Below are 51,059 nucleotides of genomic sequence, written 5' to 3' on the forward strand. Positions count from 1 at the left end.
TAGTATCAGCTATGTTTTAGTGTACAGTGGTGGGCCCAAAAAACTGACTTTTTTGGTGGTTCCTGGCATCCCAGCCTCACACTGAACATACCTTTTAAGCAGAGGTGTAACTGGGAGAGGCAGTGCCTATTAACCAACTTCTGAATGGGGCCTTCAGAAAATATACATATTTACATAGTCACACATTTGTACACTTACACAGATCTGTCCCAGTGCTGATGACCACATGGGGGAAGTATACAGCAGTAATTAGAGATGAAAGATTCCTAGTCCTGCTGTTCTGCTGTCCCTTTCCCCTGATTCATGCTGTGTACTGAGGGGAAGATGTGTATGGTTATATACATATTGTGCTGTACAATGTGCTGCATAATATGTATATAATGATGCGCATCCTCCATTCCATAGTGTGTCAGGTGGGGGCCCTCTGACACTGCAGACCCCATGGAAGCTGCTATAGCTGCTACTACTGTAGTTACACCCCTGCTTTTAAGTGAATTGGATTCTTACAAATTATTTTGACACATAATAGTGCATTTTATATGTGGTGTAACATATTTTTACTATATGTAATAGGAAAACACTGAGCCCTTGATTCGTCTTGATTTGTTAACTGTGATGTCATTAATATAAAATTGCATCATGTCATGTGATAGCCCTGAAAATGGTAGTCCAACCTTTTATCAGATAAACCATTAGTATCTGCCCCTAAATCAATAATGTTATGGATTAAGGAACAAACATAAATGAAAATGACATATTGTTTCTTTCCTCATTAAACCTCCCTGAAGCTGTACATTTTCCTTCTACAATAAGTGTTCTGTGACCAAGCTGCTCATACACCCCACACTACATGTAATGTTGTGTCTCCTATGGAGCACATAGCCGATGCTGCCACCTAGTGCTCGTGTAACAGAATGTCAATACGTTTTAGTTGCAGAAGCAAAGTCATTACCGTGAGACAATAAAGTAATAAGATGATAACAAATATACGAAACCCTTCAGAGCCAGGGAAAACAGAAACTATGCAGTCAGGCTCTGCTCGCGTGATCTTAATATTTGCGGAATCTTTAATACATTGTAAAACTACAGGTCCCGGCATGCATCGCGGTGACATGCCGGAAGTGGAGAGTCAGTGTCGTGCACGCTGTGTGGCTCTGTACTGTGTTGTATCTCCTTGTATTAGTAATGATGTGACTTGTGCTGCGCTGCGGTAGCCGGGCATTGCTGTGCTTCTGTCTTACACTTGGGGGTGAGCACTGTGTATACTAAAGGTATGGAAGGATTACTATTATAATATTATATTTGATCACTTGACACATTTACAGGCCATAGTGGACACTTTGAGCACCTTCTTGAGTTCCCTACTGGTTCTACTGCAGAATTATATTTTCCAGTTAAATAGTTTTTCATGGATCAGTTTTTATTAAAGGGAACCTGCCACCCAAAATAAATACATCTATCATAACTTATGGTAGATGTGTAGCACTTACAAGTGTGTGGTATTGTTTCTTTAATAAATGGAACTTTTCCTAGTGTGTAAAAAACTGCACAAATTGTGAGAGAGTTTTTGAAAATATTTATAACCCTCTGGGCATGCCAGCTTTTAATTTATTCGCGCCCCATACTGCTAGTCCTGCCAGAGGAGCTAGTAAAGAACTCACATCTCGCACTTTCCAAGCCTCGGCTCTCTAACGTCACCGACTCTCTTGTAAACTTTTATGCAAATCACCTGAGGCAGGAGCAGTGATCCTAAGTGAGTGCAATGAGGTAATGTCATCTAAGGTCCTGTTATATTTGCACATTCTTCTCCATGTATGTATCTGTATGTGCAAATGTAACTGGGTAAACGGCCTTAAATAACATCACCGTGGTCACACCTGCTAAGAAGAGACATGGGGGTTGTAGAAGAAGGGGCTGGCTAAGAAGGACGCACCCCTTCTGATGACAGGTAATATAAGATAAAGTTGATTTATGGGAATGTGAGGGAAAAATTTCAGGCCAAAATAAAGGTGTCAGTTAGTTAATATGGCTCTAGCTGTAAAGGTTCCCTTTAAAATGTGGGGGGTATAAAAATAACAGACAAGTTGTACATTGGCGCTAGGGTTCAGCGTCACTGTCAGCCTATGTTGGTATACAGAAGCTGAGCAGTGGAGGAGTGTGCAGCTATCTAGGCCACATGACAGCTCCATCTCTGTATACAACTTTCTGTAACTGTTACAGTCTGTATCTTCCCTTCTTCATTTTAAAGTTCATTCAATTAAATCTCTTAATAGGTTGATGTACAGATTTTAGAAAGTTTATTTTTTTATGAATTCTTTTGTAAGTTAAGTCATTTTAATGGTTTTTTTTATATCATAGATGGACATGGTACTGAAGCTATTGCCTCTAAATCATGAAGACCATGGAACTCAAAGATGCAGGCTAGGACCCAAAGCAATGTCTCATCTTGGAATAAAAGTTGGATTCCCACTTCTAATATCTCTACCAAGCGGCAGCTGCTTGTGTACTGCTTGGCCAAGAAAAGACCTGTGTGATGGCTTCCTACAAGCTGACCTCATGTGTTGCACGTCACCTACACCTGTAATAGAATATAAGAATTCTCTCTCTCTTAATGATCTAAAAACACTCCATTCTGTCAAGTTGAAAAAAGTGACTGTTAAAACTGTATTTAGAACTGTAGAAGAAAAAATAACTGTATGTGGAGAATTTCTCAATGAGATAGTCAGAGACCTGCTAAGAAATGTCTACGTCTTACCTAACTATGTGGTCACAGTTTCAGCAGGTTCTCCTGTTGTGGCTGTGGAAATTCTGGACATGGACCCATTGACAGAAGAAGCAGGTTTAATAACAGCAAAAACAAATGTGCATATTAAAGACACAACCAGCCTGGAGTGGTACAAGAGCACAGCGGACAATCACTCTCAATATCAGGTTGCTGGAATGGATGATGTATGTGCATCACTAAAAGAAATTCTTAGCTTACCTTTCCTTTACCCAGAAACCTTATTGAAATTAGGCCTTACTTGTCCTAAAGGTCTGCTCTTAGTTGGGCCACCAGGAGTTGGTAAAACCCTTCTGGTGAAAGCTGTTGCAAGACAAGTAGGTGCCCATCTTATTAGCTTGAATGGTCCAGTAATTCATGGATCAAGACCTGGAGAAGCTGAGGAAAATTTAAGGCAAATTTTTGAAAATGCCAGAAATGTTTCTCGAGGTGGACCCTGCATCCTCTTCATTGATGAGATTGACTCTTTGTGTCCTAAACGTGGGAATTCCAGTAAATCGCCTGAAAACCGACTTGTGGCCCAACTTTTGACCCTCATGGATGGGATTCACAGTGACAACAAGATGGTTATTGTTGCTGCTACAAATCAGCCAGACGTCATAGACTCTGCACTCAGGCGTCCGGGAAGGTTTGATAGAGAGGCAAGTATGTCTTGTATTAGTCGCTCTTAGGCTACATTCACACAGCCGTTGGGGGCAGTATATACGTCCCCCATTGGCTGGCACGGAGCGGTATGGTGCAGAACACAAATATGTCCTATCTTTCCCTGTGTTACGGCGCCATGCACCATGTACCTCCATGGAGAGGGGCAGGTGTGAGCAGTGCTCACCTGCTCCTACTCTCCCGTGCGCCGAGAGCATGTCGTGCCACGGTACGGCGGGCACACATTTGCCTGAATGCAGCCTTAGGGTTTGTTGACACCTCTTTCAAGCACTTAACATGGAATCCACATAATGTGCCAACAGATCCACATGTGCATTTTAATACAGATGTATTGCTTCAAAAAGCAGCTGGCTTATGCCTCATGCACACAATCATATAGGGCAGTGATGGCTAACCTATGGCACTGGTGCCAGAGGTGGCACTCAGAGCCCTTTCTGTGGGCACTCAGGCCATCACCAGAGATGACTCCAGGTATCTTCCTGCAGTCCCAGACAGCCCAGGACTTGCTGTGCACAGAGCTATTTTAAAGTGACAGCTCTACCTGGGACTATTCTTTGCTTTATTGGTGTCCTCAGGTGCTGGTATCAATGAAAACTGTGACAGAAGGGAGTATAAATCACAAATTACATTTCTGTGTTGGCACTTTGCGATCAGTAAGCGGGTCTTTGTTGTAGTTTGGGCACTCAGTCTCTAAAAGGTTAGCCATCACTGATATAGGGGGTCCCCATAGACCTCTATTCCTTTCTGTATTTCAGTGTCTCAGTGTGTATGAGGCCTAATGCTGTAGTATTTTAGTGAATTTAATTTTGGAAATAAATATATATATATATATATATATATATATATATATACACACAAGTCAATCTAATGCTTTGGATTTATTCCAGAAAGCTGGTTAATAACTTTAAAAGTCCATGCCAACTTCAGAAGATTTTCTATGGAGTTTTTTATGCGGGTCATCACATGGTTTCCCTGAAAAAAGATCTGCAACATCTACTGCCTGTGCCCTATTTGTGCTGAAAATGCAAAATGTATTCCAAAGAAGACTATACCACAAAAATAATGTAACAGAACTAGCATTAGGGCAGCCATACACACTAGATGAATGATGGCAAGGTCAACAAAGCCATGTAATATTCATAGGGTAGACGTAATGGTAAAAGAGGGGTCCGTCATATTGGATTTCACCTTAGGCCTGAAGTGGCTTGAGCACTTGGTGCCAGAAGCAAGTGTTTCAAAAAAAGAAAGTGGTTGTTAGACATAAACCCATGTGCATATGTGTTATAGGGGAATATGGACTTCACAGAGAGAGGAAGTTGATTATGAATTTTTATAAGTTGGATAATCAACCCATGTAACCATATCATTTTTTTTCTGCTTTGTTAATGTGATATAAATACTTTATTCAATCCAGATTATTATTGGGACTCCTACGATAAGCCAAAGAAGAGCCATTCTTGAAGTACTCACATCCAATATTCCCATACATAGTGATGTGGACGTGGGTGACTTGGCAGATATGACGGTGGGTTATGTAGGAGCAGATCTTACCGCACTTTGCAGAGATGCTGCCATGCAAGTGGTACTCCAGGCCCATCAGGTAAGAATCACTGATTTCACTAGTTGAGCCTTGCATGATTGGTGACACGTGTGGTGGTTGGACCCCTGAAATGCATCTTCATATGAAATGTTTTATTTTAAGGCCTGTTCGCGTTCATGGCAAAACATAAAACTCATACGGGGGAGATGGGAGGGACTTCGTCTAAGGACATGTTTTTATAAGTGTGTCTGTACATGCAGTTCCCAGGACAAGATGAACTCTACTGAACTGCATGCTTCTCAGTTGATATTTAAGCCAAAAACAGGTGGCTTAGACATAAAATAGCTGTGTACCATTGTTATACAGCCAGACTAAGTAATTTGTGTTTAGACGACTCACTGGCACTTTTGTGCAATTTTAGTAAAAAAAAAATTAGCATCAAAATCCAGCATGAATAAGCAGGGAACTTGCTCATAGCTCAAGGCACTGTGATTGTGGTAATTTTCTTACATTTGTTATTCATGGCCTCCTTCCTTTTAAAATAAACTTTTAATATTATTTTAATGAACCAAAAGTGCTATGGGCTGCGTTTCCAGATCCCCTCTTTGCTCTGGCTTCACAGAATGTCACACTGTGCAGGAGCATGTCTCGCTCTAGCTTCCTCGACGCTTCCTCCCTTCTACTGCCTTTTGTAATCTCACGGTGGCAGTGTCTGTTAGCACAAGGGGGGAGTGTTCTGCACAATGTAACAGACTGTAAAGCTACACAGAGGGGCTCCAGTAACACCCCCCCCCCCCCCCCCAGAGCCCATATGGCGCTCATCAGCATAATTTTAGAAGGAAAGAGGCCATGAATAACAAATATAAGAAGACTATCTAAGTCACAATGCCTGGATCTATGAGTAAGTGCATCTGGTTGATCATGCTAGGTTTTGATGGTAGTTTTCCTTTAAACCACGCCCTTTGATTGGTGGGGGGTCCAAGATGTCTAACTCTCGCCAATTAGGAAATTATCCCCTATTCTGTGGATTGTGGATAGCATTTGAAGTTGGGACAAACTTTACACAAACTGCTTATGGAAGAAAGGCAGAGGCAAAAGAAGGACATGGGGACAGATTTATTTAATAAAATATATAGTAAAGTTTACTATAATTATCTGCACTATTAATTTGTTAATTGTTTTCTAAAGTTTACTTATGCTTTAAGAAGGATGGACTCAAATTCCTCCACTATATCACAGTTCCCAGGGAAGAAGCAGCGTTTTAGTGAGATGTGGATTATTTTCAGTGTACAAGAAACATGTAATTTCCTCCTAGAAACCATTACCAATCTGTCATAGCAACAACAATTTTAATTTGAAAAAGATGGGACATGCTATGTCACCACTTTAGGCACACCACCAGTAATTAACCTACACACCCAGTGCTGGAAGGGTGCGCTACCTCAGATCTTCTAGTTGAGTGATGACCACATTATTTATCTGCATTTTCTGTAATAATTGTCTTCTTTATTAGGACATTCGTGTAAATGAGGTAAGAAGAGAGCACTTTTATGAAGCTTTCAAAAAGATCCGACCTACTGTTGCGCGCAGTGCTGTTGGACAGGTGGAGTTTAAGCCCGTGTACTGGGACCAAATAGGCGGCCTGGAAGATATAAAACTTTTATTAAAACAGGTAAAAAAAAAAAAGTATCTGCGTCTACATTTTAAAACCTGCCTAAAATGCTTTATTTTTGGGGTTTTAGGAAAATGAAGAACTGTTTTTTGGAAAACAAAATTGCATGAATGCAGCATTATAAATTGCTTTATTTATTGTGAGCCAAAACCAGATGTATAGACTACATGGAGATCAGGCATAAAGGAAAGATTCGCACGTTTTGTGCGTTTGTATACACCTAGGTTTTGATTTTAGTCCGAGAAATGTGCTCTGTGGGGGAGATTTATCATAACCAATTTGAGCTAATTTTTCATTTCCCCACAGGTGTTTATAAAATTAAAGCAGACCTCTGGTTGGTTTCTGTGGGCAACAGTTTTACCTTGATGATAAATCTCCCCCTGTGTGCTGCTGGTATTTCTCAGACTGAACCCCAAACCTCTGAACTCGCATGAGTTCAGTCCAGTGATATAAGTTGTGGTCCAGCACACTGATAGTTGTTTGTACTGAACTCACTTGTGGGTAACGGGCCTTGGTCTGGATGTTATATCACCTGGTGTAATAGCAGTTTTGGCTACTGAACTGCTCTTTGTATAAGATCTAAATTTTGCTTACCTGAAAATTTATTTTCTTCGAAGTCCAAAGGCAGCACTGATGGGTAAGAGTCTGGAGTCCTAATGATGACAGAAGAACACAATAACAATGTTAATTAACAATAAATCAATTAACCGACTGCCCTATAAGTATCCTAGGAGTCAAGGAAGAGGCGTGTTTTATGCAGCAAAAAAATTATTTTATTGGGAGGGAATATAATAGTGCTGCCTTTGGAGTTCGAGGAAAAGAAATTTTCAGGTAAGCAAAATTTAGATCTTCCTCTCGTCCTACAGGCAGCACTGATGGGATTTAGGTAGCAAATCAAAGGGGGGGACAAATTTTCAAAGCCACTGTAGATAGCACCGATACGCCAAAGGCTGAGCCAGCTGAGGAGACATCCAGCCTGTAATGTTTAGCAAAAGTATTAGAAGAAGTCCAAGAAGCTGCTTGACAGATCTGATCTATAGAGAGCGTTGCATATTTTGCCCAGGAAGTAGCAGTAGATCTTGTAGAATGAGCCCTAATCTGTAAAGGTGAAGTTTGCCCCAAGTTCTGTAAGCCATAGAAATACTCTGCTTTATCCATCGAGAGAGGCTGCAGAGGCCTTCATCCCTTTTCTTGGACCTTGAAATTGGAGAAACAGAGATTCAGATTTTCTAAAAGATTTTGTCTTCTCTAGATAAGTCAAGACGGATCTTCTAATATCCAGAAGATGCAGAACTTGCTGATGAGCATTAGCAGGAGTTGGACACAAAGCTGGAAGATAATATTCCTGATTTAAATTAGAAACTGAGGCCACTTTAGGAATAAACGATGGAACGGTTCTTAGTATGATGCAGTCTGGTCTTATCTGTAAGTATGGCTCTTTGCAGGATAAGGCTTGCAGCTCTGAAATTCTTCTAGCAGTGGAAACGGCAACTAAAAAGAAGGTCTTCCACGATAAACATTTGAGAGAAGCTTTCTGTATAGGCTCAAAGGGAGATTCTGTGAGATGATGTAGGACCAAGGCAAGATCCCACTGTGGACATGGTGGCCTAATAGGAGGTTTGATGTTCCTTAAAGCCTTGAAGAATCTCCGTACTAAATGATTAGATGAGAATCTATTGTTATTTAAAGCATTGATTGCAGCAAACTGAAGCTTCAAGGTAGCAGGTTTTAAACCTTTATCAAGGCCATCCTGTAGAAAAGTAAGAATATCTGAGACTGAAGGTTCAGATACAGAATTATCTGAACACCAGGATGTGAAGACTTTCTAAACTCTACCATAGGACTTAATGGTCGCTGGTCTTCTAGTTGACAACAATGTCTTTATAACTCTGGATGAAAGACCTAGACCTGTTAGGGGTCTTCTTCTCAATCTCCAGGCCGTAAGCTGTAGCTTCTGTGGTGATGGATGGAAAAACCCCATCTGTTCCAAGAGATGTGGAACTGCAGGAAGTTTCCAATATTCGCCCTTGGACAACCTCATTACAAGAGGAAACCATACTCTGCGTGGCCAAAATGGTAGGATCAGAATTGCATTCGGTTTCTCTTCTTTGATTTTGTAAAGTATCCTCTGAATGAACGGTATCGGAGAAAATATGTAAATGAACAGGTTGGTCCAGGGAAGAGACAGGGCATCCACTGCATAGGGTTGGTCTGACCTGTAAAGAGAGCAAAACATTGGCAATTTTGAGTTCTGTTTGGTCGCCATCATGTCTATTTGTGGACAACCGAACCGACTGACAATCTGTTGGAAGATAACACTGTTCAGGGACCATTCCCCTGGTCTTAGTTGAGAGCGGCTTAAAATGTCTACCTGAGTGTTCAGAGACCCTCGAATGTGGACTGCTGACAGACTCTGAAGGTTTCCTCGGCCCAGGAGATAATCTTTTGACACAGTTGATGAGGGGTGTGCTCCTGGTACCCCCTTGCTTGTTTATGTAATAAACACATGACAGATTGTCGGTCTGTACCTTCACATGCTGTTTTTTCTCTTTGATTTGAGGACAGAGTCCTGTCTGTGTAATTCCATTTGTCCTGAACCCAGAGATTGCCGAGGTGGGCCCCCCAACCTAAGGATGAGGCATCGGTTGTCGGGATCTGGGGTTGAACAAAACGTAAAGATCTGCCGGACGCCAAATTCTTCCTCAACCACCAACCGAGGCTGACTCTGGTCTGAGGAGTTAGTTCAATCGGTTTGTCGAATCCTGCTGGAGATTTGTTCCAAACAGCCAGAATGTTGAGTTGTAGCTGTCTGATGTGCCTTTGCCCAAGGAACTGCTTCTATTATTGAAGTCATCAGACCCAGAACCCTCATGGCTGTTCTGACCGTTGTGCATCTTGTCTTGATAAGGTAGTGCACGGACTGCTTGATTTTCAAGATTCTCTCCTGAGGAAGATGAATAGTCATACTGCACGAGAATAAACCCCAGGAACTGAATTCTGGTTGTTGGAATAAGAAGGGATTTTTCCCAATTGATTAGGAAACCCAGTTGTTGTAGAAGATCGATTGTCATCTGAAGATGAAGTTTCAAGAGAGATTGATTCTCCGCTATGATCAGCCAATCGTCCAGATAGGGCAAGATCTGTATCCCCCGAAGTCTCAGTGCAGCCACCAGAACTATGGTGGTCTTGGTGAAGACGCGAGGGGCTGATGTAATGCCGAATGGCAGACAGGTGAACTGGTAGTGAAGAGTTCTGGAATTGATCACAATTGCTATTCTCAGATATTTTCTGTGACCTCTCCTGATGGGAATGTGGAGATAGGCATCGTCCAGGTCTATTTTGGCCATGTAGTTGCTTTGCTGTAGAATGGCGGTGGCTGATTTTATGGAGTCCATCTTGAATGCAATTTTGGTCAAGAATCTGTTTAGATAGCGGAGGTCTATAATTAATCTCCACCTGTTGTTCGGCTTTGGTACAGCAAATATGGCGGAGTACACTCCTTTTCCTCTTTCTGACAAAGGGACTTCTTCTATAGCTCTTCTTTTGGATAAATGCGTGCAACAAGGGAAGGATCTGAGTTTTCTCGATTTTTGTACTCAAAAATCTTTCTGGTGGAATCTTGTCGAATTCCAAAGCGTATCCATTTTTTACTGTGGACAGTACCCAAGCATCGGATGTGATGTCTGTCCATAAGTGAGCGAAGTCTTCCACCTTTGCACCTACTGGAGACAGACCTGGCATGGCGTCAGAAGTCAGGCTTCTCTTTTTTTTTACTGTGTAAGACAGTTCTGTCTTTAGACTTCTGAACTCCTCTACGTCGGTTACGAAATGCACGAAAAGGTCTTTCCGGTCTTGCTTTTCTAGGTGGAAAGCTTGGTTTTTTTGGAGGTACTGGCTACTTGTGGAAAAGAGTTCCCCTTATCTTCACTAAGATTCTTCAACACCTCCTTCAGGTCTTTCCAAAACAAGGAAGATGGGTGGAAGGGAAGTGAACAGAAGTGATGTTTGGAGGCTACATCCCCTGTCCAGGGCTTTATCCACAGGGCACGACGTGCAGAGTTAGCCGTTAGATGCAAGTTTTAAAGAGTCAAGAGAAAAATCACACAGAAAATCGCCTGCAAGTTTAACAGAAGACACATTCTCATAAATTTCTTCTCTAGGGATTCCATCCAAAATGTCCCGACCAATCTGGCTTAGCCATAAACTTAAGGCTCGTGCAACAGGCACAGTAGCAAGAGATGCCTTAGCCATGGCTGCTGAGAGCTGATAGCTTCTGCGGAGCATAGCGTCAGCTTTCCTGTCAAGAGGGTCTTTAAGTAAAGAAGATTCATCTGCAGGAAAAATAGATTTTTTAGATAGTTTAGCCACTGGGATATCAATCTTTGGAGGCAATTCCCATTCTTCAGATTCTTTAGGGTCGATTTTGTATACTGCTCGAAAACGAGACCCCAAATCAAATCTTTTTTCAGGCTTAGACCAACCCTGTTCAAAGAGGACTTTAAGGTCAGGATGACTAGGCAATACTTTGGCTTGTTTTCTGGGAAAATAAAAAAGTGCATCTTGGTTAACAGAGTCATTATGACTCTCATCTGTCTCCATTACACTTTTAACCGCCTTGATCAATTTAGAGGTTTTATCTTTGTGAAACAGAAAAAAATCCTCAGATACATCTGGCCCAGAACCTTCCGATTCAGGGCTATCCCCAGAAATTATCTGGGCTTCTGAGCAGCTACTAGAAGGCAAAGATATAGAAGATGATTGCCTATGATGTTTTCTACGTTTATGATATCTTTTAAACTTCTTTTTCTTTGAACTGCTCTCATCAAATACAGCAGACATTTTTTCCTTCATCCACTGAAAAAAGACATCTCCTCCTGAAGTCTGAGCAGGAGCTGCACAAGGGGCACAAACATCATCAGGGCAATCATCCGGTATAGGCTGCTCACAGCTAATACAGTCTCTATGATGAGACTTTCTCTTCCTTTTACCAAGGCTGGACATCTGTAACACAAACAACAAGTGTTAGGACAAATGAAGGAACAAGGGCACTCATGAAAGGAACAAACCTTAAGCTCAGACTGACTCTGCTGCCTGGCAGGTGCAGAGAGCATACCTGAACAGTACAGCCTTAAAACATTCCCAACAGGAAATGCAATGCACCTGGTCAGAGGCGACACCCGGGCTAACAACCAAATCCTTCTAACATAAGAAAAAGGATGCAGGGACGCGCTGAGCCCTAAGGTTAGCAAGAGCTTTGTTCACAACAATATAGAAACCACCTTACGGGACATTGTAGAAGGTGGCTTCAAAAAGGGGGAGATGCGGCGATACAGCAGCTATACCCCAAAGTATTGAGTGCAACACAAATCTGACCTCCACTTCTCTGCTTATTCAAAAGCCGTACCTGAGAATACAGCGGTTCCCGCTTCCAATGGGAGACGCAGTAGGAGGGGAGTTTATCCAGAAACTCCGAAAATACTGGACTTCCACCACCACGGGGGGAAGGACAGCCTCAGAATGTAATTTCACCAGGATTGCCACTGGTAAGACATTTGCTTCTACCCTGCTGGACGTGCACCACAGCCCAGGCCTCAGGGGAGCAAGAGGATACTGGCAGTAAACCTAATTAGGACAGAAGAAAAAAACACGCATCTTCCTTGACTCCTAGGATACTTATAGGGCAGTCGGTTAATTGATTTATTGTTAATTAACATTGTTATTGTGTTCTTCTGTCATAATTAGGACTCCAGACTCTTACCCATCAGTGCTGCCTGTAGGACGAGAGGAATAACCAATGACATGAGTTTACCTTGGCTAAGGTATTCCTTCAATAGAGATGTTTTTTAAGGGAGTTTTTACCATAAAAGCTTGAGTCAGTGTTGGTGATTGGCTATTGAGATCTGTGTAACCACACCTTTTGTGTGTGTGTTTGTTAGTAGCAGCAGAACAGAAGTTATAATCCAGATCTGCAGTTTCTGTGCTGGCAGTTCTTACTTAATCATGTGTTATAACTTACTCTTGCATCCTGACAAAATCCTAGTCCCAGAGGCTGGGCTTTGGTTTGGATGCATTTCAAAAAACAACATCTGAGCTGCAGGCTGCCTCCATCTTTGTGCTCCGGTACAGCTTGTCCCTCCCCCAATGATGTAATCTCACCAGGCTGTGACCTCTGAAAAGGAGCAGGAGGAGGAGTTATACAGAAGCACAAAGGTGGGGGCTAAGATATGAGGAGTGAGTAACACAAATAAGTCAAATGTTGTTTTTTTTTTTAAAATGCATCCAAACCAAAGTCCAGCCGCTGGGAGGACTACCCTAGGATTTTGTCAGGAAGCAAGAGTAAGTTATAACACACAATCATATTGTAATGCAAATGCTTAGAAAAGGCAGAAAGGCGTATGTGCACTGTAGGTGTAATAAGCTTCTGCAACCTGTCTTTAGTGAGAACGAGGTCCCAGGTGACGGGTTCCCTTAAGGACGTATAGTTTTTCAGTCTGAAAGAGGGGCCCTGAGCCCTTGCAGAGTTCAAACCCGGGTTAAAATTTCACTTTTCAGGAGCCCGCTGCTATTCTACACACACACACTAGGTTATGATTAAACAGCTGTCCAGTGCCAATACCTAACATTTTCAAATCTGCTACTGAATTTTCTTTAAGATGGATCTCTGTTGATTCTGTAATTGCATAACCACACCAGATATGTCCCCAGATATAATACGATAGACTGCTGCTCCACTAGGTGAAGTTCTGTGCAGACTAAGGCCAGCTGCACACAAACGTGTTTGGCCTGTGGAAATGGACCCATGTGCTGGTCTGTTCCCACGGACTGAACACCGTGCAGTGGGTGGTTATAGTTTCAGTTCTACTGTTTAGCCAGCATAGTTTCAGTGCCTCTGTTTAGCCAGCAGACAGGGACTCCTTTCATCATATTTCTGTTTGATGCAAGGACTCCCGTCCCATGCACTGTGGGGTCAGACCAGCACACATGTCCATTTCCATAGCCCAAATACATTTGTGTGCAGCCGGAATAAGGGCCAGTTCACCTCTTTCATTTCATAATTTCATTTGTGAAAGTTGGGTTATTCAGACATACAGAACAGGTGCAAATCTTTCCACTATACCTGATTTCCATGTAGTCTCTACACCTGGTTCTTCCTCACAATAACTAATATGTGAAGTGTTAAGCGCCATGGAATTTGATGGTGCTATATAAATAAAGGCTATTATTATTATAATGTAATAAATGATGAAGTAACTGAGGTGTAAAGTGGCTCTAATAGGAATCACTTTGGCCTGTTCTAGCTCCACTCCTCATCTGTAAATGGGCACTCATATAGTCCTGTAGTTTATGGTGTCCTCTTTATTACTAAAACTCCTACACGTCTTTATGGTCATACATGTCTTTTATTTCTAGAGCATTGAATGGCCCATGAAGTATCCTGATGCTTTTGTGAGGATGGGATTAACCTTACCCAAAGGAGTCCTATTATATGGACCTCCAGGATGTGCCAAAACCACCATGGTGAAAGCTGTGGCTACCAGCTGCCATTGCTCGTTTTTCTCTATTAGTGGTGCTGATCTTTTCTCCCCATATGTGGGGGATTCAGAGAAGACTTTGGCACAGGTAAGAAGATACTGAAGCCGATGTGCCTCTTAAAGGAGATCTACCATCAAAATCAAGCATGGTAAACCAGGGACACTTCCTTATAGACCCAGGCACTGTGACTGTGGTAATCTTTTTATATTTGTTATATAAGCTGCTACAATGTGTATGGACACCCCCCCCCCCTCATTTCTGCTCTAACTTGTGCTGCATTTAGATTACATCAGGCAGAGGAAAGGAGGGGAGAGCTGAGGGCGCAAGGGGGGGGGGGGAGACAGTATAAAAGCATGTGAAACTGCAGCATGGAGGAGCTCTAGAAACCTCCACCAGAGACCTTCAGGCTCATTACATAACACTTGATTTTAGTAGGAAGAAGTAGCAATGGATAACACATATGAGAATATTACCACCTGCTTTATCTATCTTCATTTTGATGGTATTTTGTTTTCATATTTTTCCTTTGGATGAACACAAATTTCTGTAGCATAATTTTCTTCTCCTCCACAGCTTTTCAGACAAGCAAGAGCAAGCACTCCAGCAATTGTGTTCCTGGATGAGATTGATGCGATAGTTGGATGTCGCTCAGAAAGCAAAGCAGGTTCTGGTGTCCAGGAGAGGATTCTTTCTGTTCTACTAAATGAACTTGATGGTGTTGGGCTAAAGGTTACTGAACGTAGAGGAAGACAAATTCTTCTGGAAGACCATCCTGAGCTCTGCCACAATGAAGAGGTTAGATTACAAGCAATCCCACAATGGGAAAGAGAAGAAATATTATCACTTATAATCAGCACATCACATTTCAGAAAATAGTAAAACCCAGGTCCCCTGTTGCATTTTTCAGAAACCCTATACAATCCATACAATTCTTGCAAATTTGGAAGTAAGGTGACAATGATAATATAAGTGGAGAAAAAGGCACTTTCCTCTTAAAAGTTTCTTGTCACTTGTACTACTAATGCAAAGTTTGTTGAAAAGTTTGTAACTAGTTAAGAATGAAGTAATGAATTGCTTTGGTTAGTGTTTTTTCCTTTAACACAAGTGGTGTTGTTTGTTTCAGTGCCCAGTACTAGTAACTTCACTCCGCACTGTCAATGAAACCACCAGCAAAGCTTTAGTAACATGTGAGTCAGTGAAAAGGCAGACAATAAACATAGAAGTTGAGAAAAAAGAATATTCATAAACTGCTCCTTTCCTTGATGGGTATGTGCCGTGCCTGGTATTGCTGCTCAGTCCCAATAAGTTCAGTCCTACCCCCCCCCCCCTTTCATATGGCTTGTCCTATTGAATCGTCTGCAGTCACAGATCTTTCTGCTGTCTGTTTCTTCCTCTTTATTTTAGTTGGAATACAAGGAAGTTTTGAATAAATCGGTGATGATTGTGGCAGCCACTAACAGACCAGATGTCTTAGATGATGCTCTGCTGCGTCCAGGAAGACTGGACAAGCTCCTCTACATACCACCCCCTGATGAGAAGGTAAAAGACCAGAGCAGAACATTTTACAGATGTTTCAGAAATGTGTTGCTATGTTTAGGTTTGATTACCACAGGTGATACAGACCCTTTTACTATGTGTAGTTATGTGACCAGGGGCTGACAGGTTCTCTGTACAATACAATGTAATACAACATTATGTTATTGATCTCCTGCGGGGGGGAATTATTTTGTACTAGTGCTCTGGCATATTGTTATGACCAAAAGGGATACGGATATGCTTACATACAGTTACATGCACGTTACACAGACAACGGACTAAGATTCCTTGCTTGTTGCAAGGAAAAAATTAAATAATACTTAAAAAATAATTACATAGATACAATATAGACATCAATGATTGTATACCTACTAAAGGTCACTGCTTGCAGTTTCTCAGGGTACTCGTGAAACCAACGTTGGCTGGGAGGGACACTGTCCATTGCTACTGGCCGTGCGACATGATACTAGCACATTAAGCTGCCTGGCCAACAACTTGGAGCCACTGGATAAAGCGTATCCCTCCCATCTAACTCTGACTCACTGGCGGGAGGACAAGATGCTATGGTGGTTTATGGGTTGGTGGGGCTTGCAGGTTTTTTATGGCACCAGGACTTAATTTCAGCGTTAGGCTTATCTGCCCTCAGCTATTCTGGAGGGACGTTGGGCGCCAGGACTTCAGGTGTTTGGCAGGGTGCTGCTGATCTCAGCTGCTCAGGCAGTCTGGACACAATGCGCCGGGACCTTAGCAACTCAAGTGGGATGGTGCTTGGGCAGCTGAGCTGCTGGAACTCGGGGAGCTGCATGGGGGGGGGGGGGGGGGTTTGGCTGCTGGTTGCTCGGGTTCGCTCAGCTGCATTGTCAGGACGCTGCGGGGACGATGGTCGCTCTTCATCAGGCAGCCGGATCCCTGAAACTTCAATGCACCAATGAGATGCTGTCTGTAGTTCTGGTCTGGCCCTCCGGTGGCTCTACTCTGTCTGTGCAGACAGGCCAGCAATCCCCCGTGCTTTACATGGTTAGGGAGTCTACAATGTGCTGCAGGGTAGTGTGAGCTCCCTGGTATGCGAGAATCTGCAATAAGCCTGCGGACAACTAGCATGACCTAATATTTTAAGGAGACTATAGACCTATTTTTTTTTTTTTTTTTAATGAAATGATAATATGTCAACCTGTAGCCCTAGCCTAACTTGTATGAACTCTCCTTGTGTTATAGGCTCGTTTTTCCATCTTAAAAATATGCACCAAAAGTATGCCACTAGCTGCGGACGTAAGCTTGGAAAGCCTGGCTGCCTCTACCCAACTGTACTCTGGAGCAGACCTGCAAAATCTGTGTAAAGAGGTGAGAGATAGTAAATGCCTGTAGACAACGTATAGGCCTGTGTGTATAAAACTGATATGTGATCTGTTGTTATCTACAGGCTGCCCTGAATGCTTTACATACAAGTGGATTACAAGCTACATGTGTGAGTAAAGACCATTTTCAACAGGCTTTAGCATCTCACACTCCATCCCTGAATATCAGTGACCTCAATGCCTTTACGAAACTACGTGGCCATACAGAGATCAACAGCATGTAATAAATCTTTTATTATAACACTTTATTATGCAGCTTCTATACCCATCCTTTCCACTGATACAAAAAAAATATTTCCATTACAAATTATTACATAGTAAATCTGTTGCAAGAAGAACATCTCTGTTATTACCAATGCAATACAGTAATAGAAACAAATGACAGTAATTCTGGTTTATTTGTATCAAGGACATCATACACTGGTTCATTGCATATAGGAAATGCTATTAAAAATGAATATTATGGGGGTCTGCCTTTAACAAGAGACAACAGCTATGGTAATGATATGATGCACACCTAGGATGAGACACTATGGATATGTACATTTTTAGTAAATAATTGAATATCTCATAATATAACAATTTTGAGTTTACTTATTAACTTTTTGTTCTGCTTTCCTTCTATTATTCCTCCTGAATATTTCTCTTTAAAGGGTAACTAAACCTTTTGAAACTTTTTTTTCCTTATTTCAGAAATGAATAGTCAGTTTAGTAATGGGCTAAACTGAAGGAAATCTTCCATCTAATTCCATCATGATAAACCAGGGACTCCTACTCATAGATCCAAGCACTGTAACTGCTAATCTTCTTATTTTTCTTAGCCATGGCCTGCCTTTTCCTTCTAAAATAAATCATTAAAATTATGCTTCTGAGCCTGAAGGGCTACTGGTTTGGTTACCAGAGCCCCTACGTGATTCAGCTGTTACACTGTGCAGGAGCACCGGGAGATCAAGAGATCAGAAGGGAGACAGTGTAACAGCCTGTGAAGTTGCAGCACGGTGGGGCACTGGAAACCACCCCAGTAGAGTCGTTCAGGCTCATTAAGATTATTATGCTTGATTTTGATAGATTTCCTCCAAGTAAAGCACTTTCTCTGGGCCTTGTTTCTGCTCTTTCTCCTGTAGAGAGTAGTGCATCTGAAAGCCATTTTAGGTCTTTCCAACTCGTACAGATAAGGAGACTAATCATTAACTCTTTCCATAACTAGAACATAATTCCCTTGATTCGTCAATGTAAGGAAATAACTCAATCCGGGGACTGTCTATAGAGCTTAAGCATTAGACACTATCATCTACTCAGCTGTCAATAGATACAGAACAAAGCAGATTTACACTAACTGCTTAAATAAGAAGGAAAAAGGACACAGGGACATATGTCTTTAATAAAGTATATTGAAGTTTATTATCATCTGCACTCTATTGATTTATAAAATTTTGTCATGCTTTAGATTCACAATTGGGCCTTAATATTTGGGCCAAATAACCCTTTGTCAAAGGTGTGTATCCTTACACAGTCTGGCACTGTATATCTGGGAAAAAGCGAGTAGTAATGTTCCTTTTCTACATGATGAATACAGTTGCTTACTAAGAGACATAGCAGGAGAGGAGACGAGTCATCTTTAATACTTCAATCTGCATAGAACACCTGGGATATAATAAATACTTAGTCTCTGTTCTGTTGGCATCTTTCCTCTTCCACATCCATTGTGGATGTAACAAGAGGATCTATACACTTATATTTACCCATCACTAAACTTGCTGGAAAGAACCTTTGTCACACACATCAGAGAAGAAGAACACTGCAGTCCTTCCAGCTGGGTATAACACTGTCCATACTTGGTCTGGTAAAGCACACACAGACCATGAACTGACTCAAATGTGCTTTATATTTCTTCAGGGTGTACATGTTTGATAAGATTAATTGGGAAAATGTATTATTTTGCAGCATTTTCTCCTGTACTGATAAATAAGCAGTCATGTGACTTGCTCTAGTAGGATAAAATGAAATATTCATTAATTGAGAATAGCGCCACTCAGTGGCCAAGGAAAATAATTTTTTATAAACTTCAAACTCAATATTACAAATCTCCTTGATTTCAGGAGAAGCCACAGGGAGTGTATGTGCTTTCTGCAAGTGTAAAGTGGCCTGACATATTTTAGTGTTACAGCAGTGCTATAAGCGCCAGCACTTTTGGGTGACACCAGCATCGTTCTTGTTGTATATATGTAAATGCAAAAAGTTCAACAACACTGATAAAGAAGACATCTCTGGCTTTAGTTCATGGTGTTGGGTTGGTTCAATCACAATAAAAATGTAGTTAACATACATCAGTAGATTTATAACTGGACCTGGTAACTTAGTGAGTGATTTAACACTGGTATATATCTAGCAGAAATACGAGGAGCAAAGGTCCTGTAAAAAAATGTTATAACCATGTCCTCCTGAGGTTATAAAGATATGTTATTAACCTGTTGTGTGTGGTAGGTGCGTGCCCTGGAATGCAGTCATATACAAGCCTTTGCTTTATTTACCCTCCTCTTTAGTTTTAAGCAGGTAGAATTTATGGGTCTATTGGTTTGCTCCTATGTCCTAACCTTTAGATGCTGCTACGAATGTTTAATCCATTATATTATCAAATTAAGTTAAACCACAGATAAAACCAGTGACTGGATATGATCACCACAAAAGGTTATGTTTTGTGAACCACCCCTGTTAGAGGTATGTGCAAACTTGCTTAAATCTGTAAACAGCACTTTTAAAATTAGTCAGTCCACAATGGAGTATTCCGCCTTTATTCAGACGGATTCAAAGAATCCAATAGAAAAGATGTGCTTCTGTAGATGGTGCACGGCGGGGTACACCATCACATCCTCAGATCGGGTCTGAGGTGAGAAATATTGCTGTGTAGTAGAGGGTGCAGTAAGGCAGCAATCCACAGGACTAGGCACTGGAACAGTTAGCACATGTCGTGTTCTCTTGTCGTCTGTAACTCTGTGTCTGTATAAAGCACTTGTACATCCCATAGGTATTTAGAAGGATCTGTCGGGCTTTGCTTTGCACTTCCTCCCACTTGGATGATGACCCAGGACCTATTTGAAGTAAAGGCATACATTTAAGAGAGAATAAAATAAAAGCTGAAATTCTTGTATACAAAATAGGTGACTTGCATCTTTCATGGTCACAGCTTCTTCACCAGTGTTCTTTCTATAACCACTTGCCAAAGCCCTTTTCTGCTACATCATTTCATAATTTCCAAAAGCTATTCCAATAACTATTTTTCTAGTTAAAGAACCATACAAGGGCATATAATCAGCCTAGTGGCACCATCAAAATCAAACATGATAAACCTAGGGGCACTTCTTAAATTTGTTATCCATGGACTCCTTCCAACTAAAAGCAACTTTAAAATGATACTAATGAGCCAGAAGGGCTCTGGGGGGATGTTACCAGAGCCCCTCTTATGAAGCTTCACAGGCTTACATGGTATTATGTAACCTATAAATCAAGAATTCATACAAAAACACCAAAATGACAAAATATCCCAAACAATGTCCCATCATATCAAAACATACAAAACCCATGGACAGCGTGACTTACATCCAATATTTACATATGTGGGGTTTATGTACTATGATAGAAAAGTCAATGCTCAAAACAACAATATATCATAGCTGTGGAGGGAAGATGAACTATATACACAGATACTGGGTATCATGGCTACATGGTATCACCCTCCCCAACAGTGGGAGGGGAGTGCTCCTGCAGTGTGACAGCCTGTGAATCTGCAGCATTGAAGGGGGGATGACGTCTGATAACACCTAATTAGCATAATTTTTAAAGTTGATTTTTAGAATAAAGGAGGCCATGGATAACAAAGATTACCACAGTCATTTCGCCTGGATTGATGAGCAAGTCTCCCCGGTTTATCATGCTTGACTTTAATGGTAGATTATTTTATATTCCATGATATTTACTGGAAAACAAATTCCAGTGGCATTGACAGCAAAAAAAAAAAACAGTTGCACCATTTTTCCATTTGGGCTTTAGGTTTGTGGATTTTACTGTGAAGTCCAAATGACACATCCCTTATGGATCAATACAGCACTGAAACTTTGGCAGGAGGGCACGCAAGAATTTGTTGTATTAAATAGGGATGGTAAATGTTAAAAAATTGTGTCAGGTCTTAAAAGGTTTACGTAGATCTACCCACATCTGGGAAAACCTCTTTGATAGCTTATGCAATGGTTAAAGGTTTTTTCCGATATGGTAAACCAGTTTATGGGAGTTGCATAACTAATATTTACTGATCTGGGCAGTTCTTAATCCGCCTAAAGCATAATACACTTTTCTATTCAATTCCTATAAATCAGAACCTTGAATCACTGATCTATTACATAATTTACCAAGCTGAACATGGTGTCCTATACTAGGAATGTACTTACTTATTTGTAGGCTTATTATGGCAGTGGACTTTCCTGTTGTCAGTGACCAGATATTAAGGTCTTCCACTGAATACACATCCTCTATTTTCAATAAGTCGTCTTTGATTTGATCAACATTGAGGTGTTTTGGAACGCCTGGAAGAAAGGATTGTAAATTGTATTTTAGTCTTATGTGTCTTTACTCTCAGATGATTGAAACTTGGTTTTACACCAACAGCTGCTTGTGTTATACTTGTTCATGTTATCACTTATGCCAGTGGCCGTAGACATTGGGTGGAGTAATTTAATTGCAGGTAGGCACCAGTACTACTGGACTAAAAAGCTGCAGCAGGGAAATCTGCTTTTTCAGTTTTAGGTGGCCGGGAGGGAGCTCCTTTAAAAAATAAAGATATACTTGCCTCCCGACGCCCTCCGGATGTCCCGGTCACCTTTTTGTTTTTTTTTTTTAATTCAGACAACTCCTTTAAGCTTCTGTTTTCCCCACAATAAATATAGAAATTTCTTATGCCCATTACACAGAAATGTTATGTTTACTCAGGCAAACTGATGATTTTCCATTTGATTATTTTTTATTTTTCTTAGTGTGTTTTTGTCATCAGTTTTGGGTCATTATCACAATCAATTTTCACTAAGCAAGTGTTCTTCAGCATCCCCTGGCAAAACATCAAAGAAAATCAGACTGCACTTGGATAACATTCAAATGCAGTCCAACCTTGTGATAAATCCAATGCACTACATTGCTAGTGTATTATGCTGTGGATTTTCAGGGCAGGAAATCTGTAGACAATATGTGCAGATATCCTTGGTGTTCAGTCTGAGTGCTGTCGGACAAATGGCCTTGCACTGGTTTCACATCTTACTCACCTTCAAGTAAAATAATGACAGTGTCCCTTACAAGTCGCACTGTGGTGAAAAGCACAAGTACAGAAAATATGTAGGTACAGATGGGGTCTGCAATCTTGTATTCTGGCTGAAATAGAAAAAGAGAATGATGAAATAGGAAGTTGTGGGTCAAGATAAAAAAAAAACATGAAGCAGGAAGTTGAGCATAGTATAGTGCAGGGTGAGCTCCACCACTCATCACACACCTTCGAGATGGGAAATAGATTTTTATACGTGGAACAAGGAAAACCACACCTCTTTTGCTACCTTGTAAGGCAGCCCAGTTAGGACTTTCAGAAAACCTAATCCCATATCATGTCATAAGGCTCCCTGAAAGTCATGCTTGATGGTAAGGGGGCTGCCTCACAAGGTAGCAAGAGGCATGTTTTTCCTTGTCCAATCCTGGAAAACCTATTTGCATATTTCCCAGAATCCCTTAGTAGAGCAGCAATGGCTGTAAGTCCATGCGCCTGCAAGGTGGCCATAACGAGAAATCTAACTTCCTGACACTTTCTTTATTCATGGCTTTGGAAATTTGTGAGCAAGAAGAAGAACTTATTGTGCACATAAACTTCTCTAACAGTGAGGAAGCGGTAGATGTGCCCCTTTTGTAATGAATACCTGCCACCAGGAACAAAGGGCGCAGTGACCTTGGCATGAATTGTTATGTAACAAATAATCCTGAAACTGATCCGCACTACTGATACTTGGTAAACACTTAATTCATTAACCTTGGATGAGACATGATCCTGCTTACAGAGCTGGGGAGAATACAATACAGAGTGGATTCTTCATGTGGTTTACCTTAAAACGAATGATATAAGCAGCTATCAGCACACCAACACTCTGGGCAAGGTCTCCAAGTGCGTGTACAAAAGCAGCTCGTACTGCCAGACTACTGTGACTGTGGCCATGGCCATGGCTCTGAGTGCTTGGGGGTGCGTTTGTAGGACCGCCATGAGAGTGAGAATGAGGATGTCCTGTCTGGTTCAGCAAAAATCCCATTCTGTAAAATTAAAGTTAAGCGTTAGATTAATAAAGAAAAATAATAAGATTATCCCATAGATCATTTTCCACATCATTGCTCTTGTGTTTCCCCTACTGGGTTCTGCTACTAATAAACCAATAAATAATTGGCCTCCTATTCTCCTCTAGAAGCTGACAAAGTCCCTTCCTACCTTCTATAATAAAGGATTTTGGTTTGCTATACTGACCATACTGAAGAGGCTCTGCTCCTCCATGACAGGCAAAAGCCATTTCTTCTAGCTACGCTACAGTAGAAGAAAGGACAATATACAGAGATCAGGCAAGGAGGAGAGTGCTGAGCATGCATGTCCATAACATGTGCACTGTAAGATGCCATACTGGGCGAGTGACTTGCTATGGACCAGCTTGGATCTTATGAAAACACATATGTTTATTATCATAAAACCTGCATTATAAATCATGGTCACTAGCTGTGTGTAACTTACATGAGGTTCACCGCCACCCCGACAGCTGCGGTTATCAGCATTGCATTTCCATTAATACTGAAATCCATGTGAATTGTTCTCTGAATTGCTTCATACAGCAGAAATCCCGTGAGGATGTACACCAGTGACACACTTAAGATGACAGACAGGACCTCTGCAGGAATAATACAAGAAGGGGACAATACTGTTAGTAAATCACGTGTACACAACGGGATCAGCCAAACCTAATGTTAGGATAAAACCGGCTTTGTATCCTGCACCATGGAAACATAAGACAACAACTGCCTCAAGGTAAGTAAATATTTTGCCACTTTTCTGCCCCTGAATTAGCAGACAAAGAATATTTATAAAATGGGCTGCTGATGGAAGGACTTGTGCTGGCGTCTCTCATATTTAATAGGGAATTATGCAATAAACTATGTGGTAAATCACCTAGCACCAGATAAACCAGTCCTACAGACATTTCTACGTCTTCCACAAGAAGCTATAAACGCGGTCATGTGACCTCTTCAGAGAGGTGAAGGTATCGCTCATAAACCACAGCATCAAGCAGAAATGTGTTTTACAATAAACAGACAGTAATATATTGGAGAGGACGAAAATATACCATTAGTAAGGATCCCTGGGTGACACATCTGTAATGTAACATGTATTGCAGGGGACAAAATCACAGCTCCGCCGGCCGGGCATCCCCTCTGACCTGCCACCCACCAAATGCATCATCTGCCCATTTGTCAGCTAAGTCATGGAGATTTGTGGTTTCTTCAGTTTTGATAATTTTGTGATATATGAATGCTGACATTAGACTAAGTGACATCTATGAACTTTGTACCTTGTAAGACTTGATATGTCTCATTCCTCAGGGTAAGGCCCAGTTCACACTTGGGCCTGGGCTCTCTGTTGCACTCTCAGTTTAAGGAGAACATAACAGAAACTAAACATGGAAGCTGAATGAAAGGTTATCTGTCCACCTCACATTTCCATTATTAATAGCAGAAAAATAGCTGCTGGGTTTTTTTTTCTGCTATAACTAAACAAATATGTAACGAAACCTTCTGAATAGCAAGAACATCAGGGTGAACATACATATGTCTCACTCCACCCTGACTGGCTGAGGCTGCAACACATCATTTTTATGACGTTTTTGCGCCATGGTCTCACAATAGAAGTTTATGGAACTGCCGTATACGTGGCACTCTGTTGTCCACTACTTACAACCCCTTTTTGTGGTGGGTGCAAGGAGAACAGGTCGTGTGGGAGGGCCTGACATGTGCGGGTTTGCAGCAGTTTATGTAGAAATCAAGAGAAGATTTATGTGGAGAGATCAATTACATCATTCCACAGTTAGATATAGCAATGGAGTCTAAACGCGCTCACAAAAAAGACCAATTGGAGTCTGGGCCAGTCAGGTGACCAAGTTTGGGGCTGGACCACCTAGTGACATCACTTGCCAGGCCACTGTTTGTTTGTTTTTTTTAATTGGCTTGCTTATGGGCAATATACAGGTGACAAGCATGACCACAAAATATGCAAGAGGCCCAAGAGTGGTGTCACACGTGGCATTTTGAACCCCATTTTGAACGGTTTTCAGTCTGTTAAAAAGCGCACATGATTTTTTGAAAATGCATCCATTTTTGGCCGTTTTCCCAATTATCCTAATTTTCAAAAAATGCATAAGTTTTAAAAGCGCATGCGTTTTTTAATGGACTGAAAACGCATGACTAAAAACAGGTTCAAAATTCCACGTGTGACACCACCCTAAGGGTGCAGTCCGATCCCATATGCGATTGTACTGAATGAAAGCTCTACGTGTGACCGCACCCAGAGTGCGGGGGGCAGGATACTAGGGCATTTACCAATGTTCTGCACCTCTTTCTTAATATGCAAAGTGAAGCCTTGTGTCTTTTACCTCATCAGCCAGACATTCCTGTCCATAAAATGGCCGCAGATGGAGGGTCATGTGATCTGTCATAAGGTCCTGGAAGGTAGATTGCTCATGGACAGTTAGAGATCACGTGACCCTCTATCTGCGGCCATTTTATGGTCAGGAATGTCCGTCTGATAAGGTAATAGACAGGAGGCTTAACTTCATATATCAAGAAAGTGGAGCAGAACTTTTAATAAATGTATAGTGGTGAATATACAATATCCTAAAGTGGCCAACCCCTTAAGTTCCACCAATATTGTTATATATGGAACCACTGACATCCATCTGTGTAAGGGTGCGCCGACATATGCTATAGTTTTTTGTTTTTTTTTTATCCTGACATCAACTGATATGAACACACCCTATTGTAGGACGAGTTCATGCAGAAACTGCTCTGTACTCTGGCCAAGAAATAAGAATCATATGTCAAATTATGCCCTTTAACTGAATGGAGTGCAGCCGAAATACCAGGAAGAGTTACACAAGTTACACCACTTATAAGTACCAGGTGTCAGATGTCCTATAGATCACACATAGGCCATGGTAAACAATGCAAAACATGTGGCGCTTGTTACCCATCGCATGCATTTCAGTTGAAACTCATATGCATCTGGGACAAGCCGCGCCCTGTCCCAATTGAATTGTGTGTCAAATCACTATTCAACTAGAACATGTGAACACGGCCCTTTTTAGGGTGATGCCACACAAGGCATTATTGGTCCATTTTTAAGCATGCGTTTTCAGTCATTTTTCAAAATGCATCCGTTTTTGACCGTGTACCATGCTTTTGGCTGCTTACAACCTGTTTATCTATTAAGATAATTGGGAAAAACAGACAAAAACACATGAGTTTTCAAAAATGCATACTTAAAAACGGACTTAAAACGCCATGTGTGGCATCACCCTAAGGGTGATCTGCTTAATTTGTGGAAGTGTAAGCGGCTGTGAAAATGTCAATAGCAGAATAAGACCAGCCCAACGCATGGTAAACATGCAAAAACTAATGTGTTTTCAAACGCACCAAGAACTGTCCAAGACCCCACCATGTGACAGCACCTTAATGTCGGCGGCACGTGGCGTTTTGAACCAGTTTTTGGAAAACACATCTGTTTTTGACCCGTTTTAATTAAGAAAATCGGTAAAACCGGGCATGAGTTTTTAATGCACACGTTTTTTAACAGACTGCTTAAAAACGGCCCAAAAACGGGTTCAAAACGCCACGTGTGCCGCCGGGCCTAATGAACACCCGGCTGATCTTTACTTTCTAGTTCTGTCCAAACAGCAATGGTGGGGGTCATTAAAAGGGGTTTATCAAGTTTGTTATCCCATATCCAAGGGGAATATCAATCTAATCAATGAAGGTCCAAGTGCTGGGACCTCCACCAATCACAAGCATGGATGCCTGTTCTTACTAGCTGATGGTTCAGTAGGTCAAGCACGAATCCTGCTGCTGCATTCTATGCCAATGGAGTGCCAGAAATTACCAAGTTCAGCACTTGTTGTCTACAACACTCCCATTAAGGCAGTCCTGGTGATAGCTGAGCGCTGTGCTTGGCATTTCCCGACTCTCCTTTAGTAATGAATGGGGAGTTAGTGCACATGCTTGCCCTGCCAAACCATAAATGAATGAGAATGGGAACCATGGTCTTGTGATAGGATCAGTGGGGCCTCAGCAGCCAGACCCTTACCAGATTGTAATCCTGTACAACCCCTTAAGGAAATTGATGCCACTTTTATTTTTTAACCCCATTTTACCCTTTTTTCTAAATAAAGAGATTTACCCTGCAGGAAAAATCCCTTCAACTAATGAGCATTAAACATACCTAAGCGATGGAATCCAAAGGTAAAACGCTTGTTTGGAGACTTTTCAGACAACCACAGAGCGAGTAATGTCAAAATAATACTGCTGAGGTCACTAAGCATATGAAGTGCATCGGTCATGATCGCAAGGCTGTTGGCAATATAACCACCTGTAATAAAAGGATTAAGTCGTTAAGCGGAAAAGAATTCCTTAATAAGACTTAAATAAAACTGGGCAGGACGCCAATGGGAGAAGTTGCACAAGATATGGGAGAGCTTACAATTTATCATAAACAAGCTCAGGCCACGTTCCCCATTATGTTGGTATATGGAAAGGAGATGTGTGGGATTCCAGCCACTTCAATAAGGGCATCATGATTTCCACGATCAGTTTGCTTTTGGGGTAACTACCTGGAGAAAGGAAGTTGACAGAAAAATTAACTTTAAAGGAAACCTACCATTTCAAATGGTAGGTGTAAGCTGTAAGTACCGAGCACCAGCTCAGGGTGAGCTGGTGCTTACTTTCGTTAGTGTTATAAACCGCTGTATCGCGGTTTTAACAGTTTTTAAACTTTATCGTGCGCGCGCCTACATAGGAAATGCCAGAGACGTTGCGCGCGCACGGTCGCACGCAGCGCCGGAAGCAGCTTCTGCTATAAACTTTAAAAAGTGTTAAAACAGCGATACAGCGGTTAATAACACTAACGAAAGTAAGCTCCGACACCAGCTCACCCTGAGCTGGTGCTCGGTACTTACAGCTTACACCTACCATTTGAAATGGTAGGTTTCCTTTAAGTGCGCGTTCACCCATGGCGTTTGCATTGTTTCAAAACGCAATGAACGGTGATCACAGGAGGAGTCCATACACTGCATTCATAAACGCTACATGTGAATGCGCCCTTAATTATTTTTTCAGTAAAGTCGGCTTCCTATCTCCAGGTAGCTACCCCTAAAGCAAACTGATCATGGAAATCATGATGCCCTCATTGTATTAGCTGAAGACATCTCCTTTTTATCAGTAAGGGGAAATACAAGTTTATAGCCATTATAGGCCATAGCTGATATCTACACCAGTCCCTGGTTGACATATACATCAATCCTATCATAATGTTTGAGAACATATCATTAAGAGAAGCTGGTAGTTCTGAACACGTTTTTAAGCAGTCCGTAAAAAAACACATGCATTTTTGACCAGTTTGAATTAAGATAATTGGTCAAAACTGTCAAAAACGTTTTCTGAAGGACTGATTAAAAACGGGCAAAAAACAGGTTCAAAACGGCATGTGTGGCATCAGCCTAAAATGTGCCAAAATTTTTCAGAGGCATGGATTGTCCCAAAATCTCTCCACAGCTAGTTCAGTGCCTCAGGCATATTACAGTACAGGTGATTTGCTGTATAGGAAGGCTGAGGTGTTCTAATTCAGCAAAACCTGTTAGATATAATAAATAGTCTCATTTTCAGAGGGAGTTTCTTTCCTTCCTCTTGCAGTCATTTGACCTGAACAAAAAGATTATTACCATATAATAGCATATAACCAGTATAAATGTCTGATGGGCAAAGGTGTCACTCATGGGGGTGCCAATCTCTCCTCCATGCATAGTCCTCTCTATCAAAGATTATAGGCCTTCCCAGGATCTATAATGGAGAGAGCAGCACATCCTGGTGTGTCCATATATATACGGGGAACATGGGGCATACCGGCGTGCCGCTTATATACACAAGGGACGTCCCCGGATTGCTGATAATATCCCATTGTGCTGATGTATGTCCGGGGGGCGGCAGGGCTGGGCACACAGTCCGGGGGCGCGGGCTGGGCACACAGTCCGGGGGCGCGGGCTGGGCACACAGTCCGGGGGCGCGGGCTGGGCACACAGTCCGGGGGCGCGGGCTGGGCACACAGTCCGGGGGCGCGGGCTGGGCACACAGTCCGGGGGCGCGGGCTGGGCACACAGTCCGGGGGCGCGGGCTGGGCACACAGTCCGGGGGCGCGGGCTGGGCACACAGTCCGGGGGCGCGGGCTGGGCACACAGTCCGGGGGCGCGGGCTGGGCACACAGTCCGGGGGCGCGGGCTGGGCACACAGTCCGGGGGCGCGGGCTGGGCACACAGTCCGGGGGCGCGGGCTGGGCACACAGTCCGGGGGCGCGGGCTGGGCACACAGTCCGGGGGCGCGGGCTGGGCACACAGTAGTGTTGGGCACACATTCTGTGCACAGGGGCACTCACCAACCAGCTCCGCCACCATGAAGAGCAGGTAGAGGACGGCCGCCAGCCCCAGCCTCCTCTTCACCAGGCGCTGCCTCCTCCTGTCCCGCTCCTGGCGGCAGCCCTCACACGGCTCGCTCCGGGGCTGCGCGGCGTCTCGTTCCAGCAGGGAGTCGTCATCTGAGGACACGGCAGGGGGGCCGCCATTGCTGGCAGGGGCATCATCCGCCACCAGCACCCGCAGCTTATTGAAGCGGGGAAGCTCTTCCTCCGCCGCCACCTCGTCCGGGTAGTCAAAGCCGGCGTCATCGCTGAGGTAGGGAGGCTGGTCCCCTCTGCGGAGCTTCCGGAGAGCGCTCCACCAGGAGTGAGGCCGCCACATGGCAGCCGGTCTTCTGCTCTCTCCTCACTGCGGCTCCGTCTGCTCCAGTCCAGACCTTTCCGCTACTTCCGGGTATCGGCTACAAACAACGCATCACATGACCGTACAGTGAACCCGCCCCTCTTCTGCGAGATCAGAGGATTCCTTGCGTGTGAACTTGAGTCACGTGATTCGCGGGGGCGCGCGCCACTGACAGATGGGTCTCACGCGCGCGCGCGCGCTGTAACGAGACTCACATGACAACTCGGGAGCGCGCTGCGCTATGGCGACCTCTAGCGGTGGATGGGCATTTTTTTTTGAGGAGAAAAAAAAATGTTCAAGCTTTATCAGCCGTGACACAAAATGAACAAAAATAATCGTATGAGAAAGTAAACGAGCGGTTTCCGGGTTTCTAACCCGTGGATCACGTGTGACAGCCAGCTGCGACACTAATCAGCTGTATGTGTCCCCTCCGAGGAAGCCAGCGCTGGACTTCATGGAGGAAGGAGGCAAGAGTAATGTCCAGGCAGTAGAGAGCAGCACCTCCTCCCAAGGACACCATGCTGCAGGTAGGTAGGTAGGTAGGTGTGTGGGTAGTCCTGCATGTTTTGTTAAACGTGATAAAGACATATTATTGCTGCTGATATGGGGGGAGAATTTATACATCAGGAGAATGACAGGATTGTAGGCTCATGAAGCTGACAGCTGATGGAGCCTGCTTTGCACACATGGTTAGAGCCCATCACATTTAATACAGTGAAACTTACATTAGATAACTAACCAAAATCTCACCCAAAATTCTCCTCCATCTTTTTGTCCCAAGTAGAGATGAGCGGTCCCAGAGGTTGGGGGTTGGCCACATGACCCGGACATATTGCCGGACCGGCGGCCCAACAGCCAATCTGGCAAATTGACACCCCTAGCGACTGGCCATGGTTATCATTGGTAAGGTACGTAAGCTGACACTTACTGAATGTGTGCGGGTATTGCCCAGCCTTGGTGCTTCTGCCCCTCACATCCCCCACTAGCCCAGCTGTACTGGTAATGTAGAAAGTGTGTGCAGTACAAGTTTAGATGGGGTCCTCTGCATCTCAGAAAGTGTTTGTTACCATCTCATCTTCCTCCTGTGGCCCAGGAATGAATAATCCACAACCTGCCGCTGGGCTGCAGCCTTGGTGTACCGAGGGGCCAAACAATTCTGCTGTTTATGACTAGCTGTCTCCAGCTAGTAGATGAAAACAGAACAACATGTGTAAAGTAGCGAATGAACTTTATTGAAAAGCTTGGACAAAGGACAAACATCAACAAGACAAAAATATCATAAAATCATTTAAAAGGAATGCACCCTAGTGCACCCATATATACAAAATCCACTGGAGCCCGACACCTGATAATGTCGGGTTTAACCAAACCTGGGCCTCACAATAACCGTCCCACTAAAAGGTGAGTATATGGACCGGGCATACGTCTGTGGGAAAGAAGATGTGAGCAAAAATAGCCATCAGACAGTCCAGCCCGAGGATGTGTGGTGATGCGCACAAAAGTGCATGTGAATCCTCTTTGCTGGAGTGGCTGAGGTGCAATAGCGTACCCACTAGACACCAGTCTAAGCTGCAATAATTACCAGGAGATGTGGGGTGGAGATGTGGACCCAGGACAAGTCGCCCCACGCGTTCCGCCGCGTATCGCGGCTTCCTCAGGGGTCTCCAGCTAGTACACATTACTGTCTTTTTTTTTACTAATATAAGTTCCCCAAGGAAGACCGTTACTTCAAGCAGGCTGCTAATGCTGTCATATGGGCTGACACAATGTCATAAAGTAAATATGCCTTGTCCATGTCACATGTCAGACAGTTTGACAGAACACTGTGTGCTGTGTCTTCCTAAATCATTAGTCTTTGGAACAGTGGAATACTGTGCCTACTTTTATCTCTGTGCCATGGTGATAGTTTGAGGTCTATCAAAGGAGTTGTCCAGTTTAAAAAAAAAGTGTAACCTGCCCACCCTCCCACAAAAAACAACAGCACAGTGTAAAAAGAGCATCTAAGACAATAGCACATTTACATTATTACTTGGTCTATATCGTGGCTTTTGGAATTTTTTTACATATTCCCAGTACATTGCATGGAATATTAAAAACTGACATGAAGGAAGCAAAGCCCTCAAACTGTAAATAGAAAGACAGTTATGTCACTTGGATGAGAAAAGTAAAAACAGAAAATGAAAAAATGTGAAGGGTTAAAGAGGACCTGTCACCCCCCAAAAATACCCCATTATTAGCAGAATTAAACTGACACTGCAGTGCCAGTCCACTGGAACGCCCCCTCATGAATACGCCAGAGCGCTGTAAGCTCGGTCCGGTGTTCTCTGGGTATGGCTCTGCAGTGTTCCCTAGCTTTATCGGAGGGTTCTGATAAAGCCAGCAGTTCAACACTGTTGTTACTGGGGTAGCGCCAGGGGCTGGCTACTTTAACCTGTCCACCGCCGCCAGTAAAGCTGCCGGCGGCTTCAAAAAGATGGCAGTGCCCATCTTGGTGAAGATCACCTCTCCCCGGGACATCATCGGTGGGCGGCGATCGGTCACCCTGACAGCCTTGGGTCTTTTAATTTTTGTAAATGTATGAAAACATTATAAAACCTATAAAAATTTGTTATCCTGGTAATTGTACCAACCCAAAGAATAAAGTAGACATGTGAAGGCATACAGTGAAAGCCATAAAATCCAAGCCCACAAGAAAACGGCGCAAATGCGTTTTTTCACCAATTGCACAGCGTGGAATTTTAAATACCATCACTGTGAAGTGAAATTTGTTACGCAGAAAACAAGCCCTCATACAGCTCCGTACATGGAAAAATAAAAAGTTATACATTTTTGAAGGCGGGGAGTGAAAAATGGAAAAGCTAAAACAAAAAAGGGCCGCGGTAGGAAGGGGTTAAAATATGCAGATTCGGATTAGATTTATGCTATTTATACAGCTTGTTTTATTGTGATTCCAAGCAATTACTGGTATTTGATCTTATTTTTATTTTTGTGATACATAACAGAAAGTAATTTAAAAAATTTCTGAGAAACTTTTCCAGTTATAAATAATAATCTGGTATATTCCCATGTAACAGTAGTACATGTTGTGCTTTCGAGGTGAGGTGAACTACATACCGTAATTCACATTGTGGTTTTTTATGTGCTCTATACTCAATATTGGGGGAGATTTATTAGAAGTGTCTGTTAGCAGAACTGTTCTAGCTGCCATGAGCAATCAGGACAGTTTTGATAAATGAGGCTCGATATTTGTATTTTTTTCAGGAGAAAGTATTGAGGTCATTGATGAAGGATTGCCGGATGAGCTGCCATCTCTGGACTCGAGGACTGTGGAACAGCTGAGTGATGGGCTCATATCCCACTACCTGCCCAATCTTCAGAACTCAAAGCTTGCTCTACAAGAGCTCACGTATGTATAAGCAAGTCCGTAAGCGCTAAACTTCTTAGCTTCATGTACTGGAGATGTCAGGGCCAAGGAACATGGTCCGTAAACCAGAAGAGTAAAAAAAATTTAATTAAAAATCTTTTTAAAAGAAATTAAAAATGTAAAAATTTTAGTAGATTACAGGCAGTCACCGGGTTACGTACAAGATAAGTTCTGTAGGTTTGTTCTTAAGTTGAATTTGTATGTAAGTTGGAACTGTATATATTATAATTGTAACTCTCTGGTCTCTGTGACAATTGAATTTTAAAACCTTTTGGTTGTCATAAGAACCAGGATTAACAATAAAGCTTAATTACAGCCACTTTTAATAACTCTTAGAGCTAATCATTGTAGCCAGAGACTAAAGTTCAGGAAATTGCCAACATCCAGAGGGCCGTTTGTAGGGGTCTTCTGTAAGTCGGGACTGCCTGTATATATAAAACAAATGTGAAAAATAGAAATGGTAAAAAACAGTTGACCCCACAAATGGTAACACCTTTAGTACTGAAATGATTAAAGTTCTTACATTTCTGAAAATGGATTCAATATAAATCAGATATATTACAGCTTGCCCTCTGTACATAGAAGTTGATTAAAAAAAACTTTTAATAGTCAGTAAGTCTTTGCTGCTATACCGGTAACACCCGGGTGTTTTCCTGCCGATCGCTTCAAAAAGATGGTGGCGTGACGTCATCGGGGAGCAGCGATCCGTCGCTATGACGTGTCTCGTTTTAACCCTTTCATTACAATGTGCTATGAAAGAGGAGGAAAATCCCCATATACTGCCATACAGTAATATGGCAGAATTTGATAGGATCGATCAGACAACCTAGGGTTAAATTTTGAAAGATGGAAAAAAGTCAATAAAAAGTGATCAAAAGGTCGTTAGTCGTAAAAATGATGGCAATGAAAACATCATCAAAAGTCGCAAAAAAATTACACCACCCACAGCTCCGTAAACCGAATTATGAAAAACTTATTGGCACCAGAAGATGACAAAATTAAAAAAAAAAAAAAAAAATTTTACTGGAGGTTTAATTTTTGTAAATGTATGAAAACATTATAAAACCTATATAAATTTGGTATCCCCATGATTGCACTGACCCAAAGAATAAATTAGACATGTCATTTGGGGCACTCAGTGAAAGCTGTGAAATCCAAGCTCACAAGAAAATGGCGCAAATCTTTTTTTTTTCTCCATTTTCACAGCATTTTTCCCAGTACAGGGCATGGAATATTCAATACCATCACTATAAAGTACAATTTGTTACGCAGAAAACCAGCCCTCATACAGCTCTTTATGTGTAAAAATAGTTATAGCTTTTGAAGATGGGGAGTAAAAAATGGAAATGAAAAAAACAAAAAAAGGCAAATAATATTGTATGGTACCATGTAATGCTACATTCACCCAAACATATGGGGGACGTGTATAAGTCCCCCATACATCGCAATGGCCTCACGGCGTCCAACGGACATGTCCTATCTTTCTCCGGAATACGGTGCCATGCGACATATATTCCTATGAAGAGGGGTGGGGGTGAGCAGCGTGCTACGGTACGGCGGGCAACGGCATTGTGAATGTAGCCTAAGACTGTAAATTGGCCCACATACAAAAAAAATATTTCACAATAGCATATACATATAATATATCATTTTTTATTTTTTTTATACAGGCAAAATCAAGTCGTATTACTAGACACACTCGAGCAGGAAATTTCCAAATTCAGAGAGTGCAATTCAATTCTAGATATCAACGCTCTGGTAAGTTTTAAAGTACACGTGGGGATGAAGAAATTTCTTGTAATATGTTTATGCAACAGGCTCAACAGAGGTTTACTTCTGCTTAAAACTGAAAGGTTCACATTAAGTTTTTAAACCTGGATATTAAGCATTACAGTGTTTGTCTCAATAACTTTTTTTTTTTCTTTTTTTTTTTTCTAAACATTTCTTTAGTTTTCAGAAGCCAAATATTATCACAACAAGTTGGTGAACATTAGAAAGGAAATGATTCTGCTGCATGAGAAGACCTCCAAATTAAAAGTAAGTTTCCAGTGTTTATACTGTTACTCTATATGACAAGAAATCCTGAATTAATATTGATTCACATTGATGTCCATGGCCTCCATTGTGCATATAGAGTTGCACTAAGTTTCTTAGATTCGGAGGTTTGGTGGTGCACTTGTAGGATTCTTAATCCAGTTAGGTAGGATAGGAAACACAGCAGACACTGAAGGTTTTCTTCAATATTTTCTTAGAATTTATTCATATGTTATATATACACGTATGGCCTTCACCGAAAACATTAGTAGTGTATGAACAGTGATTACAGATCAGATATGGTTGGTCAAGACGATCTTTGTCAAGTTTTTCTGGATTTCTATATGTAAGGCTCACCACATCCACTATGCCACTATTTTCTTCACTACTAATGTTTTTGGTGAAGGCCTAAATGTATATATCACGTACTAAATAAATTCTAAGAAAATAGAAAAAAGAAAACCTTTGGTGTGTGCCGGAGGTAAAATCACTGGTAGATTTTGGGCACCAGCAAAAAGATTGAGGAACCCACCTTGTCATTGTGATTGTACGCCAGTCTTTTTGCCGCTATAACAACCCACACACCGATTAATTTTTTTTTAAAGTGGACGTGATTGACACAGCTCAGCTCAGAGTACTGGCACAGGTTACAGTATGCATGCTTGGACCTGGCATAGATTTCATTCCATTGATTATCTATTTCTTTATAGGAAAATAGTTGAGTTTTGACATAAGAGGCTATGCTAAAAACAATATTTCATAACCTGCTTGAGGGGGCTAGTGGTTTAGTGATGGAAGAGCTGGTGATTCTGTCCAATTATTAAATTCAATCTTCCAGTATTGGAGTCCTCCTTAACGCATATAAGCATGGGCCTGTTCCTGTAGGGTAAATAAATCCCTGTGCAAGAAGGACCAAAAAGTATTTCTTGAAACTAGAAATATGAAGTTATGGGAACTAGATTATTGTTATGGATATTCATCCAGGAATTTATTCTGACTGCCACATTTATCTGGAAGGATTTCTCCCCATTATTAGGTAATTGACGGCCTTAAAATATTATAACTTGGACTTTACATAACCTTAACAGCTGTCGGGTTTTACCCCACTCTACACAACATCAGGTTCTCTAATGGTTAACATAATACATTAAGTGAAATCGCACCAAGACAGAAATCTGGAATAAGATCTCTCTCTGTGGAGAGCTGATGCCATACAAGGCCAGGCAGATGTGAGATGCTTTATTTGCGTCACAAAAAATTGTACAGAAACTTCTAATTGGGCAGGACCTGGGCTTGGTTAGTTAGGAATAAAGAAGTAATGTCCATAGTTCATTGGTTAGTAAAGTATCACATGGGCATCACAGAAGCAAACAGCATTGTTTTTCCTGGAATAGGTAGTATCTGTAAATCGCTGGTGGCTTATGTAAAGCATCAGCTCAGAGAGTCTAGCATTCCTTGGTGCAGAGAAGGGGAACTGTGATTTCATCCACAGTCTGGCATCATCTTAGCTTCAGCATATTCAGCAAGCATATAAAAATAAAAACATTTTTATTAATCATACAGCAATACTTCACACTACTATGACGCCATGAACAGAGCATTGTTCATGAGATACCTAGAGATCTTGATAATGATAGTCTTATACTTTGTTACAGAAGCGAGCATTGAAGCTGCAGCAAAAAAAACAGGAGGAAAACCTGAAGCAAGAACAACAGAGAGAGCGGGAGCTGGAACGAGAGAAACAGCTGACCGCTAAACCGGCTAAAAGGACGTAAAATACAGCGTCCGCTCAAGTCTGTTATTATCTGCACCAGTTAATGCCCTTCTCAATCAGTTTAAGGAAACTCTTCAACCCTTCAGAATTTTCTCTCTCCTCTCCTCTTTGTTATGTATAGAGATTTTAGTTGTTTAGTTGTTTTTTGTATTTGTATTTCTTTTATTCTGTCATTTTCTTTCATGCTTACATAGTTTGTAATGCCGCATAGCATTAACTCCATTTTAGGATTGCTGTTTTTGGATAAAGTTATTGACGAAAAAAGCCTACTTTTGTAGTGGTGTGTTCTTCAGAAATTTGTGTTCCATAAGGCACGTCTGTACGTGAAGATGCTTCTCTGATATCTGCTTATCTTTGATGGTATTTTATACAGAGGTAAAATTGAGCCAAGACACATTCCTAAGATCATGTATGTGCCTCTTTTAACCCCTTAGCCTGCAGCGATTCGTGCTCTGCGCCGTGCTAGTGCCCGTGCACCAGAGCCGAGCCGGCATCGGGATTTGCGGGGTGTCAGCGGTAATCTACTGCTGACATCCCCGAGTATCACCCTGTAAGATGGCATATATGACTTCATCTTAAGTGTCAGCCTATGCACAGGCTGACACAGCTAATACCCTGCAATACAGCAGTATTTATCTATCTATCTATTGAACCCGCACGATGAAAGCTATTAACTGTTAAAAACCCGACACAAATTATGATGTTTACCAATTTAATCCCACTATAATGCAATAAAAAGTGATAAAAAAAACAAATGTACTCCAGAATGATACTGTTGCAAAATACAACGTGTCCTGCGAAAAACAAGCCATCAACCAGCTCAATAGCCAATAAAGTAAAAATGTTATGCCACTTGGGAGATGGCAATGAACAAATGATTTGGCAAATTTAGTAAAGCATAAGAAAAAATATTCAAGTATGGTATCCCTAATCGTATTGATCCATAGAATAAAGATAACATTATTATTAGTCTGTACGGTGAACACCAAGAAAAAAAAAAAAAAAAAGTAAAAAGTCCAGTACAGAATTGATGCTTTTCTACTCCTGACATACCAACCCCAAAATGGTAACACTGGAAAAAGCATCTCACCCCGCAAACAAAATGCTGTCACATGGCCCCAATAATGAAAAAGCTAAAATTTTATAGCCTACAAAAGGGGCCAATGAGGAAACTAAAAATCCTGGCAGCTGCAGGGCGCTCCTCTGCTCCGAACCCATAAAACAAGTAATGGCCACATGTGGGGGGTCTCTGTACTCGGAAGAAATTGCACAACAAATTGTAAGGTGGGTTTTCTCTTTTTATCTTTTGAAAATGTGTAAATTTTAGGGATAAATAAACGTATAACCCACAAAATTTGACCATTTTCTAAATTTCACCTCCATTTTTATATAATTACTATGAAGATCTCAAGGGGTTTACAATCTTCATAAAAGCTGTTTCTGATAGTTTGAGGGGTGCAGATTTGAAAATGGGTTGATTATATAGGGGTTTTTTAAATGTTAAGTATTTAAAATTTCAATCAAAACAGTATTTATCCCCAAAATAGAATCGCTTTGATAAGTAAAAAGTGTTCAAAAGTTATAAAGCGATGCAAGTCAGAATACAAAAAATGGGGCTGAGCCTTAAGCTATAAACTGGCTACATCCTTAAGGGGTTAAACAAAAGCCATGTTTTAATTGCAATCATTACAAAACCTTTTCAGAAAATTAACATCATGGGATTTGTTGTAAATATAATCAGCAGTTACTGACTAGGACTTGTGATCCTTTTCTTGAACACTAGGTGGCACAGTTGTACTAAAAGAAATTGATGTAACCATTTCTCTCCATTCCAGCTGGATAGAGAACATTCCAATTACCTGGGTAGTATCCAAATACAAAGCCTAAAATAAATGCTGCTTAGCTATAACGCCATCATTCAGTGTATGCCAGCCCCTCTGTGGGCCACATTTACTAATTATGTGGGAAACTGCACTAAAAGTGCTCTGCCCGTGTATAATGATCCGGCACATTTTTCATTAAGAACTGTGCCAGAAATCATGAATCTGTTGCTTTCCTGCACTGGCCCAACAGTTCACCAACTTTTTTGTGGTGCCCCTTTAACATAAGGCATGCAACAGACTTCACATTTAAATCTGGCGCATGGTCTGACTGAGCCCCGGAACGTCCCCTAATGTTGCCTTGTGCAGCTGCACCACAAAATGGTCGGAATCTTTTTAAGCTATTTAAAAAGGTTCCTCCAGCTATTTTTTGTGCTGAAAAACTAAGCTTATACCCGAGTATATACTTAAGATATGAATTTAGGTTTAAAAATTTAACAGCAACTATGACATAAAATTAAGCGTTTTTTTTAACCCCTTCAGGACCCAGCCTAATTTGGCCTCTTGGACGTGGCCCCATTTTTCAAATCTGCCCTGTGTCACTATAAGTGGTTATAACTTTGGAACGCTATAACATATCCAGGGGATTTTGAGATTGTTTTCTCATGACACATTGTACTTCACATTGGTTTAAAACTTTGGAAATATTCTTTATTTTCAAAGTTGTAAATTCTCTACATTTGAATCAGATGGTCATACAACCCAAATTAATTCATAACTTACATTTCCCAAAACGTCTGCTTTATGTTGGCATGGTTTTTTAACCCCTTCCCACTGCGGCCCTTTTTCCTTCTTGCGTTTCCATTTTTCACACCCCACTTTCAAAAATTAATATTTTTTATTTTTCCATGTGTGAGATCTGTGTGAGGGCTTGTTTTCTGCGTAACAAATTACACTTAATAGTGACAGTATTTAATATTTCATGCCATGTACTGGGAAGCAGGGAAAAAAATACCAAATGCAGTGAAATTGGTGAAAAACCGCATTTGCGGTGTGTTCTTAGGGGCCTGGATTTTACGGTTCTCACTTTGTGGCCCAAATGACATGTCTAGTTTATCCCTGGGGTCAGTGCGATCATGGGGATACCAAATTTGCATAGGTTTTATTTTTTTTCATAAATATAATGTTTGGCGCTAATAACCTTTTCATAATTTGGTGTATGGAGCTGTGAGTGGTGTAATTTTTGACTTTTGATGTTGCTCTCAATGCTTCTATTTTTAGGGCTGTATGGCCTTTTGATCACTTTTTCTTGAATTTTTTTAAATCTTTCAAAATGGCAAAAAAGTGCCATTTTCCACAGACACTATTTCCGTTACAGAGTTAAACGCCGTAAAAAAAGTTGTTATATTTTGATAGATTGGGCATTTAGGGACGTGGCAATACCTAACTTGTTTATGATTTTTACTGTTTAGACTTTTTTTCAGACCCCCAAGGGTAATTTAAACCTAGGTTGTCCTACCATTTACTGCCACACTACATCCTCCTCATTCATTATAACGTGCTACTCGCACATTGTAATGAATAGGTTAAAACCAGACAGCCTTGTGTCTTCGATCTTCACCAAGCATGGGCGCCTCTATCTTTTTGAAGCAATGGACACCGATAGCAGCGATTGCTCGATTGCTATGGAAGGTCTTAGTTATGAGGAAAGATTAAAACAACTTGATTTATTTAGTCTGGAAAAGAGACAACTACGAGGACATGATTAATTTATATAAATATATGAATGGTCCATACAAAAAATATGGTGGTAAGTTGTTTCAGATTAAATCAAATGAAAAGACGAGAGGGCAACATCTCTGTCTGGAGAAAACAAGGTTTAATCACCAGAGGCAACAGGGCTTCTTTACTGTTAGAACTGTCAATCTGTGGAATAGCCTGCCTCAGGCGCTGGTCACAGCAGGGACAGCAGAGATCTTCAAGAAGGGTCTAGATGCCTTTTTACACCTAAATAACATTGATGGTTATGTTATATAGAATTGTTTCCCCTAAATCCCTTCCTCATGCAATCCCTTCCCTTCCTTGGTTGAACTTGATGGACAAGTGTCTTTTTTCAATTGTATAAACTACATGTAAATTAGAGGGCTCTGTACATACAGTATGTAAAATAATTTGGGCTACTGTATATATTTATATAGAGACCGGGAATTGATTCTGTTGCTGTCTTTCTGTATTAATCTCAGTTCTAGTACTGTACTTATGTATTGAACTCCATACTGGTGCTATATTTATTCTCTAAGCTTTGTTATGGTGCAGTATATATGTAATCGCTATAATATAAATAATAATAATAATAATAAATGACACAATATTATCATTTTAATGACACTGGGGCACATTTACTAAGGACTGTGCGTTTTCTTGAGGACTTGCTTGTTCTTTTAGATGCAAACTGCTTGTACAGGTATTTAAGAAGTGACTGCACCACAATTGTGTTGCACGTGACAGTTTTGTGGCGCCTCTGCACCAGTCTTCATGCGACACAAATTGGCGGGCGATCCGATGCTCAGTCGGACCATGCGCCGGATTTATCATGCAAAGTCACACGCCCTATGTTAAATGTGCACCACAAAAAAGTTGGTGCACTCTGTAGGGCAGTGCAGGGAGCGCTAGATTCATGAAGAACACGGACCACAATTCATGAATCTGTAGCCCCCTGCACTATGCACAGGCAAACTGCATTTAGTGCAGTTTGCACTACTCTTAGTAAATGTGCCCCACTGTAGATTGAAGAGTGGACACTGTATATGTTAGAATTAATTTTTGGGGAGCAATGTTTAAGCTAACGTAGTGGGATAGTGCTACATACACTATAATCCATACATAAATGCATGTCTCTAATATTTTTAATTTGTGGAGGGCTGCACTATATATACCATATATACTCGAGTATAAGCTGAGACCCCTAATTTCAAAACAAAAAACTGGGAAACTCAAGTATAAGCCGAGGGTGGGAAATGCATTGGTCACAGCCTCCCAGTGTATAGCCAGCAAGACCCCTGTAGTGTATAGCCTGCCAGCCCCCTGTAGTATACAGCCTGCCCAGTCTGTCTCCGATGCTCCGGTGCTGCCTCGGGTCCTTCGGATCCTTTTCAGATTCTTCCGCTCCTCTTTGGGTCTTCGGGCTTGGCCGGCACACAGAATTACGTTAGCTGCTTGCCGAAGTCATTGTTTGTGAGCCGCCGCCATCGCAAGGGGACCAGAAGAGGAGCGGAAAAACCCGAAGAGGATCCGAAGGACCTGCGGGCGCACCTGAGCATCGAGTCAAGCATGGGACCTACGGGTGACGTTGGAAAGGTGAGTATTGACTTTTTTCTTGACTCGAGTATAAGCCGAGTTATGGTTTTTGAGAACAAATTTTGTGCTGAAAAACGAGGCTTATACTTGAGTATATATGGTATTTTAATAACCTTGGGGGGAAGGGGGAATTTTTTGAGATTATGAAGACATTGCCAATTAAGGCTGCCATGGAAAAAGGCCTACAAGACGGCCTCAACTCATCCTGGAAAACTTATCCTCCTGTCATGTGCAGCCAGGGGAGGGATCATTTCTCAAATGATCACACATCTTCCAAATGAAAAGATAAGCTTGTCTCTTTATACAGCTCTGTGCATAGTATAAAGAAGCTAGAAAATGTAGTTATGAAAATTACATTTTTAATGTTTTTTATTTAAACATATTAAGGGTTTCTTTCACACTGCGTTTTGTCTCCGTTTTTCTTCCGTTTTGTCTCTGTCTGCAAAAAAACTTGAAGGGTTATCATTGCTTTGAAAATATCATACCTGGTTTTTCAGCCTCCTTAGTGGAAAAAAAAAACTGGTTTCATCAGTTTGTTTTTGCGGACCCATAGATTTCTATTAACTTCTGTGATCCGCATCCATGAAAAAAATAGGACATGTTTCATCATTTGTTCCACGGACAATGGATCAGTGAAAATAAAAGCCAATGTGAAAACACCCATAGAAATCAATGGCTTTGTGAGGCATCCGTGGAAATCACTTAACCACAGACATGAACAACAACAACAAGAACAACATGTGAAAGCATAGTAAAAAGTATATGAATTTGGTGTCAATTGGTGTAATTTGGAGCACACAGTACAAGTTGCAAATGACAGCCACGTACATGAGGGCTGGTAGAAGATTTAAGAAATCACAGGCTTTATTGGGGTGATTTATCATAAGTGTCTGAGGTAAAACTGTTCTAGTTGCCTATGGCAACCAATCAGAGCTCAGCTTTAATTTTATAAACCGCTGTGGGAAAATGAAATCTGAACTCTGACTAGTCTCCATGGGCAACTAGAACAGTTCTGCTCTCAGACACTTCTGAGTCTACACTACTAGCATGAGGGCTAGTCAAATTTACCTCCGCCAAATACATGTTATGCCAGAGTCAGGGGCGTAACTACAGCTGTAGCAGCCATAGCAGCTGCTATGGGGCCCACAGTGTAAGGGGCCCCGACATCTGCAGTATTGGGTGTGTACGTGTGTGGTGCTTATATACTGTATATATGTGTATATGCTCTATGTATATATGGTGTGTATTAACTGTATGTATATTTATGTTGTATTAGTGAGAATGATGTGTTTATACTGTGTGAGTATACAAATATGTATATTTTTTTAAGGGAGAAGTGGGCCCCATTCAGTAGTCAGATATGGGGCCCCGTATGTTCTAGTTACGCCCCTGGCCTGATCAAGTAATGTGTATATATAATGCCCATATCTAGGCACACCTATGTCATCATCCTGCATTAATAGTTTAGGAAGTTCTGTGTAGCCTGAATGACTGTCATATTGGTAGCCACCCAGCTTTCCTCTATGCAGATACTATGTAATGAATGAGCAGAGTGTTTCATCTCCTGCAGCCACAGCCCCTGACACAGTCCCTGTCACACTCCGGGAATGTAAGCAGCACGGCCCCGCCCACTACAGTAGCCAATCAGGAGGTTCCCGGGGCAGGAAGGCACGAGAGGTGGGCACTACAGCTCCGGGCGGGTGATATCCCTGCGCTGGCCGTGTGCACCGCATCCAGGACCCTGCCGAGGTAAGTCCCTCCGCTATCTGCAGTACACATGAGCTCAGGCTAGACACCATTATCCGGCACATTACTGCTGTATAAAGTGGGGGCCAATGCCAGCATGCACTTCACTGGAGCTGTGCCCACCCCGGGAAAGTTGTCACACACACTGGTCACTAATTGTATGTTATCTTCAATGTAGGTAAGAACTAGAAGAGCCAGAATGCTAGTTCATACATCATATTAGTGATGAAATGGTTCATGAATATGTCCCCAGTAAATTCTCCTATTCCTTTTTTTTTTTTTCTTTAGAAAAAGGAAGTTTTTCTTAATGTGGTTTGTATAGAGTTTATCATCAGCATAAGCTAAGCATGAGAACTGGCTGCATAGTGCAGTACCATTATATACATATGTATATGTATATCCACTTCATCCCATTACTTTATACTTTATCAGATCTCTTTTTGCACATGAATTCACAAATTGGGCCGATTTTTTTTCCATGTTCTTTTTCTGCAGGAGATTTGATCCAGATTTGTGCTGACTTTGCAAATCCAGATTAAAATCTGCAAGATTCTTCGTATAAAGATCTGTACACTACACACAGATTTTCAATGCAGATTATTATGTGAAAAATGATCTGCGTTGTACAGAAACATTCAGGTCTTGTGCACACTCTGCAATTCAGGACAGTACTGGACATTTGGTGCAGATTGTAAAATCTTCAGCTGTCAGTTTTCTGCTTTGTATTCGAACCAGATATCCTTGTCAAATGTAGACCTCTAATGACTGACCTCTAATATACACAAGTCACTTTTAACACTTGCAGATTTAGTATACAGTTGCAGTTTGTTTCTGCTCTGCGCCTGCGCACTTGTTATAGCCTGCAACCATCCAGGCCTGAATGGGCGCATGTTAAAGTGCATTTCAACGCCAAGCAGGGCCAGGTGTAGAAGTGGACTCCAGTGTAGTTACCTGTCAAATACATCAGGATGTATCTTGAGGGGCAGTGTTTACATCAAATCGGGGTGTACAATGCTATGGTAAATGTCTCCTAATTGCTTCTTTTGTTGTAAAAATCAATTATCCCAGGAAGAAGAAATAAGCACTGATGCTCACATACCTAAGGGGGAATTTATCACAAGATGGCGCATGGTGATATATTCAGCAGCAGGGAAATTCTACACCAGGTCCTGCCTTCTGTATAATTGCACTATAATCTGCCCAATTCTATAACCCCCTTTACGCCCTTCAAACCCCACTTGGCCTGGAGGTAGTGTAAGGGTGGGAAATAGTCTCCAAATCTGGTCAGCCATCAGGAATTGCAACCATATCAAGGCTTGTACATCAGAAAACTGGTGTACAAGCTCTGTTAAATCCCCCCCCCCCCTTAGTTTTTGTGTGTGTGTTATCCTATCATTCAATGGATAATCTGCGTTAGTAGGTATTGACTACACATTTCGTAGGCGATCCGCCCCCTCCATAAGGTCCAAAATGTAAATACACCGATAAAGTAGGGCAAGATATTGGGGCACATGTATTATCGCATCTGCACCAAAAAAAATGCTGGGATTTTAATGTTTTTTTTTTTAACTGTTGCAAATCATTTATAATGAGTTTGCGCCAGAAAGAACAGATGTTTCTGACTATCCCGACACCTCCGTCTTTTTTGGGGGCAAGTGGGCGTGGCCTAATGTTTCCACATTATCCTCCACATTTATGTGTATTTTGTTGGGATTTTTAGGCGCAATTTTTGGTGCACGATAGGCCAGGTAAAAATTGGTCTGAGAGCAAAATTAAGGTGCAGTGCATGTAAGATTTGGGCGCACACTTCATTACTGTCGGCATTTTTCTGGCGCATGACTGATTAATTCCGTCTACCCAGTAATCACTAACAGCCGTGCACCACTTTAATACATCGGGCTGTGCTTTCTGAAGACTGATCTCCGATGCCGACAGTCGTCCGTGCGGCACAATTAGTAAATCCCCCCCATTGTGTTATAAGTGCCCCAGATACAGTTGTGGGGCAGTAATCTGGTTAGGTGAAGTATCAAAAGTCTAGCGGGAGAAGGGTGGATCCAGAGTCTGGACCAAGGGAAATGTGAGAGGATGCCAGGAGTGGCTCAGTGTACCCTACACATTTAACCAATTTCTCAGCACAGATCTGAGTCTTAGGCCCCATGCACACAAATGTATATATGGCGGCCGTATGCTAGCCGTATGAACTGCAGATAGCATACATAAAAGTGTATTGTGCACCGCACTGTATAGTAAACACACTGTATGGTGAGTACATCTATGCACCAAATATTTTTAGTTTTGTAGTGTTTTTATTTTTTGGTTCATCACATGGAACTACTACTATTAGTGGCTGCCCACAAACTTGAAAATAATGACAAAACATCTTCATGTTGCTACTTTGTCTTGGTATGTACTGATTTATTACTTTGTTGAAACTATTAAGTATTACAAGGATTCACACTGTGACAACCTTTTTTTTGCAATCTCTTAGTGTTGCAATGAGTAATTCTTGCTATATGCTGTAAGCCTAGTAGAGGCTCATTTATGGCCTGATGTGATGGCACTTACATTATAAAGCTCCACCTGTTTCTATGGACAGCAGCAGTCCACAGACTTGTTCTTCCTTTAATGTGTCTCTGTCTTAAACTCTGCACAATGGCTTCCTTATATGATTGGGCTTTTGGTCATATGTTACAAAGAGTAGCTGGACATTTATGTATCAATTTGCTAAGCTGCAGGTTATGGTAACCCCTTTATAATTAAATAATTTGTTATCAGATATACGGTTCACGTTCTTATTCTGTGAATAGTTAAATGACTGCCTGATTAGAACGTTTAAAAAATTTTTAATCTTTATTTCAAACAATAATGTTAAAAGTTTGGACTACAAAATAGCCATATCAATAGTGGACTCAGGCTTTCCCACGTGATTATCCTTCACCCTCTATTTGCAATCGGTGCAGTTGGGCACCAAAGGGGTCCGGAGTCACACCTAGGAATAAAGTATGCCACACTCAGCACTGGTTTTGTCTGAGTAATGTCCAAAATCAAGGACCGTCTGTAGCGGCCGTCTACAGAGCCGGAGAAGCAGCCGGACGCTTGTGACTGCTCTAGTATGAACTAGCGGGAGTCACAATGTCCGTGCTGCTGTAAAAACGTGTGAATGTGCCTAAGTGTGTGAGATGCCTCTGATGACGCATCGGTTATAAGGACCGATGCAGAAACGCGTCAGGCAGGGTAATATTTAGATAGGCATTGAACTTGTCTGCATTAACTAGTAGCAGACGGTCCTTGATTTTGGACATTACTCAGACAAAACCAGTGCTGAGTGTGGCATACTTTATTCCTAGGTGTGACTCCGGACCCCTTTGGTGCCCAACTGCACCGATTGCAAATAGAGGGTGAAGGATAATCACGTGGGAAAGCCTGAGTCCACTATTGATATGGCTATTTTGTAGTCCAAACTTTTAACATTATTGTTTGAAATAAAGATTAAAAATTTTTTAAACGTTGTAATCAGGCAGTCATTTAACTAACCCCTTTATAATACAGTAAGGAAGTTTGATAGTACAGAACTTTTTTTCCTGGCACCGCAGATAAGGCCTTATTCACACCTCTGTATTGTATGTACTTCCACAAGATCTCTTGTGGGTCATTTACCATTTGTGATTTTAGTCCTAGGCTACAATAAACAGCTATGACAGTTATCACAGGTGTCTGCAATTAAGATTTATTGTTAATCTTAGTTCTGATGACAATCCAACATTTTTAAAGTCCAATTGTCACAGAGACCAAAATAAATTTGGCTGGAATTACAATGATAAAATATACAGTTCCCACTTACATACAAATTCAACTTAAGAACAAACCTACAGAACCTATCTTGTGCATAACCTGGGGACTATATATATATATATATATATATATGCACATTATTGCAATGTATCAATAAATATGTGCAAATCTTCACTAGGTTTTACATGGGATAAACATTGCCCCCTTTCCAGGGCAAAAAAAAAGATATTGACAAGGTCCGCACAAATGTCTCTTAAAAAGGTGAAAGTTGGTCATGATGCAGGCGCAACAAATCAAAAAAAGATGCAAAAGTAACATTTCTGCGCAGGACCCCATTGACGGGAATACTTCTATTGAGATGCTGAATATTGTTTCTGTAACTCTCCTCTTATGCTGCACATGCCCATTGGGTCAGATGCATTAGCCCTTTTATTTCACAGAAGGCTTCTGTTTGCCATCAGTATTTGATTTCTTCTATAACAAAAAAAATCCATGTTATCTCTGGTTAAATCGTTTTAGTCCAAGCGTTTTCAGCAAATACATTATATGCTATTTTCTGATTTTGAACTTTGTTAAACAACCCAAAAAATTATTTGCAGTCACTGTTACAGCCAAAAGTTACAATGAGTGACAGTTTTCAAGACATTGCAGATGTCATCCTTACAACAAGGAATGAACTCTGCAGACCTTCAGCGCCTTACTCTATTTCCAGATACGTGTCGGAGCCTTTACACGCTAGTTTATGATATGTTCCTGAGGAAAATGTCTAGTCATTGTGAGCTAGTTTTAACTCCTTGCATGATTGTTTTTAGGTACAGCACTACACTATTCTCATTCAGGACCATCATTTCTAGCATTTGAAGGAAACCTACCATGAGGAGTACACTTCCCAGTAGCCTCTGCAGTTAATTTACATATTACTAAAATAAAGTTTTTACCAAGTTAGGTTAGGTTCCAGGATTATTAAATTACATATTAGAGCAGAGGCAGGCTGGAGGAATCTACAATCAGAGCTACTTATGAAAGTAGATTCCTCATGGTAGTTTTTCTTTAATTTTGCTAAACATATTCATGAGCGGAGTATGAAGAAAAAGGTGTCACTTACCAATCTAAAATTCTTCTCAGACAGACAGGAGCAGGTCAGGGCGTTTTCTCTAACCTGGGCTCAGTGTGCCAAAGTTCAAGTCCACTAATCTTTAGTCTTGGGGACTCTTTTTCTATTGTCATCCATGCATGAGTGGATCACACATCGATGACACACAAGCCGCTAATAACTGACCATGGCCATGTTTTTGGTGTTCCTGGGGAGCAGAGTGCAACCTTTGTGATGCAAGTTCGACCCCATAATAAACATACTTGATTCTAAACAGATTCATACAAATCTCATCCACTACACGATATTTTTCTATAATACTGTACGAATCTGTGCAGGTTTTTCCCCATACATGTATGTGACAATTTGGGACTGAATAACTGCATAGCAAAAATTCCTGTTGTCTTCTGTGACAGACTGCTTTTTATGTTCAGATGTAGCTTTGGATAATTACAATACTTGTATGTGGGCAGTATTTTTTTATTACACTGGTCCAGTTTATAAGACTGCTCTTTGCTGCCAGTTATAGTGTTTATGTGAATCACGTGCCCTGTCTTTTTTTATGGATGTGAACGTGCAGGGAAGCACGGCTGACAATGTGTCAATGGTAAAAAGAGGGGGGTAGTGTATCGCCTGAAGGCCTGCAGGAGTCATGTTACTTGGGACTTGCAGGAACATTTTGTTCTTGCATGACTCGACGACTTTCTAAGTAAACTTTTTTTGTTGTATTACTGTAATACTACATAATAGCACATAATAAATCAGCATTTCAGGAAGATTAGAACAGGAGAGCACCATTTCCTTATGTGACAAAATTTGGTTGTATGCACATAAATATCACACGGATCCTGACTACAGTCAGTAGTAGTATTTTTAAGTTATGGCATACTCCTAATAATGGATGTGTAACAGAAGATAAGTAACAAGACGAAGTCCCTATGGCACTGAGCAGGTGGAAGGTTCCTGGACTCCGCTATAAAGAATGAAAGCTGCTGGGTTGATGACATTTTAAAGCTCTTTCTCTCCTTTTCTAACATTCTGTATCCTGGTATCTTCTGCTTGCTCTTGATACTGTGCTAGGAGACATGGAACTTTTTTGTCACATATTGTACCACATATGTGCTGAAGTGTTGTAAGTATTACCTATGAATTTCAAGGTGAACATTACAGAGGGTTATGACCAATTTTAGCACGACAATTCTGTTCATAATATAAAAAAAGTAGAACAGGGTGACTGCGATCATGATCTCCAGAACCACACCTTGTGTAAATGAACCAAGCTGGAGATTTCTGTAAAGGTATATTTACATATTAATATTTGTGCATGCAGTTTTTTAATGTAGCAGTGTTGCACCTGACTTATGTACTTTATTTTCATTATGATTTACACCAGGCTTAAAAACTGCAAGCAAACTTATGAACACGTAAATATAAATGTCTGGATACGTTCAGACCAATAATGCCTGATCAGGAAGCTGCACTACATCCTCAAGAGCAACCTCATGGAGACGGTCAAACGCTCATTGACGTTGGAATAAATGTCCATCCAAAAGTCCTGAATGGATGGGCATTTCCAGACATATATGCCTAAGGCTGAAATAACACAGCTGTTGTGGGGACATATATCCAGTTGCACATGACAAGTAAGGCGACCTGGCGGCGGTATCATACCGCACTGTACATGGGGCAAAAGATAGAGCATGTTCTATCTTCCCCTGTACGTATGGCCAGGCTGCGCTATTTACTATGAAGAGGGGCTGGATGAGCACGCTGCCGTATGCTCACCTGGATGCGTGTGTGTGAATGTA

General features: G+C 41.5%; 4 protein-coding genes across 5 annotated transcripts in view; 3 read left to right on the forward strand and 1 right to left on the reverse strand.

The window, feature by feature from the left end:
- Positions 1-1,111: 1,111 nt before the first annotated feature.
- On the forward strand, positions 1,112-17,329 carry AFG2B (AFG2 AAA ATPase homolog B). Its single transcript, XM_072148287.1, has 9 exons — positions 1,112-1,271; positions 2,359-3,423; positions 4,860-5,045; positions 6,499-6,657; positions 14,068-14,277; positions 14,764-14,985; positions 15,595-15,729; positions 16,942-17,067; positions 17,147-17,329. The coding sequence occupies exons 2-9, from the start codon at positions 2,359-2,361 to the stop codon at positions 17,303-17,305; spliced, it is 2,262 nt and encodes a 753-aa protein (XP_072004388.1). The 5' UTR covers positions 1,112-1,271; the 3' UTR covers positions 17,306-17,329.
- A 1,125-nt stretch (positions 17,330-18,454) lies between these two features.
- SLC30A4 (solute carrier family 30 member 4) lies at positions 18,455-30,319 on the reverse strand. Its single transcript, XM_072148288.1, has 7 exons — positions 29,830-30,319; positions 27,628-27,774; positions 23,878-24,031; positions 23,210-23,411; positions 22,388-22,493; positions 21,524-21,658; positions 18,455-20,170 (listed from the first exon to the last, which is right to left on the reverse strand). Exons 1-7 carry the CDS (start codon positions 30,188-30,190, stop codon positions 20,022-20,024), a joined length of 1,254 nt encoding a protein of 417 aa, XP_072004389.1. The 5' UTR covers positions 30,191-30,319; the 3' UTR covers positions 18,455-20,021.
- A 126-nt stretch (positions 30,320-30,445) lies between these two features.
- On the forward strand, positions 30,446-38,159 carry BLOC1S6 (biogenesis of lysosomal organelles complex 1 subunit 6). 2 transcript variants are annotated; one of them, XM_072148290.1, is made up of 5 exons: positions 30,446-30,742; positions 33,473-33,617; positions 35,306-35,393; positions 35,586-35,672; positions 37,325-38,159. In XM_072148290.1, the coding sequence occupies exons 1-5, from the start codon at positions 30,730-30,732 to the stop codon at positions 37,442-37,444; spliced, it is 453 nt and encodes a 150-aa protein (XP_072004391.1). In that variant the 5' UTR covers positions 30,446-30,729; the 3' UTR covers positions 37,445-38,159. The 2 variants fall into 2 exon arrangements, with proteins under 2 accessions (XP_072004391.1, XP_072004390.1); XM_072148289.1 differs by having other exon boundaries at positions 30,446-30,738; positions 37,325-38,149.
- A 6,064-nt stretch (positions 38,160-44,223) lies between these two features.
- Positions 44,224-51,059, forward strand: part of SQOR (sulfide quinone oxidoreductase) — a 22,253-nt gene continuing 15,417 nt past the window's right edge. Inside the window, exon 1 of the mRNA XM_072148291.1 lies at positions 44,224-44,369. The gene's annotated coding sequence lies outside the window, so the exon portion shown is untranslated. The remainder of the gene's footprint in view (positions 44,370-51,059) is intronic.

This window comes from Engystomops pustulosus, chromosome 4, assembly GCF_040894005.1.
Source record: "Engystomops pustulosus chromosome 4, aEngPut4.maternal, whole genome shotgun sequence".
Classification (NCBI taxonomy): Eukaryota; Metazoa; Chordata; class Amphibia; order Anura; family Leptodactylidae; genus Engystomops; species Engystomops pustulosus.

Bases quoted from the DNA above. Each gene is read 5' to 3' on its own strand.
- SLC30A4 (XM_072148288.1), bottom strand. From the start codon at position 30,190: ATGTGGCGGCCTCACTCCTGGTGGAGCGCTCTCCGGAAGCTCCGCAGA. The intron at 21,659-22,387 runs GTGAGTAAGATG...CCTTTCTTCCAG, and splicing joins TGTCATTATTTTACTTGAAG to GCGTTCCAAAACACCTCAAT. The intron at 20,171-21,523 runs GTAAGTACATTC...TACTTCAAATAG, and splicing joins CATAATAAGCCTACAAATAA to GTCCTGGGTCATCATCCAAG.
- AFG2B (XM_072148287.1), top strand. From the start codon at position 2,359: ATGGACATGGTACTGAAGCTATTGCCTCTAAATCATGAAGACCATGGA. The intron at 6,658-14,067 runs GTAAAAAAAAAA...TTTTATTTCTAG, and splicing joins TAAAACTTTTATTAAAACAG to AGCATTGAATGGCCCATGAA. The intron at 17,068-17,146 runs GTGAGAGATAGT...TGTTATCTACAG, and splicing joins TGCAAAATCTGTGTAAAGAG to GCTGCCCTGAATGCTTTACA.
- BLOC1S6 (XM_072148289.1), top strand. From the start codon at position 30,666: ATGGAGGAAGGAGGCAAGAGTAATGTCCAGGCAGTAGAGAGCAGCACC. The intron at 33,618-35,305 runs GTATGTATAAGC...TTTTTTATACAG, and splicing joins CTTGCTCTACAAGAGCTCAC to GCAAAATCAAGTCGTATTAC. The intron at 35,394-35,585 runs GTAAGTTTTAAA...ACATTTCTTTAG, and splicing joins TTCTAGATATCAACGCTCTG to TTTTCAGAAGCCAAATATTA.